This window comes from Neomonachus schauinslandi, chromosome 4, assembly GCF_002201575.2.
Source record: "Neomonachus schauinslandi chromosome 4, ASM220157v2, whole genome shotgun sequence".
Taxonomy (NCBI): domain Eukaryota; kingdom Metazoa; phylum Chordata; class Mammalia; order Carnivora; family Phocidae; genus Neomonachus; species Neomonachus schauinslandi.
Window position 1 is genome coordinate 114540547 of NC_058406.1, and position 71844 is coordinate 114612390.

Consider the following 71844-nt stretch of genomic DNA (forward strand, 5'->3'; position numbering starts at 1 on the left):
CAAAAGCCTTAACACCCTAAGGACAACAAACAACAATACATACAGAAAACAAAAATACCAAACATACAGAAAACAAAAATACCAAACCACCCTTGATAGTTCCCCAGCATCCTATCCTTGTCAATACCACTCTGGAAAGAGGAGGCAGGGACAGGTGTACAAACTGAGTAGAATGCAAACCACCGGACAGCAGGCCATGCGATTTAAAAGTAAAGATCAACTTATGCCTCTGTTATAATTTCTAGAAGGCTTTCATACATGTATATTTCTTATAACATCAAATGTTAATAACTATACACTAATACTTTTATAAAATATTATGACCTAAACATTTTCATTTAATTTCTCTTAATCAAGCTTGAAAATTAAATTTGCTAATGAAATATAAAAGTTGTCCTGTTATAAATGAAAAGCAGTAATAGAGTGGATATCAGGTTCAGGCATTTCAAAAAAAATTGGGCGCTGGAATAAATGCAAAAAGTAAAAATTAGCTACCTCCAAAGTGATCTTATCATAAAATGGAAAAGAATTCCCACACATGAATCCTAAAATCATAGTTAACTTTACAGTTTATCAATCTGATGTACCCTGCCCTCACATTTAACTTATTTGTAAATACTTTCACAAGCCTACCTAAACACTTACTAATTAGTTAAATATGCTGACTACATTAATTCCTGTTAAAATTAAAGAAATTAAAGGTCCACTTTTGTTTTTTCACAGTAACTGATATATATTCAAAGTATTTGATGTTTCAGGAAAGGTGTTTATCTGGTTCTTAAAACATTTAAAACATGGCTCAAGGGACAATTTATAGCCCTTTTACCTTTAACATATTCACTATCTTGGATTTTGTTGAACACCTTCAGTTGTTTTTTCCTTCTTCTGAAACTCTTCCCTTACTCAAATAACTAAAGAATCTAAGATGTTATCAACACAAAGAGAAAAAATTTATATTTATTCCCTACACATTTGGAAACACATCAAAAAGAACGAGTATTCCAGGCAGTGTAAGTAAACTCATTCAGCAAAACTTCTTTTTTTCTTGGGTTTGTGTGTGTGTATATATAAATGTGTGTGTAACAGGTAATTTTTTGTATACCTTAATTTTCCAAAGAACAGAATTCTAAATAAAAAATATTAAAACATTCCTAGAATGAACCAATATTTTGATTACACAGCTCAAGGGGCAAATGATTATTGAAACAAAACTTAAAAGATGGCTATAGATACATGTTTCAGTTATTTGGCTTTTCAAATATCAAAGACAGGAGCATTACATTTCATTTAGCAAACAACAATTTAATCCTTAGAAAGGAAAATTTCCAGAATACCAACCAAAATGTGTATAACAACAATCAGGATTATGTTAAAAATGAAGGGAAAAAACCCCCACCTTTGTAGGATATTAAAATACAAAGAGTACCCTTAAAAATTTTAAACTATATTGATAAAAGCAAATTCACTAATTTATTTAGCTGTAAGATGTCTGTTTATTAAAATATTTTGGTTATAATAAACATACAGATATGGAATTTTTTCAGTACTAGCCCATATCTATAAATTATCTTCCACAACAGCTAAACTCCTTATAGAACTTCGAACAGCAGAATTAGGCATATAAATTTCAAGTAAGAATCTCAAAGTAGGAGGTTTCTCTAACTCTAACTGAAATAAAGATTTTGAGTATACAATATCCTTGGATTATTTCTGTAAATTGGTATAATTTAGTAGTAGCTTCAGAAAAAGTATGTTCAACAGACATTCTATCTGAGACATTTAAAAAGCTCAATACAACCAATTCAAGTTAGATATTATGCTGTGCCCTATCTAAATAAGACTCTAAGGAATTAAAGATTATATACTTTGTGCACTCTCAGTGCAATTTCTTATTCAGATAAGCAGCTAGTTGTGTAAAACCCAAATACATAGAAACTTTTATACCACCCTTTGTGAGAGAGGAAAAAAATCACAACACCAGCACTTTTATTTAGGTTGACAATAAACTAATCATAACTTGAAGTGTCCAAACAAACTGAGTAACTCAATGGTCTACTGTAACTGGAAGAAATATTTTTCCTTCACTTTTACAGAAACTGAATTTATTTGATATTAGTATGTAGTCTGTCAAAGTGGCAACTATTCAAGATCTAAAAGTCTCATTTATTTTCAACACAGAGCCTAATTCTGACTACTTATAGGTAATGTACCTTTCTTCAGCCAAAATACAATAAAAATGTAAAAGAAATTTCAAAGGTTGTATAAATATTAATGGCATTCTGACACCCCTGGACAGATGATTATTTGGGGGAAGGGAAGTTTCTCTTTCCCATTGATAGTTTAATCACTTCCCAATCAGTTTTGATTTAACAGTGGTTCATGGGAATAATTTTTAATGAGTTCTTAGAAAGGTGTAATTGCTTCCAAAATCAGAAACCACAAGATGATGTACTCAAACACTACACCGATGTAATGCTGTTAGGGAGGTATTTACAGAAAGGTGCAGATAGGAGCTCAGTTGTGAACACATGTTAACATACAATGGGCTTCAAAACAATAATCTGTTTGTACAGTATGGAAAGTAAAAATATTCTGTATAAGATGTGTAAAAATCCAGCTCTAATTTTAATCTATTTCTATAACTCATAAAAAACAAAGGAAAATAGGCATTTATTGCAAAACTCCATATACCTGTGGAAAATGGAGCACAAGTAAACTGTATTTGAGATGAACCTTAATCTCAAATAGAATTCAGCTAACAACTGACATATTTTAAATTTTGAAAATATTGTGACAATGTCAACCATCAGAGTCAACAGTAGTATATGATCAGTAAACATTTCCTGTTAAATAACACAAATAAATTCAACTTAAAAGATGCAAACTGATAGGTCTCAGGATTTTAAAACCTTTTAATTTCAAAGTAGCAGAGTTACAGCACATGTATAGGATGGGCTTTAAAAATGGGTATACGTAAACTTTTCCATGGTGTTGGTGTATGTGCTTTTTTTTCCCCTTAAAGAAATGCCTACTGCTTACAGTGTAAAAGAATCTCCACCACTCTGTCTGCAGTTTTCAACCAGAAGTCCTCAATGTACCTTGAGCCAAATTGAATATTAGGTATTTTACAGCTTTTACAAAATGGCTGTAAAATCACATTATGGGCATACACAGCTCTTTGATCTTGCTGCACAGAATTCATAACTGTTCAATAATGCTATACCATTACACCACACACCTTAAACTATTTCCATTTTTCCACAAATCCTTCCAAAATCAGCTTCCAAAGCAAAGAAATGTAACATGAAAAGTTCCTGGGAGGCTTGTTACACAAAAGAACAGCTTGGATACAAACTAATCTACACAATATCCATCTTCTGTTGAGCCTGTTTATCCCTCCTTTCCCTCTATCCCTCCTAAAGGTGGGTGCACTTGAGTAATGGAAAGAGAAGGCTCTTCCACCACCACACCCTCCCAGCACCTCTGCCTTTGGTCCTCAGACAGTGATTCTGTGCAGGTGATGAAAATCATAAGAAAAGAGAAGCTGTCCCTTTAAAATGCCCTGCTCTGTCCCACATCCCACGTGGAACCAACATCAGCAGCACTTTCCCATTAACTTCAATGTGATGAAAGAGGCACCATCCTTTTATATACGTAAAACCAGAAAACTTCAGCTTAATATTCTTTACTGAGGACGAACAGGTGAAGCAAACGGGTCAGGAAGGGAGAAACCAAGCAACTCCCACCCCTCCCCAAAAGGTGCTCCAGTCCTGCACTCCAGTCTCTCTGTGCAACATCACCTCTCTACCCCTCCTCTGTAGAGCCCAGTTTAAAGAAAGGAGGGAGCCACTAACAAAACCTGAAACATAAATGCGACGAAAATGCAATCTAAAGCCGGAAAGGTTTATTCTTCCAATCACACATATTAACTCTATTAAGAAAATGGCATCACTTTTTTTTCCACCAAAAAAAAAAAAACCCACCCCGCAAAGATCATGAAAAGAGTTATAAAATAGCAAATATAGTGTTTATCTTATCTCAGATCAGTCCACATTACCAATAAGTTTAGCAGTTTCTGCACTACCACCTCCCCCCTCCCTCCCCCTCCTTCTCTTGCATCGGATTTTCACGTTTTCTCATTGTCGGTTGAGTTATAAAAGGCTTTTGCCCTTCGAAAGTTTTAAAAAATAAATAAATATTAACTCCTTGGTCCCTGCAAAGTCAAAATGGACTTCAGGGGAAAGGCGGTTCATACTTTTACCTTTAGCGAGAAAAGGGGGAGCATCCCGGATTTTTAGGGATTTTTTGCGATTTTTAAAAAATTTTTATTTGGTTATATGCCTGAGTTCTCCCTCCATTTTGGTTGTTTATGATACTGACAACAAGCTGTCCCTGCTCTGTGCAGATCTCCTGCTTTCATTTAGCACCCCCTCCTCCTACCCCCCCCTCGCAGCCACACATCCAGGGCTCACACCTCCCCGCAGACCCCGCACCCCGACCCCGACTCGCCCACCTGAGGAAAGGGCAAAAACAAATTCATTCTCCAAAAAAGAAAAACCTCTTTTGAAAAAGGGGCAAAGTTACCCCAAGTCACTCAAAGTGCCCCCCAAATATTGCCGACTGCGGGTTTCCGCCAGGCCCTTTGGGAAGCGACCTTCCCCCGGGATGTTTTGGTGGAAAATGCGGAGAGTTTACTCTCAAAACTGAATTTATATTAATTTTTCCCTTATTTTTCGGGTCTCTAATGTCTTCCGCTCTCGCTGCTGCCGCTGCCGCTGTCACAATATTCACAGCACCAGAGAGGAGGAGGAGGAGGAGGAGGAAAACTTTTCAAACTTTCCAGACCCTGAATAAAGGGTTTTTTTTTTTTCCCACCGACCTCACCTTTGGGTCTCCAGCCGCATCGCCCCCTGCCCTGTCAGAAGCGACTTCGGGAGTCCTCACACCCCCGCTTAATTATTTTATTTTATTTTTTATTATTATTTTTCTCTCTGGGGTCCTGAGCTGGGGCTGAGAGTAGCACAAACTTTTCCTCCTCCTGCCGCCGCTGCTGCTCCTCTGCCCCCTCGGCTAGTCCCATAATTTAAATAACCCTGATATTTCTCCCGCTAAACGCCTCTCCGCCGCCCCGGACCCCGGGAGAACTCACCGCGGGGCTTTAACATCCTCCCTCCGGCCCGTCCGCCGCCTTTACACCGCCCGCGGAATTTCTAATAATTTTTTTCTCATATTTCGGGCTGGACGCGGCGGGCCTGGAAATTGTTTCCTTACGCCTCTTTCCAGCAGCCATTGTAGTGTATGCGCTGCCCCTGCAGCCCAACTTGCAGCTGCCGCTGCCGCCGCCGCCGCCGCCGCCGCCGACGTCGCGCCCACCGCCGCCTCCCCCGGCCTGCTCGGCCGCCGCCCCCGCCTCCCGCCGGCCCGCCCCTGGTCCCCGCCCGCCGATGTGCCCGCCCCCCGCGCGCGCTCCGCCCCGGGGCCGGCCACTAGGCGCCGCCGCCGCCAGAGACGGGCCCGCCGATTGGACCGCGGTGCTGCCCGTCAAACCAAAGTGTTAAGAGGCGGGCCGCGGCGCGGGGGGCGCGCGGGGCGGGGGAAAGGGGCGGGGCCGCACGATCGGCCCCGCCCACTCCTCCCGCCTCGGCCCTCCTCCCGCCAGCTGGGGGCGGGGCGAGACCCGCCCGCCCCCGCCCGGCAGGGCCCGGCACGGCTGTCAGTCTGGCGGCGGCGCGCGTTGATTGGGCTGGCGGCCGCCGGGGAGCGGGGGCAGCACGTTGGGATGCGCGCTACTTAAGGTCCAGCTGCGTGAGCCATTGACGTGTTTGGAGCTGGAGACGGCCTGGGCGCTGGCGAAGCGGTAGCCCGAGGTGAGTGGTCCCCCGCCCCTCCTTCCGCGGCGGCTCCGGGGATGCGAGAAGAGAGGGGTGCAGATGGGCCACCGCGGGCCGGAATTCTCTCTCCTCCGTCGTGAAGCCGCTGCCACCAGGCCCTGCCTCAGCGCAGGCCCTTTCCTGTCGCTCCTCCTTTCCACGACCCGGTTTTATTCGGGCAGGAGACGAGGAAGGTGACCTTCGCCCTCCCTGGGCACCCCTAGCTCTTCCTTCACCCTGCTTCTCAGCCTTTGGGGCGTAATTGCCAACCCCCACCCCCAGTTTTCCTCTCCCCCTGCCCCACTCGGCTCCATCGGAGGTCAGAGCAAGGTGTGTTCACCTGTGCCTGTCGTCCACCATTAGACGGACAGCATCGCGGAGAGGCAGCAAGGCCGCGGACTCACATCTCCAGTTTGTCCATTCGACTGCCCCGCCCCGCTGTACCATGCCGACTTCCTGACCCTGCCTTTCTGCACCCAGCAGTGGGTTAAGGGCTTTTAGGTTCTCGCATAACGTGTTTCAGCTTCCTGCTAGTTGCATTTGCGTTTTATCAGAGCCACAGACCCTGCCTTAGCTCTGACCAGCATGTGGGCATGGACGTGTTCAGTAACGTTCTCTTCTTCTTCCCTTTCAAAGCTAGTTGGAGAGTGGGGGTGTGAACTGGATGGGAAGGAAATCAAGACATACTTTTTAAAGCAGTTTGCCTTTTGGAGAAGATTTTAGAGTTATTCCTCAACTGTGCTGTGCTTTTGAGGCCCATCCTTCAAATCTTTGGTTTTCTTTCTGACTGTCCTTTGCAAGTAGAGCTCTGTAATATTTGTTTAGTGCTTCAGAAAGTAAGCAGATAAGTCCTTTCTAGCAGAACACTCGATCTTTCCTTTAGCCCCTCTCCTCACTGTAAATTGACATTTCCTCTTCATTTCCAGTTGATACGTGAGGATTCATGCAAAGAAGGTGTAATTTAGAAATCCAAACTTGCATTGACTTGTGGGGTAGAATCCGGAAGGGAAAGGAAATGAAATCTGAATAAATTCATGGTCCAAACCTGATTTGCATATATGTGATGTTACCTAGATGTTATTTTTAAAGAATTCTTGACTGATGATAATAAAATGCAGTGAAAGTACACTTTCATGTAAGGCACACAACCAGAGTTTTGTCTATGTCTGATCATTGTTGAGATTATATGTCTAAGGAATATGAACAGCGAAGCAGAGTTCTATGTTCTTACATCATAGAATGAATGTCAAAAAGAAGGGTGTGAGTTTACTTAGTACCATCATCTCTTAGTAAGAAGTCAAGCCTGCAAAAGAATTCTGTTCAGGAGAGGAAGAAGCTTCTAGATATAATTGAATAGCAACTTTAATTTCTTTTTTACCTAGATGCTTCTGTTAGCTAGGTATATTCATGTAGTGTTCAATGGTAATCAGATTAGAGGATTCCTAAAAGTTAAAGGATCCTGGAATGACTAAACTTTTCTCTCATCCTTCTTTGCAAAGATTGATCTCTTTTAGCCTGGACATCCTGGTCTCTGAACTGGGTGACTCTTGATTGCAAATACCACCACTTTTTAGGAGCTTATGGGGTTTGATTGATTTTTCCTGAATGTACCTTATTTCTCTTAACATGACTGATATTTTTTGACAGTGTCACTTAGGGAAAGAAAAGTAGAAACCACTTCATATAAAAATTCTGACCTTTCTTGGGTTATACTGACTGATGCAGTCTTCTATTGGGTGGTGTTGGTGTAGGTCATACTGCATTATTGCTTGTTTCTCCTTCCATCTTTAGGTGGAAGATGGTTAAGCTAGAACAGGATTCGAGAGTACAAGTTAGCTCAGCCCCTTAAATTTAGTGCAGAGCATTTAAAAATGTTTGTGGGTGGCTCATCAATAGCATACCAATATACTGAAATGAAAAAATCACTTTGAAATAATTAACAGTTCATTGATTATTGTTTTTCTTAATTTTCTCTTTTCCTTTCTGTGACATGTCTTCGAAGATAATAGGCATGCCAATTTCAGTTGAACTGCATTATTATAGAGAGCGGTTGTCCTGGAATATAGTTGACATATATGAGTAGTGTGTGAATCACACTACTTGACTTGGAATCACTAGGTGGCTCTTAGGGAACTGTGTTCATCTTTAATCGGTAAAGACTTCTGCAGAGCTCCATGTGTAAGGCTTGAGTTGGAAGATTAATGGACCACAGTAGCATTCTGTGACTTCCTTTAACCAAGGGAAGTATCAGTTAAATAAAGATGCCACTGGAGGTAAAGTTTCAGTTTTTCTTTTTTAACTTTTCAAAATGCCAACTAAGCAATAACTGTTTTTTAGTATATTGACCACCCTGGTGCTGGCTACAGAGTACACAGTTAAGTTTAGTAAACAAATGTTTTTGCTAATGTTGGGTTGTACTAATTATTCCACACTTATTTTGTATGATGATCAAATGTATAATAACGAAGTAATCTTTAGAATGCATGCTGTATTTGGGGCGCCTGGCTGGCTCAGTCAGTTAAGCATCTGACTTTTGATTTCTGCTCAGGTCATGATCTCAGGGTCCTGGGATCGAGCCTCATAGCAGGCTCCCCACTCAGCAGGGAGTCTGCTTGTCTCCCTCTGCCTCTATACTCCCCCCTCTCCCTTGCTTGCACATACTCGCTCTCAAATAAATACATAAATATATTTTTTAAAAAAGAATGCATGCTGTATTCTTAGGGGTTTTTTTTTTTTTTTAGTATATTTAATAGCTTAACCTTTAGAAATAAAGATAAACTGAACTATAACTGAACTATCTTCCTGGACATTATAATCAAATTTCAGTGGATGAATTTAAATATGGCCCTCATGCTGAGGCACCATGGCAATGCAAAGGAAAAACCCAACCAAATATTTATTCTCGTAAAACAGAGGACATATGAAGTTCCTTACTGGGATAATCATTATGACAAAATTAATTTTTTTTTTTTTAAGATTTTATGTTTTATTTATTTGACAGAGAGAGACACAGCGAGAGAGGAAACACAAGCTGGGGGAGTGGGAGAGGGAGAAGCAGGCTCCCGTGGAGCAGGAAGCCCGACGTGGGGCTCAATCCCAGGACCCTGAGACCATGACCTGAGCCGAAGGCAGACACTTAACCGGCTGAGCCACCCAGGCGCCCCGACAAAATTAATTTTTCAAGTACTCATGGGTCTAATGAGATGTATTGATTTATTTTCTGTCATTCACTGTGTAACTCTTTTCTCCAACATCTGCCTGCAGTAAGAAAACTGTTAGGATGCCCATGGTAGCACGAAGGCTGAGAGATCCTGACATAAACCCTTGCTTGTTGGTAAGGTGGTTTGCTTTTAATTTTCATGAGTGTTAACTTGGTAAAACAGGCTTGTTCCATTTTTGTGGGCATCTGTTTTCTGTAGTTCTTGAATAAAGTTATTTCTATACAAAAAATATTCCTGGCCAGTGTATCTTTATTTCACTAAACAATTTTAGGTATTCATAATTTAGCTAACAAAGATCCATCCCTTTGAAGTTTCCATTTGTATAATTTGCAAGCATTTACTAACCACTGTAACACCAGACAGGGGTATGTAACACCAAGGAAAATCTGTAGTCCAAAAGTGGCAAGTAGCAAAGCCTATTTTTCAACTGCCGCTGAAATTTGTGTCTTAATAGCAATAATTTCATCCTGTCCTTGAGAACAGGGGCTATAATAGAATTTGCCTATTTAAAACCTAAAGCTTTCCATAGAGGTGTCATGTACACAAAATGTTTTGTTGTAATAATAAGGTCTTATTGGCATTTATTTGGAATGACTAGCCATACTGACTTGTGGCCTTGTCACCCTGGAATAATGCAGTCATCAGACTGGTGCCATTCCCTGAACCTGTATGCGTTGTTCAAATATACACATTCGTTAAATATTTGGCATAGAAATTTAGCTTTGCTACATATATTAGCTCTGTGTTGAACAGCTTTATTAAGTCTCTTTAGATAGACCGTGTTTCTTAGATCTGTGAAGCAAATTACCTACCCCTTTAGTTAACGCTTTCCCTTAGATGACCTCTCAGAATCCTACTTTTCACTTTAAAGTTTGTTATCCAATCTACTTCCAGTTTAGACAGCTTAATTTTAATTCCCAAATGGCTCCTACCTTCCTTTGAACTCACAGCCCTGTGTTGCTCACTTGGGTTTTGAAGTGATACTAATGATATCTATTAAAACTGCATACACAATAGTATATGTACTTGCGTAGTGGAGGGAATGACAGCCAAAAATACATTGAGATGAGTGGTGTTAATTTAAGTTGCCTTGATGTAGACCAGTCATTAGCGACTTACTCAGGATCTTGAAACCAGCTTAACATCAGTCAGGTCCAAGGGAGAACTTGGAAAGGCAGGACAGCTGCACCCTGCGTCAGGAGACGGTTTTAATTCTCGCTGTGCAGGAGTGATTTTCAGCACCTTGCACCTTGCCTCAGCTTCTTTGTTAAACGGTTACCGGGATAAATTATCTCCGTCTGTGCTTGGGCTCAAGTTCCCGTGACCAGATATTCAGAAAACTGACCCAGACTATGAAAAGGAAGATGTCTGCCCTGAGCAGAATGAGTGCTGGGATGGTTGGAAAGATAATTCAGTTTCTGTTCATTATATGCTCATTAAAATGAACAGAAAGGAACGAGTTCATATTACCTGCTTTGGGGGGGAGCGGCTTCAGAAGTTTAGGATCCCATTCCACCCTCTTAAATGATGCCTTTCTTACATATTTAAGGAATCTGATGCTTCTACCAGGTGTATGGATGAAAATAACTACGACAGGGAACGGTGTTCCACTTACTTCTTGAAGTACAAAAACTGCCGGAAATTCTGGGTAAGCCTAGCTTGGTTAGCTTTGTGTTAAAACTCCACTCTTTGGCTTGAAACTGAAGCGCAAAATTAGTGAGTACCCACAATCCCTTCTTAGTGATGACTGGGGACACTTTTGACTCTTCTCTGCGTGCCTTGAAGGATCCTTGAGGGCTCTTACTGGCTGCCTCCTCCTCCGGGCTGGAAGAACGCAGGTCTCATATAGGTGGATCTTCCTATGGATATTTAAGAGCAGCCCTAGAACAATGACCTTGTTATAATTTTAGTTCACCTGGATATGAACAGAATGGAGAGCTTGCTCTGTCATAACACATTTTAGGCTTCCATTTCTGCCTTCTCCTTTCCCACTGCCACCCATCATTGTTAAAATGGTCCCATTTTTCTTGAGACATTGGTATATGATTTGTGTTTCTGAGCACTGCATCCAGCCACTTCCTTTCCCTCTTCTAAATTAACTTTTGCTTTCATGTGGCAGTTATTTAGTTGATCCTCTTGATGGACTGGACTCTTGTGCTCTTGTCCTTAAAAAGTATATATTCCCATCCCAATTACCGTCAACATAGTCCTAGGGGAATGATCACTTCTATTTAATTAATTTGAAAAATATTGTCTGAAGTCCTAGAATTAGTTTTTTGGTTCCTCTTTACACATGGTTTTTAGAATTTCCTTTTTGAGGAAGTAGTGGCCAATAACTGGCAAATGATTAGCATTCAATACATGACTGATTCGGGTTTCTTCTTCTTTTTATACCTATGTGCAGAATTCTATCGTGGTCCAGAGAAGACAGAATGGAGTGAAGCCCTCTATGCCTACAGCAGCAGAAAGAGACGAGATCCTGGGGGCAATGGGAAAAATGCCTTACTGACTGTTTGCATTAAAGTTGTTTATTTAATTTAGAAGCAGTTAACGAAGATTACTGTAATCTTGTAGTCCCTTAACCCCTTTCAGGCCTTACCCAGACCGATCTTGAATTCCACAAGGGGAGATAAAGTTAAGTTAGCCTTGCATCCTGTGTGTTTGCTCTCAGTGCCAGGGTGGTAGACTGCCAGTCCTGGCCGTACCATGCTGCTGTGCTCACACGACTTCCCAAAGGTAAGGGGGCATTAGGAAAGGTGATAGGAGGAATGGGACTTTTCACCTGGCGGTGGAAGGAAGGGGGTATTTCCAAGGATGGGAGATGATGCGAGCAACAGTATGATGGGAAGAAACCTCAAGCTAACTTTGGAGAAGTGGTCTGTAGAGTGTTCCACCTGGAGTTTAAGGTGGTTGGTGGAGTGGCAGAACAGAGACTGGGAAGGTAAGTTCGGGTGAATGTATGGTGGGCCTCGAGTCTCAGGCTCAGTCTAAAGTAAGACCTCCATCCTCACTTCATTCCTTTTATCTTTGCTTAAATAAGGGTAGTACGTTGACTGGGTAGGGAAGCAGGGGTGCAGGAGGGTCGTCTTAAATAAATGGCCTGCAAAAGAACTGTTCTTTTTTTTCTTTCTTTCTTTCTTTAGGGAAAGGCTTTAGTTAAAGGATTCTGTGACTAAAATCCATATATAAAGGCATAGTATTCTTGAAGCACAGTAATGGGAAAAAAGGGTGATTCTCTTAAAAGGGGGCATTTCTATTCGCAGGAAGAGATGGGCAAGGAAGGGTATGGAGGTTCACAGGTGAACGCACTGGGATGGGACTAGAGCTCCACTTTATTTTATGCTATAAACACAAGAATATTCAGTATGCTGATTGGGGTGGGTTTTGTGGCAGCTCTCATACCCACCACCTTTTAAAAATCCAGTTTATTTCATTTACAGAACAGTTTTAGAACCTACTATTTAATAAAATTTATACTAAAAAATCAATGAAAACAAATAGCTTTTGTCCCTTTTCTATCTGGTGCTGGATCAAGAGTATTATTTTAAAGGCTGCTGACAACAAACTATCCATCTCATTGGTGTTAGTCCAAAACCCAGGTCAGATGTTTTTAAACCATATGACCCTGATTGTTAAATGTGATTCTATTGGAATAAAAGATGGATTGTTTGAGAAATTCCTTGATTTGTATTGATTGCTCTAAAAATGATGGATTAAAATAGGACCTGACAAGAAACTAATACTTGTGTGACAAGCATTTCAGTATTTTAAGCATGCTGTTGAAGGGTTTGGAATTTCACTATCACCTCCTTAAATGTACCTACCAGTATCAACATTTTTTCTGGGAGCTCTTTCTCTTGGCCTAGCTCTTTTTTAAAAAAAATAACTTTATTGAGATACAATTCAGATACCATATAAATCATCCATTTAAAGTGTACAATACAATGGTTTTTAGTATATTGACAAACTTGTGCAGCCATCACCACAATTGATTTTAGAACTCTTCACTCCAGAAACCATAAGCACACATTCATTTCCTTTTAACACCTCCCTTTCTCCTCAACCTCTCCAACATTTAGGCAACTATTTTCTGACTCTAGAATGGCCTATTCCGGTCATTTATATGGATGGAATCATATAATATGTGGTCTTTTGTGACTGGCTTCTTTCGCTTGACCTAATGTTTTCAAGATTCATTCACGTTACGTGTATCAGTCCTTCATTCCTTTTGTTGCTGAATGACATTCCATTACATGGATCTACCACATTTTATGTATCCATTCATCAGTTGATGGGCATTTGGGTTGTTTCCACTTAGGGGCTATTACCGGTCATGCTGTTTCTTGAACATTTGTGTACAAGTTTTTGTGTGGTCATTCATTTCTTTTTGAATATATCCCTAGGAGTTGAATTGCTAGATCATATGGTAACTATGTTCAACCTCTGGGAGAACTGACAAACTACTTTCCAAAGTAGCAGCACTATTTTACCATGTATGAGAGTTCCAATTTCTCCACATTCTCAACACTTACTATCTGCCTTTGATTACAGTCATCCTAGTGAGTATGAGCTGGTATCTCAATATGGTTTGATTTGCATTTCCATGAAGGCTAGTGATGTTGAGCATCTTTTTATGTGCTTATTGGCCAGTCATCTCTTCCTTGGAGAAATGTTCATTTAGATCCTTTGCCTGTTTTTAAGTTGGGTAGTGTATCTTTATTTTTGAATTGTGAGAGTTCTTTATATATATTAAATATAAATAAATAAATAAATTTATCAGATAGAGGTTTATGAATGTTTTCTTCCCTTCTGTGGGTTGTATTTTCACTTAATGGTGTCCTTTGAAACACAAATTTTTAAATTTTGATGAAGTCCAATTTTTTCTTTTGTTGCTTTCAGTGACATATCTAAGAAAGCATTGCCTAATTCAAGGTCAAAAAGATTCACATCTATGTTTCTTCTAAGAGTTTTGTAGTTTTAGCTTTTATATTTAGATCTTTGATCCATTTTGAGTTCATTTTTGTATGTGGTATGAGGTAGGAATCCAACATCATTTTTTTTTTTTTTTTTTGCATGTAGCTGTGCAGGTCCCAGCACCTTTGGTTGAAAAGGCTATGCTTTTCTCCTGTTGAATAGTTTGAACTGTCTTGGCATTCCTACTGCAAATTGATTGTATCTGCGGGGTGGCTTTTAAAATTGAACCCATTGAAAAACATGCTCAAACCACAAGAAAGGGTACGCAATGTTCAAAGGTCCAAATAATGCAAAAGGGTCTACAGTGTAAATAAATACGCCCAGACGCAGCCCATGTCAAAAAGTTTTCAAGGTTTTTGTGCGTATAAAAGATATCTGTATATTTGTTTTCCACAAAAGGAACAGCATAGTGTATAAGCTGGAGGTACTTAGCTTTTTTCACTTAGTGATATAATTGGGAATAATTCTCCACCAGTGATTATAGATTTTCTCCATTTCTTTCAACAGCTGCAGTTTTCCCTTGTATAGTTATACTGTCATTGAACCAGCCTTCCACTGACGGGTTCGCTGTTAGAGACAAGGTTGCAACAAGCATTATTGTGTATGGTTCTTTGCCTGTTCTGTTTTCATCTCTATAATACATTGCTAAGAATAGAATTTCTAAGTTAAAGGCTCCTGCATTTTAAATATTGTAAGTATTAGGGACATACCAGTTTCTACTTTAATGAACAAAGCCTGTGAGTGTTTCTTTCCTCACAGCCTCAGTCCCACTGGTACTTAAATTTTTAAAAAATATTATGTATGTATGTATGTATGTATGTATGTATGTATTAGAGAGAGAGAGGCAGGGAGGGGCAGAGGGAGAGGGGGAGAGACTTAAGCAGACTCCACGCTGGCGGAGTGTGAAGCCCAGCACGGGGCTGGATCTCAAGACCCTCAGCCCAAACCAAGAGTCTGACAGTTAACGGACTGTGCCACCCGTGTGCCCCCCAACTGGGTAGTTTAAAACCCTTTCATCCTTACAATTATTGAATGAAAAATGTAATGGGTGTACTTATTTCCTTTGCCCATTTTTTTTTTTTTAGATTGTTGATGTGAATGATTTGGGGAACTCTTGATATTGTAAGGAAACTACCTCTTTGTCATTTGTATTCTGTATGTTTTGTCTCTTAAAATTTCTGTGCAGTGATTTACATTTTAATGTAATTAAATGGACCGATCTTTTTGTTTATGGTTTCTGGTGCTCAATAAATACTAAATGAATCCAAGTACAAGTACTGCTATTACAGTTCAATTCTGCTCAACAAATATTTGCCAAGTGCCTATAATGTGCAAAGTGCTAGGCTAAACGCTGTGGAGGAGCATGCATGAATAAGTTACCATCTGGTCCTCAAAGAACTTCACTATGCTGTGTGGGAGAAGGAAGTGAGCACCACAGTAGGAGCAAGAGCAAACTTCTAAGAGGGTAGATACCTTAATAAACATGAAAGGACACATGCATGTGGGGTATCAGGGATTAGTCTTTACTGACAGAGACCAGAGTATATGAAGGAAGAAATGTAGACAGGTAGAGTAGGTTCACATTATGAGGGGACTTTAAACCTAATTCTGTATCTAAAGGAAAGCTATGAAGTGTTTTGTGATGGAGAGGGTCAAATCCAGTTTGTGTTTAGAAGAATAATGCAGGAGGTGCTGAGACAGGGTTTTACAATGATCCTAGATCACTGCAACTGTCTCAACTGTTTTCCTCCATAAATTCTTGCCTGACCCCAATTCCTTCACTATGCTGCAGCCTGGAGAGTCTTTCCAAAATGCAAATACAGTAATTCCCGCTTAAAATTCCAAGACCTATTCATTGCCTCAGGACACATGTCCAAATTCCTTCCCTTGGTTCACAAGTTCCTCTAAGATCTGGGGACATCTGTGAAGGGCGCAGACTTGAGGAAGTGGGGAATGGGTCTGCTTTTGGACACAAGACCAAGCCTGTGTCTTCAAGGACCTTCCATCTCAGTGAGGGAGGCCGACGTGGAAATGTGCGACTGTATCCTGTCCCTGCGGGGTGTCTTGCTGCCACCTTCTCCATTGCCCGAACAGACCCAATTTTCGCAACTTGAAAAGTGCTGCCGTTAAGTCCTGCTTTCAGGTTCAGCTTACATGGATTGTCTCTACTACCCCTTGCTAGCACCACCAGTCTGATTAATGTCACCTCTTCTTCATTGCTCTCCCATCTCTCTGGTGACACTCGCTGAGTATTCCCTGGGTAGCTGCGGACGTCACCAGGCGTGGTAACACTGGGCAAATAAAGTCACCTAGACGTTCTTTTAATTTCTCACTTTCTGTTTTTATTTTGCAGAATAAGGAAACGAGAAATGTGGCCTGTCAAAGGCTTTATTCTGAAAAGGAGCTACATACAAGGAGGTGGGTTTGGTTTGCTTTTCAGTTGCGAACACAGGAACGGTTTTCCTTGACAGGTTTAAGATGCGGTTTCTATGGGTGGTCGAGCGTGCAGTGGTCAGCGTGAGCTCCGCCTCCCGCCCCTTCAGCCTCGGCTAGCCCGCTGAGGTCTCTCAGGGTGCTGGGCTCTGCCCCTGCCAACCGGCTGGAGCTCTCGCACACTGAAACGTGACGTCTGCTTCACAGCACCTGCTTTCTTCCCAGAAAGCCTGTACATCTACATTTAAAAAGCTGTTTGTCTACAAAAACCATCACCGGTCTACCCAGCAACGTCACCCAGGAGCAGGGGCTCGATTTGTCGGTTTCTTCTAGCACTACGTTTAGCATCCACAAATAAATCGGCTTGGGACCACCTCCGATTCCTCCGCCGACACTGATAGCCCTCCAGAGAAACGAAAAGAAAGCAAAGGTCACTTCACAGCGTTGTACTCCAGTATTGGCAGGAGGAAGGAAAAGAAGGCAGCTTGCAGGGACCTTTGATGTGGGGCGGGAGGGGGGGGGACCTGCTGGGCCTGCTGAGGGGCTCAGAGAAAATATGGGAGTGACTTCATGGGCGCAGGGCGCTGGCTCTGGATGGCAATGAGCACTGAAGAATAAAAAATAAAAGATTAGTGATGATGAAAATAAAGCTTCCAATGTCAGAACCTACACCAAAAAGTCCCGCTTTGTACACAAAAGTAAAACACGACATGATTGGAAACAGCATTATGCCGGGAGTCGAAATATCTGGGTTTGAGTTCTGGCTCTGGCACTTACTGTCTGTACAGTAAATTGCTTCAGCTTTTAGAGCCTTTCCTATTGTGAATATATATATATTTAAGATTTCATTTATTTATTTGTCAGAGAAAAAGAGTACAAGCAGGGGGAGCAGCAGGCTATCCCCCGAGCAAGGAGCCCAACCCGGGACTCGATACCAGGACCGGGGGATCAGGACCTGAGCTGAAGGCAGATGCTTAACCTACTGAGCCACCCAGGCGCCCCGTGAATAGGTATTTTTAAAATGCCCTATCTTACAGGTCATCGTGAAACTCAAAAGAAGATTTCACACGTGTTGTGCAAGTAGATATTAATATTTGAAATGCATTTATAAGAAATAGCTACACTGGGGGCATCTGGGTGGCTTAGTTGGTTAAGCGACTGCCTTCAGCTCAGGTCATGATCCCCGGCTCCTGGGATCGAGCCCTGCATCGGGCTCCCTGCTCCACGGGAAACCTGCTTCTCCCTCTCCCACTCCCCCTGCTTGTGTTCCCTCTCACGCTGTCTCTCTCTCTCTGTCAATTAAATAAATAAATAAAATCTTTTAAAAAAAGAAAAAGAAAAAGCTACACTGAATTTATTTGTAATAAGTGAAAGCCTAGCTAATTCTTGGTGTATTTCGGCAAAGCTATATAATCTCAATTACTATAACCTTCTCAACTTGATCCCCTCTCTCAAAATCCCCGCTAGAATAACTCCCCAAACTCCCATCTGTGCTAGAAGCGATGATGAAAAGCCAAATTGATTGTTGTTTTGTTTCACTCCTTCACTTTTATAGTTTCACAATATAATTTGGCCCAGAATGTTCTCTCCTTATAATTTTTTTTTTCTCACTCACGCCCATACACTACCCTAGATGCTTCATATACACCTGAAGTCTCCAATAAGCAAGAACAAGAAAATTCATTTGGGAAGAGGGAGATTGTAAAAAGAACTGGAAACATTTACCAAGTCACTCAGAAGAAAATATTATCCATCAGCGTTCAGGGCATGACATGCATGAATAAAACTACCAGCTAGATTGTCCCTCTACCCATGAACAAGAGCCCTCTCCTTTCCCTTCCCTTCGAAAACTGTCCTCCATTCCCTTTAGGGACCACCTCTTGCTCTTCTGACACCCTGAAATCTTCGTGTGTGTCAGCCGTACCCCCTACTCCTATTCCCCAGGCCACTCTCCAATCTCACACGCAGCTTCCCCTCTTTGCACCTTCCCTGTGTCTTGGCACTCTGCGCAACTCCGACTCTGTCCCCGATTATATGTTGGTGCCTATCATTTTGTCCCTGCATTGTACACATAGGTTGTATCAGTCACGTCTTGCACTGAATTGCAAAAGCAGAGACCGTTATGGTCCTTCACACTTGCACAGCACCGGGCAGTTTACAAGGTATTGCCAGAAACACGATCGGATTTAAAACCCACCCCAACCCTGTGAAATCGGCGTTCTCCTTGGCTTGCAGATGGGAGACTAAGACCCCTCATAGCTTAAGGAACTTGCGACTGAGTGCGGTTATCACGTCGCCTGCCCCCCACGCACACTCCCGTTTTCCCTGTGGTGGACTCTGCTTCCTCAGTGCCTTTCAGTTTCTTTGCGGCCCCTGACTGAGGCTATTATTCAGGTTACTATTCATTTTGCCATTTAGCACTTATTGAGTCTGCACACAAATAAAAGGCTTCTGTAGGGGATGTAAAAGTGAATGAGAAAATTTATACTCTAGGAGGAAATTTACAAATTAATCAGCATCATTGACTGTATAGAGGATTCTCTACCAAACCTTTCATTGACTCTAAAGAGTTCTTTCAAAATGTTTGATTCTGTGTGCCCTGTCAACCCTGTCTCTGTTTCTGCTCTTGAAGTGATAGTGAGATGTGACATTAGTGAGAAAGGACAGTGCTCTTTGTCATGAAATAGCAAGGGAGAGGAACACAAAACGTCCGGGTGATTTGCAGAGTGGATTTTTTTTTTTCCCAGGATAAAAAGGCTGATTTTGTCATTTTGTTGTACTGAAGAACTTCCTGACACATACATAGCCTCCTTAAAGACTCGGAGAATTGTGGATTGGGGTGGGGGTGTTTTCAATTTATAGTTCATGTATTTGGCAACTGGAGTGTCATCTTGTCTCTCTGTTTCTTTCATTTCAGATGTATATGTCATCTTGTAGAACAGCATTCCAAACCCTTGACAGCTTCTGTATATAATTCCCACTTTTGAAGAATGTCTTGCACAACCTCAATAGACTACATTTCTTTACCTCTTGGGAAAACAAAACCGAACAATGACGACACGACAACGAAACCCGGACTGGTTAATTTCTTCTGCAGTCCTGTCAACCACAGGGTCCACGGTTCACAGCCTTTTGATCCCTAATATCTAGCACAAGAGTGTTTGGAGTAGTGTTAGGGTCACTTACCTCTATCTCTTTTAAAAAATCCCTTATTTATAATTTTGGTATGGGGGAGTGGAGAGAAGATGTGAAAAGCTGTGGAAATGAGGTATAGTATAGGACGTGTGCGGCTGGTGGTTGAAGGTGTATGCTTTGCTTTGTACTGGCTAGATTTATACCCCCACTTCTTTCTAACTATCCTAAGCTATCCTAAGCCGTGGGCCTTGGACAAACTGCTCACCGTAAAAGTATCTAATTCTGCAATGTAAAATACCAACCTCAGAAGGTGGTTGAATTGAATAAGATGATATCTGTAAAAAGCTTTAGCACAGTGACTGAAACATAGGAAACCCCAATAAAGTTTATTTTTTATTCTCTATTCCTACCTTTTCAAGAGAAGGAAAAGTAAGAAAAAAAAATCCATTCAAATAATGGGGTTTAAATTTTGAAAATCAGGGATCTTGTACTTTGTCTTTTATTTGCTGGAATAGTAGATCAACACTATCTACTTCCATGTTGTTGAACTCCTCATATTCTCAAGTAGAACTCTTGAGTAAGAGTTTTTTAGTGCTGAGTGATTGCCAACCTATAGTCATTTTACTATCTGGGTATCTCTAAGGGAAAAGGTCAGATGCATAAGATTGTATGGTTTGGCAACTCAATAATCTTCACAAAGACAATAGCATATTTACAAAGATGGAGCATTATGTTAATCTGAATAGAGACCTTTCTCCTGAAATGCTTATGGCTCTGAGGTTCTGAATATATCCCTAAACAAGAAAACATATGATGGGGTGGGTTTGCTTAGAAGGGGTGAATAACCACAAGTGAATGAATTATATTTTGAAACATAAGACACTTGGAAGAATATGGGTCAGAATGGGTCAAAGAAATGGGTGTGTTTTGATTAGATTAAAGTTCTGGGCCACAGGGATTGTAGAAGAAAGACATGAACAGAGTTTAGAATTTTGCCAGAGTTCAGCACCCAGAGATGAGGAAAGTAAGCAGGGAAAAGATTGAGCAGTCAGGAAGGAAGTCATCATGACCCGAGTGTTAGAGAAGTACCTATCTTTTGGCATTTGTTCATTTGTACAGCAAATATCTATTGAATTCGTGCTATAGGTACTACACTGTCCTTAAGGAGATTTAAAGCAAATGAGATTTATTACTGCACAAAATAGGCAAAGACCCCTGCTCTCCCGGGACTGATCTGATTAGAGAGAGAGGAAGAGAACTAGCAATAAACACAATAATGAACCAGATAGCATATTAGTAAGTTCTAAGTGCTGTGAACCAAAGGACCCTGAAAGCAGAAGAAGAGGGAGAAGCAAAATGGGATGTCGGCGGGCAGGGGATGTGTTGGGTGTGGCAAGGACCCGGGCAACAGAGCGCAGTCCTCCCTGGTGGTGCTTCAGGCCACCACCCAAAGGGGTGACTTTGCTTCTGTAATGAACATCTCCTGGGTTTTAGGATGTGGAAGTAAAAGAGGGCATATGAATGTCCCAGTGAGAGCAGGAATAGGCTTATAAAGAACTTGAAAATCACATTGATTGAGGAAATGAAAACGCACCAGTGAAAAGGGTCAACACTTTCCAGGATCCAGGCAGCAAAGGACAACAGTGGGGGCAGGACCATGGGTAAGTGCAATGAACTTTAAAACTACGAACAACAAGGGGTGACTAGGTGCTGTTGTCATACATAAAAACTCATATCAAATTGATGTCCCATTATAAGCTCTTTGGATACTCATATTGATTAATGTATAATTTTGTTCTCGTTTAGAGTCAAATTCTGGAAAATGGATTTTTGTTTCACAACATCAAAAAGAAAAAACATGGAGTCCAAAAAATAAAATAAGCAAAGACCGTGCATGAAGTCTTTGAATTCAAAAACACTTTCAATTTTGAATCTATAGAATACTAAACACCTCTGAAGAAAATCTCTCCCCACAGGGCATCCTAAGATCCTAGGTGAAAAATTCAAGTAGTTGTCCGTGGCCATCTTGTCAAATACCTAGATGATTGACTCCGTTTCTCACTTTTCTTCAGGACATTGCACTGTGTACTCACAGTCAAGCTTGGAACTGTGATCAGTAGGCAGGTATAAAACAATGAAGATACTAATTTGAGATTGGAGATTGAGACCTCCTCAGGTAGGAGAAACAAACACTTTCCCCTCTTTTTGGAAACATGCTGTCCATGCCTGCCAGAGGCCCTGCTAGGCTTAACACATTGTGTGTTGGACCTGTGTCTCTGACAGAGGAGAGCAAACCTAATAAATCCACATCTCAATATGTGGAGGGTCCCTGTAAGCCCCAGGGAGAATTTGATAACTTCTGATCTACTGCTATACATTCAGGCCATACTGGGGCACTTCTCTTCAATTCCCACCCCTGCACCAGAGAACCAGTTCAGGAGAAGTGGAAGAGCAAGGGCCCTTGTAGCAAATTCTGAGACCTTCTTGGGGTCACCTGCAGTATGAACGTCTTTGAATTGGAGGACATGATAGGAGCAAGAGTTCTTGGAACTACTTATCTACTTAAACAGAGCTTCTCTCCTCTGATGCTTCAAGCTGGTGCTTGAAATCTCACAAAATAATAAAATAATATATCCCTTATTAGAATATGCTGGAGGCAGAGTTGTTTCCCTGAATGAACTGAATGAATGAGACAAAATCACCTGTATCCTTCAGAACACCTGTGATATCCCACCCACACAAGAAGTTGCTCAAGTCAAAATATTTCACAATATTCCAGCCAAATTAAAACAATGGAGACAATTATCCTATGCTCTCACTGATATGTGGAATTTGAGAAATAAGGCAGAGAATCATAGGGAAGAGAGGAAAAAATGAAACAAGACGAAACCAGAGAGGGAGACAAACCATAAGAGACCCTTAATCTCAGGAGACGAACTGAGAGATGCTGGAGTGGAGGGGGTGGGAGGGATGGGGTGGCTTGGTGATTGACATTGGGGAAGGTACTGTGTTGTGGTGAGTGCTGGGTGTTGTGTAAGACTGATGAATCACAGACCTGCACCCCTGAAACAAATAATACATTATATGTTAATATTTAAATAAATAATAAATAAAAAGATTCCCATGTCACAAATGAGGAAACTGAGGCACAGAGAGGCTAAGTAATGGGTCTAAGACTCAAAGCAGCAGACTTCTAGCCCCAACTCCACCCCCCAAAAAAAAATTAAAAAAAATAAAAAATAAAACAATGGAGACAACTGGAACATGTAATAGGAACTATGTGTACCAAAGGAAAAGAAGAGTCTGGATGCCTCCATTCTTAACGCCGGCAGGCAAACCCAGAACACAGAGGTGAAAAATAGGCATCTGATGTTTTCAGCAATTTTTTTTTTCAAGTTTGGGGGATTCTTTGGTAGCAGATTTTCTGGACATCAGAAAGGGGAGAACAGGAGGCATCAGGGACAAGTGTGAGACAGAAGTAAGCAGACAGAGCCAGGGGCACGGGAAGCATATTTAATTTTAATTTGAACCTAAACATTTTTACAGAGATGTCAGGGTTTGTTGGCTTAGCTTTGTAACTCTGCTATGAGTTGCAATTGTTCCATAATGTAACAATGAGGAAATGTTTCATGGAATTGTGTTTTTCGCCTTCAGCTTTCCCTGCTTCCGTGCAAAATGTCCAGAAAAAGTTTACTCTGTGGTTTATGCTAAACAAATTCAGTTCAGCCCCCAGGTATGATTGCTCCATCAGCCAACTGAAGTACTTATTTTTAACAGTGTATTTTTGACTTTAAACACTTAAATCCATTGTGGTTTATCATGTCAATATATGTTTTGGCGGGAGCGCAGCTCGGAGAAGGCCTGGTAAAACTCCTTAAAGGCGTCTTTGAAAAGCTCTTGGGGCAGGAGCAGGCCTCCTTGTTCTCAGAGAAGATAGATCTGCATCTGAATACCTGAGAGCATATTCCGCAACTGCCTGTCCTTCCTCTTCCAGAGCCAAATCCAGGCCCAACGATGGGGTAAATGTACTAACCAAATAAGTTGTTTTTCAGTGAGTATAAACAAAACCCAAGAATTCGTGTTTGTGTGGGTGAGTGAGCTCACATTTTGAAATAAGAACAAATTAAATTTGTACCAGGACTTCAATTACAATTCAATTCCGAGTTTTCCCTCATCTGATCTCCAATAACAACCTCAAAGACAGGCAGGGCAGCTCCTAAGGTTCCTATTTTCATAGATGAGGAAATAGATAAAAAATAAATATTCAGCAATAGTCCAGGGCCACAGTATTCTGTCCAAGATGGTAGATGGAGGGGCAGTTAATATACGATGTATCTGGTTTTGTTTCAACTTCAAATCCAGTGTACATCTATTATATAATAGTGCTGCTTGAGAATCAATTGACTGCAGGTAAATACTTAAAATACTCATAATATTAGACCAGTGAAAATTGTTATATTAGAACTATTGGCAGGAGTTTTTATTGTTTTTATCAGTGTCCTGACTATTACAGTGGCACAAGAAAGATTTTTAATAAAGTCAGAACACACAGATCAGCTCAGGAGGGAAAAATGTTTCCTTGTCTAGAATACTACTAGATAACATGTTCTTTCAGTTCCTCTAGAAAGTTCTTTCAAAGGTCCTTGCGCCATTCAGAGAAGATGGGTATTTGTGATGAGCGCTAGTCAAAGATGGAAACATTCATTCTGCCAAAAACATTTTTTGGGGAGATATTCCACTGTTAATAACTACAAGTTGTCTCCATAATAAAGCAATATTACCACTGCTGTTGCTCATGCTACATTTCCATTAGTAATCACAATAACTAATATTTTTAAATGCTTACTATGCACCAAGCACTGTGCCATGCACTTTCTGTGGATACATTGCTTTTCTTTCTCACTTATTCTTCATGACAACCTTCAACCTTACATTATAGAAGAAACACCTATGACTTGGGGTTAAAATGACTTGCACATAGTCACCTAATTAGTATGGGATGGAGGCAGGATTTTAATGTATGCAATGTAATTTCAGAGCCCACAAGCCCAAATGCTATGCGACGTTGCTTTCTCAGCAACTGCTAATAACAGTAACAATAATAATAGTAATAATAACTGAAATGTGTTATCAAATTTGTCATCAAACTTGTTTTTACCAATGATCTAAATGAGATTTGAAGAGGTGAAATGATTTGCCCATGTTCCCATGGCTAGAAAATTAAGGAATACGTATTTAGATTCAGATAATCTGATTTCTAACAAAGAGATATTGAATCTCCTGATTCTACTACTCCTCCTTCCTGTGAATGATCTCATAAGTTAAACTGTGCATTTAGATTCTCTAGAACAAGGGTCTCAGACCTTCTGTCCTTCTAAATCCAAATTCCTAGGTTAGGAATTCTCAAACTTTTGAATTGACGAAGGATCACTTTCATTCTTCTGGAATGCTATTGGTTACAAAAGAGCTCAAGAGACCTGGAAGGTGTAGAGTTACAATAAAAACAAAAAACAAAAAACAAAAAAACCTTCTAGATGATTGGGGAGGTTTTTATTAAGTGTCAAGATCCAAGACCTTGAGATTCAAGGAATTACATTCTTGTTTGTCTTGAAGATGCTGCCTACCTGATTAAAAAAAAATGTTATATTTGTTTTCATGAGAGAATATTGCAAAGGGGATACATGATAGCAGGTTCTGCTGGAACCCGCAGCAGGGAGGTAGGGGGTGTGCATGTTGGACCCCATCCTGGAGGGGTGAAATGACTCCAACACCATAAAGATGGCCTTGTATATGATGTACCTAGGCTGACATGCAGTCCCAGAGGCTTAGAACAGGGCTGAAATGTGTGAATCGATGCCAGAAGTCAAACATGGCCTTGCCCTTAGTAAGAGCATGGAGACCAGCCTAATACTGACTGATTAGAAGTGTTTCATGGATGAGGACATATGGCAATGAGACACCCACTCAGACATTCTGGGAGTGAACCACCATTCTGTGTGATCTTTTATTTTTTTATTTTTATTTATTTAATTTTTTAAAAAGATTTTATTTATTTATTTGACAGAGAGAGACACGGCGAGAGAGGGAACACAAGCTGGGAGAGGGAGAAGCAGGCTTTCCGCCAAGCAGGGAGCCTGACGCGGGGCTTGATCCCAGGACCCTGGGATCATGACCTGAGCCCAAGGCAGACACTTAACGACTGAGCCACCCAGGCACCCCTCTGTGTGACCTTTGACAAGTCATTCAGCCAGTCTCGTCTTTACTTTCCTCATCTACTTCATAAAAAGTTAGACTTGTTGTTCATCAACCCTTCCCTCCTCACTGAAATGCTCTGATCTCTAGTCTAGACTCGTAGACCCTGCTTTGAGAACCATTGATCTAGTAACCTAAAAAAACTGACCATACTTCTCAAGATGTTGAAAGTATAAAGAAAGAAAAGCTTACTCACTGCTAGAATTTGGTTTCAGAGATATTTGATCACAGCATTTGGAGATGTGTCATTCATCCATCCCTGGTCAGAGTGATGGTCAACCATTTTTACTAAGTCATTTATTATCTCATCCTATAATTACTAGTCTCCAATCACCTAATTCTACTCTACCAGCTTGTGTGAGGGGAGTCTTACTCTTCTATCTTCTGCATCGAAGCCCTAAAATAAACCTATAATGCTCGTGATCATCTTTCATTCTGTTGCATTTCAAAATTTTTCTGCTCCTGATTTTCTGGTTATTTCTGTTTTTCCTGGCTATAGAATCATAGAATTATAGTCTTTCAGAACTAAAAGCAATTTTAGGAATTATTTAATCCTCTGTTTTACTTAATTGAAATTTGAGAACAGGAAAGATTATACAATTTGCCAAAGGTCTGCAGCCGGTTAGTGGCAGAGTTATACTCAGTATCGGGTGCCTAACCCTTGACCTGCAGGTTTCAGGGAGACCCGGGAGGCTCTGGCTCCACCAGAGGGCAGAGCCCAATCTGACCTGATTTGAGAGATTAGGATACAGCTGCCTGGCTTCAGAAATCCCCAGCCAGAGAGAGCCACAGCGTAAGGTAGAATTTGGGCAGCCCACTCAAGAGAGGGGAGGAGAAAATTAGAGTTGAGGGCATTTGGCAGAAGGTCAACCCTAGGGATGAGCGAGAGTAGAAGGGAATTTGCTGATCGTAAACAAAGTTGGATGTCTTCAGATGCCAACATACTTATCCAGACACTTCATTATGTATTTTGCCAAAATCTCTACTTCGGTGAGTTTTATTTGTTTTTGGCGAATGTGTCCAACTTCCCCGAAAGTGCTGAACACGAAAGGACACATGTTGGCTGCTCTGGTGAGAATGGATGGACAGGGGACAGGTAGAGGCAGGGAGCCCAATCTCTAGTTAAGAGATGGTGGAGGCTTGGAGCAACCACAGAAAGGGTACAAAAGTGCATGGCAGCAAAAACAGGGGAGGAACCTTGGAGACGGGAGAGCACCTGCAGGATAGGGGCGTGGGTTGTGGGCGATCTTATTTTCTTTTAAAATTTTCCCCTTTCCCCCCCTTGGTACATGTTGTTTTATTAAGAAAAGAATAAAGTCAAAATTGCTTTACTGGATCTGAGTCTGGAATGATTTTCTGGCTACTTTTTTTTAGTGGATTACCTTTTATTTGAAATGATTTCAAATTTATAGAAAAGTTGCAGAAATAGTAAAGGACTTTGATATACCCTTCACTCAGATCCACCAATTGTTAACATTTGCTATGTTTGTACTTCCCCTCTCTTATGTGTATTTTACACACATAAAAATTATATATTCTTTGAGTCATTTGAGAGTTCATAGCTTTTTATTCCTAAAAGCTTTAAGTGTATATTTCCTAAGAACAGGACATCCACTTATACAACCACGTGCGATTCTCAAAATCAGGAAACTTTACATCCATACATGATTAATACCCAATCTATAGATCTTGTGTGAATTTCACACGATGGTCCCAGAAGTGTCCTAGACTGCGATTTTTTTCTTCTTGGTCTGAGATCCAATCCAGAATCACATGTTGTATTTCGTTTTCATGTCTCTTTGGTTTTCTTTGACCTGGATCAGTTTTTCCTCCTTCTTTTGCCTTCCATGAGTAACATTTTTAAAGGTACAGCCCGATTATTTGTAGAATGTTTCTCAGTTGGGGTTTACCCATGATTTCCTCATAACTGGATTCAGGTCATGCTTTTTGCAAGCAGTCCCACCTGAGAACAACAGCCTTCTCAGCACATCATTTTAAGAGACGCATTTTGTGGCTTGTTATTATTGCTGAAAAAGTTAATTACTGGTGATATTAACTTTAGGATAAGAACCCGTATTTCAAATAGTGATTTTTTTTTTTTGTCTTCAGCTCACTGTAGTGTTGTTATTGAAAAACAGTTTTGGAAATATTTTTTAAATTGACATGGGTTCCCATTTAATCCATATTCAAGTTGGGCATACCTACAGAAATGGGATATGAATATACTGAAGTACCAGGCTGAGTCCTATCACGGTGAAAATTCAGATGAGGGGAATGTTTCAAGTGTAAGGGAATATTGACCTAAGCAGGAGTAATATTTTCAGCTTCTGCATGTGTATAGTTTCTAAGGAATGATTTGGATACATATATTTTTCACATCTGTTGACTAAATTTAAGCACCAAATGTAAATTATAGCATTCGGGGGATATTATATATACCTGTGAACTTCTCCTTGAATGACTTCCTTGGTCCCAATTAAAAATGAACATATTTAGAATGATGGCCCTACAATATTTTGATCTATGGTGGATAGATCACATTGTTATTCCTAATTGTGGCTATAAAGGAAAAGGACCTATTTCTCTGGATCTACAATGAAAATTCATAAAGATTTTGGGTTTGGGGATGAAATATGTTTAATTATAGGAATCCATTTAGAAGCTACTCAGTATCAGAAAATTGGTCTTAAGAGATGTTGATGGAATAATGCTTGACTTTTCTACCAAAAAGCAATTGGGTTTCTGTGGCATCTTTGTTTTTGAACTGCTCTTGTCAGAATGTGGGTTGCCTGTCACTGGTGGTGCTGTTAAGCACAGCAAAGGGTGGTTTGTTGTAATAAAAGTTTTAGCCATAACTGAAGTACTATGGGTTTAGAAAGAACAGCTAAAATGATTACTGCAGAGCGGACCCTACAATTCTTTACTTTGGGTGTAGACTGATTCTTGTTTGAGTAAATCAGATTTACTCAGTCGTTCCATCTTCCCAAGAACAGCAAGAAGAAAAGGTAGAGGGAGGGAATGTGGATGGAAATAGGATTTCAGGAACACTAGCACTCAGGGCTTAGTGCATTCGAGAGTCTGGCTGGGATAATTCCGATTTGCACTGCTGTGAACCCAATTCTTTGGAACGTCATACTCAGCTCAGCAGGATGAAACTGCAATGCTGCCCGAGGGTGAAAATGGTAGTAGCTCTATGCTGCCATCTGGTGGTGGATTTTTGCACTGCCTCCCCCCGTGAGTCAGACTCCACTGCCCATGAGCCCTTGGCTGGCGCACCGACTGAACTGTAAAAATCGGGAAGTTTGGCCTCTTTGTCCATTATGTGCCACAGGAACTTCTATATTCTTCTGGTGTTCTTTTCTCCTTTGTGGAATATATCTCTTCTCCCCTTAGATACCTTGGTGCTCTTTTCACTCTCTCTCCTTTTCCCATGAGTTCAAGAACAAGAACAACTAACATTTATGGAGTCCTTCCTAGCTACCAGGCTCACTAAGTGCTTTGTAAATATTATTTTATTTAATCGTGGAAAAAGAACACACGAGGTACAGAGAATTATCATCCCATTTTACAGAAGAGAAAACATAACAATGGTTGAGCTCATGTTGGATCCATTGGCCTGTCTAGAGCCTGAACCCTTCATCTGTGCCTAGCCTTCACACCTGTGTGTGAAATTTGCTTGGTCTTCTTTCTAATTGTGGAATGAAAGATTTATCTCTTATGAAAATATGTCAAGCATTAGTGAGCTGATTGCAAAAATATTTGGGGGAGGTAGGGAGCCGTTAACTAGTGCCCCTTAAATTTGGAGCCATGTTTCTGAGGTGGCTGATCCAGTCTGCAGAAAATGGAGTGACTAAATAATTGTGAAAGTCAAATGAGATAATGCATATGAGTTGAATTTGAATCTTCTGTACCAAAATTTATTATTATGTTATAATGTTAGATTCCTAGTTAGTGTCACATGTGACCAAAGCAATGTATTTAGTAAAGGTGTAAATATTTATTTTGTGATGCATTTGAGTTGAGTAAAACTTCTTTAATTTAGAGAATAAAAACTCTATCTGATTGATTTGAAGGCAGATTTTTTTTTAATATGCAATAAATAGTACATATTTTGTATTTTTTTAGTATAGACTTTAACCAAACATTAGTCAACCAACTAACCATTCATCCACCCTCTAAGTACAGATTCTTACTAAATTTAAGAACATGACGTTGTACTAGTCCCTATGTTTCCAAGAATTTCTGTCTGGTCTGGTTTTAAAAAGGCAAAATATCTGTAATTAAAATACAGACTTTAATATTTTACGTTATATTAAATATTCAACATTTTATCATTAAAATGTAGACCTTAAACTTATGCAAATGGTATGTTTTTCATAAATACTCCCTTCCATAGCCCCACCTAAGCCCTGAGCACTGGTGTTCTGAACATATTTCCATCCACTTTTGATTTGTGAGGATCACAGAGGGGGATCCTGAGCTGTACACAACCTATAGATTCAGCCTTGTTTGGAGATATCCGGAAGCCCTTCCAGAGATTAACTAACATGAGATGCTAGGGAGGACATCAGAAAGAGTTTTCTTCAAGAGACCTGGTACACGTTCAAGATTCTTTCAAGCTTTAGAATGAGAAAGGAGGAGAGATGATGGCAAAGTCAAGGCCAATGGCAAACACAAGGCCACAGCCTCTACATCTCTATAAGTTGCTGAACCCAGCCAACAGGACTCTGTGGGGCTCACATCGATGTGGAGGCACCAACAGGAGTGGGAGGCATTGTCTTTGCTTGGACCAAGAATGGTGAGAAGTGTTGGAGAATGGAACAAAGCAAAGGAACTGAGCCAGATATTGTAGTTTGGCTACTCCCAAAGCCATTCCCAGTGTCCTTTCCCTTCAACTACTATATGGGTTGGAAAGCTTACACACTCATCTTTCCAGATTCCCTTGCAGGAAGAGATTCCCGCGTGAGCTCGTTCTGAGTCATGAGGTGTTAGTGGAAGCCATTAGGTTGGGCTACCAGGAAAGTCTTTGAAAAAGACAATTTGGGCTGGAAAGCTCCAGCAGCCCTTTGCCGTTCTTCCTCCTTTCTCTTTCCTGGTTGGAACCAGCTCTGGATGCTTAAGGCTAGATTTTTTTTTTTTGATTGTAGAAACACCTATTTGTGTGTGTGTGTGTGTGTGTGTGTGTGTGTGTGTGTGACACCTCTATATAGAAGGAATCTCCTATTTGCCGCTGAATGCATTCGTAACTGATCTAGGCTCCAGGAAGCACCAAGGTGGTGTTTGTTAGTCGCTACCTGGGCCAGCCTGCTAGGGGGAGTGGGAGCCAGAGATGTGGGGGGACAATGGCAGCAATGGAGGTGGGGGAGCTGGTGAATGCCAAGTGTACATAAACCTTGGTAGGTATGTGTTCCTGAGTTTCTGCAAGCAGAGTGGGAGCTGGACCAGAGAACTCCACTTTGGATTTCTTCGTGGTGATTTCTTTGTCTTCATCAGCTGGTGTAGCCTGAAGAAACAGGTTGCAAATGTATTGGTGTTCATATTCTTGGATTTCAATATATCAATTTGCTAATTTTTTTTACAAGCATCTCCAATGTGCTTCACAGTTCACTGGCTCAAGGTTTCACAAACTTTTCTGTTAAGGTGCACATAATAAATGTTTTAAACTCTGTAGGCCATTCAGTCTCTGTGACACCTACTCAATGCTCCCATCGGTGCATGAAAGTGGCCACTGACAATATATAAATAGAGGAGTACAGCTATGTTCCAATAAAATACAAAAAATACAAAAATAGGTGGTGGGCTGAATTTACAAAAATTGGCTGGATTTGACCTGAGAGCTCTAGTTTGCTCACCCTTTGCTCTAGATCTCAGAGCGGCAGGAAAGATCAGGGTTTTCTCTTCAGTTCAGTTTACATGTCGCTTTAAATTATTTTTGCACCATTAACTTAACCTGCAACATTCGTTTGTTTCAATAAGATTTTTCTCAGGATTTTCCCTGTAAAAATTGGATGATGTCGAGCAGATTTTCTGGGCCAGTTGCCTTTCTGAGGCTTAAGCGTCCCATGGCATTGTTTCAGGAAGTGTGTTCTGCAGGACATCAGTTCCATCGGATATCCAAATAATAATAATGATAATAATAATAATAATTATTATTATTATAAGGCTAGATTTAAATACATTTGGAAAGCACTGAATTTAAAACTTAAACTAATTTCTCTCTCTCATATGCTACAACATCTACTCAGCCCCCTAAGCTAGAAATCTGCAGATTATTTTGCTATTTATTACTTTCCTGTATCAAATCTTTCTCCAAGTCCTATTAATTTTACTTTCTAAATATTTTTCCATTTTGTCTCTCTCTCTCTCTCTCTCTCTCTTTATTCCTATTCCCCCAGATATTTTATTTCAGGTTGTGGCTGCTCTTCATATTCAGTCCCTCCCAGTCCCAAACCCCATCTGCCAAGTCCTGTGTCAGAATGCAAATCCGACTGACAGGGTCAATGTCCTGCTTAAAAGCCATTAATGACTCCTCACAATGACTGGCTAGGACACTTTCTACCTCCTTTCACTGGGTGTTAGATGTGCTACAAGAAAAATTCTGCATGAAGCCTTGGATAAATCAATTTAAACAGAGTTCTTTACCTCTCAGAGCTCTTACTATAAAACGAATATTTTGAGTCTTCAAGAAAGGATACAGGTTGCAGCAGTTCCCAAATCCAACTGAACACGCAGCATCCTTTTTTCCTGAGGACCCTGAGAATGATGAATTTTCCCTTCAAGCCTTTTGAGAAACACTTCCTCACAGATATTGCAAAGAATTCAAAGTAATGGGGGTTCACTCAACTCTATATCCCCAGTCTAAGAATTAGTTTCTCTTCGATGCTGCCCAACAACTATTTTTTTCCTTGGAGAGACTGTCTCCTCTCCCCTTACGATGCAGGCTCAGCATGTGGGGTAATTTAGGTCGAGGGTCAAAGAGACCGACCTTGGAATTTCAGCTACTCCCTGGATGTATGAGTTATGGTAAGTATCTTCTGTTTCTCTGAGTTTCTTTTTCTTCCTCATTAAACTCGAAATCAACCCTACCTCCCTGAACATTTTTTTTTTTTAAAGATTTTATTTTATTTATTTGACAGAGAGAGAGAGAGACAGCTAGAGAGGGAACACAAGCAGGGGGAGTGGGAGAGGGAGAAGCAGGCTCCCCGCCTAGCAGAGAGCCCGATGTGGGGCTCGATCCCAGGACCCTGGGATCATGACCTGAGCCGAAGGCAGACGCTTAATCGACTGAGCCACCCAGGTGCCCCCTCCCTGAACATTTTGATTAAATGATACACCATCTATAAGGTAAAAAGCTCAGGGACTGGACTGCTGGTCAATAAATGTGGTTGCTACTTGTGCTTGAACTGTCAGGGGGTCAGAGCAGGAATGCAGCAGAATTGACTGGTTCAGCCTCCCATCTGAATAATAACTAGGTCTCCCGGGAACAAGGAAGGATCCTTTTCTTCTTTCTTGTGACACTGACTAACAGAGTATTAGCCATACTCTGCCCCTTGGAACCAAAAAACTGGTTTCACGTGGCCCTTCCTTTGAGTGTGATCCATGTGATTCGCTTAGCTGTACTCTGTGCTCTCTGCAATGTCACAGATGCCCTCTCGCACAGGCTCTGACGATACATTTAGTTGAGCATCATTTGCCTTTTGTATTAAATAATGTGAACATACCTGGTCCTTGTCTTGTGTCAAAAATGCTTCCCCATGGGGCGCCTGTGTGGCTCAGTCGATTAAGCGTCTGCCTTCGGCTCAGGTCATGATCCCAGGGTCCTGGGATCAAGCCCCGCATCGGGCTCCCTGCTCAGCGGGAAGCCTGCTTCTCTCTCTCCCACTCCCCCTGCTTGTGTTCCCTCTCTCGCTGTGTCTCTCTCTCTGTCAAATAAATAAATAAAATCTTAAAAAAAAATGCTTCACCTCCCCCGAATTTATTCACAGAAGAAGTGGCAGTGTTTTTTGTTTGTTAATGAATAATAACAGCCTGGACATTGGAGATATGCTAGCCACTAATTTTTATTCTTTAAAATCTTAATTAAAGATATTTAGGAAAAACATTATAAGTTTTAAGGAAAGTATGAACAAAGTGTGATGTATTTTTTAAAGATTTTATGTCTTTATTTGAGAGAGAGAGAGAGCAGGAGCGGGGGAGAGGGGCAGGGGGAGAGGGAGAAGGAGAAGCAGGCTCCCTACTGAGTCACCCAGGCGCCCAAAGTGTGATGTATTTAAAAATGGGTATGGAGGGGCGCCTGGGTGGCTCAGTAGGTTAAGAGTCTGCCTTCTGCTCAGGTCATGATCCCGGGGTCCTGGGATGGAGCACCACGTTGGGCTCCCTGCTTAGCAGGGAGTCTGCTTCTTCCTCTGCTCCTGCCCCTCTCCCCCCGCTCCTGCTCTCTCTCTCTCAAATAAAGAAATAATAAATCTTTTTAAAAAAAGAGCATGAATATTTATTGAGGAGATATGAATTTTCCTAAATATGAATCTGTTTAAAATGACCTAGAAAAGTACTTGATGAAATATGTGATGGAAAGAGCAAGAAATTACGTAGGAACAATTAAAAATGAGAAATCTCTGAAGCTTTCACTTCTGTGTTATGCTCCATTTTCTCAGTAGATGGCACCCTTCTCCCTTCAAAGCTTTTATTTACACTAAGGTGTAAAGGGCTGACAATCCATTACAACAATAACTAACTTGTCTTTGGGTCTTTCCTAATTACATTCATACAGCCATATGGCACCAGCAGTTCCTTGCACATAGAAAGGATTGCATAGTTAAGCCGATATTTTAAATACAGTAAAGAAATTTATTCCCACACTTTAATATATTCGCAAAATTAAATTCTTCCACTCATCTCCTGGTAATTCACAACTACATTCTCAAATATTGTCTTCTTTCCAATATTCTAACTTCACGCTAGGATGCTACTCCAGGCAGGTGACCCAACCACGATTTTATCAAGAAGAGTAAGCCATTCTTTTTTTCATGCACTCATTTATTTGGTCAACAACTATTTATTTAGTACCTACTATATGCCAGACACAGCTAAGCTCAAAGGAGGTAAAGATATATGAATTAGGGTCTTTGCCTTTAAAGAGCCCAAAGTTACTTGGAGGAGCTAGAGAGAAACAATTATGTTGTGTGCACAATGATACTAATTACAATGTTAGAGAAATGGACTTGGTGTTATAGATTCCCAGAGAAAGTGGACTAAACCCACTCTGCAGGAGGGAGTGTGGGAGAGCTCCCCGGGATTATTAACATTAGCTCAGCCAAGTCTTAAGGGGCATTAGCTCAGCAAAGACCAGGGCAGAGCTACATTCTAGGTAGGGAGTATTACGGAATGGAGGTGATGTGCGACATACCTATGTAGTTACTTCTCAGAGCAGCTCAACCTTAAATGCTGCCAGTAGGTCATCACCCTGGCTGCATAGCAGATACACTTGGGGCTTTAAAAATACCAGTTTCGGGGCCCCTGGCTGGCTCAGTCAGTTAAGCGTCTGCCTTCTGCTCAGGTCATGATCCCAGGGCCCTGGGATCGAGTCCCTCACTGGGCTCCCTGCTCAGCGGGGAGCCTGCTTCTCCCTCTGCCCGCCGCTCCCCCTGCTCGTGCTCTCTCTCTCTCTGAAAAATAAATAAATAAAATCTTTAAAAAAAAATAACAGTTTCTGGTCTTTATTCCCACATAGTCTACTTTAATTCGTCTGGAGATGCCTGGGTACTGCTGCTAAAAAAAAAAAATGTCCTAGATGATTTTAACAAGCCTTGGACTGGGAAACACAGTTTTTGTTGGGGAGTGAGGAGTGAGTGAGTAACAAGAATTGAGCTTGGGGTGGTGGAGAGAAGTTTTCACATTTTACACTTGGGAAACTTGATAAATATGTAGATCCTGGGCCCCCTTCCAGGAAATACAACAGTTTCCAAATGGATCTGATAAAACCAGTCAGAAAGTCACATTTGAGAACCCCCAGAACACGCCAGGGAAACTTTGAGAGTCACGCTAAGGGGCTTGTCTTGTTGTCCATGTGGTACCCACTGATGAAGTATTATTTTGTTCTGTTCTGTTAATTGGTTTGTTGCAAGGGACTGAGATGGTTTTGGAATTGCTTTTGAGAGGAGCCAGTCCAGCGGTCCTGTGGGAAGGATGGTATGATCCGGACAGGGAGATAATTAGGAACACTCTTGTAAAACATCAGGTCAGTGGACGTGAGCCAGTCCAAGGGTGGTGGCAGTTAAGGATAAGGGTGTGGGCAGTGTGGGTGACAGTGGGAAAGCCAGGGATACTTAGGATGCCAAACTGTCATGACAAGGAGATTAGTAGGGGCTAAAGAAAAGGACAGGACTAGATTAAGATCTTTAGGAGCCCTAAGTATTAAAAACGATTACATTGCCTCATTGTACATATTGTCAAAAAAATTCATAATGAACCATATCATGAGCACAAGAAAATTCAGCAAAGTTCTGCTTTTAGATTTTTCCTATAGTATGGTTTTTTGTTTGGTTTTGTGCAATTTCCTACATTGAATTCTGGCCAATTTTTTTTTCTGGTGTCCCTCAGTTGTTGACACCTTGAACACTTAGTAGATCTGACTATTGGGAGGTTCAGTAAGTGCCACCGGGGAGAGAGGGAGAGGGGAGCAGGAAACAGGGACAGGAAAGGGGCAGGGAGAAGGAGAGAGCTCACATGTATGTCCAAATGGCCAGAGTAGTAGGGCTGCTAATGCCACAGCGTATATAGCTCTGTTGCAGAACCCTTCCTTTATTATGCACCACTGAAAACTCCCAGCCTTCCACAGCACTCAGTAAATGGGTTGGTTGCTAAAAACTTGTAAGGCAGTGAGGAAGCATTATAGGGAGGGGGAAAGAGCTAAGTGAGGGTGTGGGCAAGTAAAGCCTTGCCTGGATCCACCTTGGTGGAGGGGGCACTCTGGAGCTTAAACTGTAACACTGCATTGTCTCCCCTGTATTCTGAATCAAACACACACAGGCCCTCAGGTAGTGAGGAGTCTGGGGACAAGGTCACAGGTTCAAGCTGTTAGTAATGACTTGCAGCAGCTGGGATGGCGTATGGGGGGTAAGGGAGATCTGAGCGCTCACCTACAGCATCTGTGAATTCTCATTACAATTTGAAAGACACAGGAAAGAGAAGTAAAAAGCAACAACAACAAAAATCACCCTCGGTCACATTACCCATGGAGGCAACACCTAAGATATTTTTGGTACATGTCCATCCATAAGGTCTTCTCCAAATGATTTTAAATTTTATTTTATATCATTTGGATTATACACAATTTGTTATCCTATTTTTTATAGCCTTGTATCAGTTGTTAGGAGCACTTCGCCCTTATCATCGTAAGAGTTTTAGAAACATAATTTTTAATGCAATACATTTAGACATTTCACATCACAACGAAAAGTTAAATTTTAGAGCAAGTAGCAAGCTCTGATTTCATAGGGTATTTTCAAAATTCAGTGTCTGGCTAGGGCTTGTTATAGGTTGCTAACTATTACTGGTCAGGTGTGAGCAGAGAACATGGATGTTGCATGAATGGCAGGACATGGTGGGTCTGTGCACAGAAAACCTCGTATTCTCAGGTGATGAGTCTGTAATGATTGCAAAGGAACCATATTCACAGATCTATTATACCAGGATCCCAAAATTCAAATGTTTACCTGGGATGGCAGATAACACAAAGAGATAAGCAGCAGGCCAAGACAAAAGGTACATGCTCAAGGCGGGGAATATTGCCAAAGCGCATTGCCACACAACACCTTCTGGTTAATTTAGCTAAAATCCAGAATTGGGTGTGTGTGCGTGTAAAATCTGAGTTTTTTTTTTTTTTTAAGATTTTATTCATTTATTTTTCAGAGAAAGAGAGCACACAAGCGGGAGCGGCAGGCAGAGGGAGAAGCAGGTTCCCGGGCGGGGCAGGGAGCCCCACGTGGAGCTCGATCCAAGGACCCCGGGATCACAACCTGAGCTGAAGGCAGACACTTAACCGACTGAGCCAACCAGGCATCCCTTTTTTTTTTCTTTTTTTCTTTTTTCTTTTTTTTTTTTTTAAGAATCTGAGTTTTAAAGATGGGCCCATTTTCTTCAGACAGAATTTAGGGCAAAATCAGCAATGAGTGATGGCTTTCCTTTGTAATGTTTGCACTAAGTTTTGTGCTGCTTGGGAGTAGGCAGAGACAGAATGCAGTTCTCATACTCAGAGGCCAGCCTCAGGTGACACATTACATCTGACACATCAAGGAATAAAATTGTACAATAACAACTTCTAGCTGCCTGATCTCTTAATCTCACTCTGCCTTTCTGAATTTCAAATCGTTCTCACTCCAGTTTCTACCCTCCCCCCAGCTTCAAACAAGCCTCTTGGCTTGGCCACGTGACTTGCCTTGGGACCCTTAACAAGAAACACCTCTATTAAAGGCAGTCTCTTTGGCCAATCCCAAACTCTATTGATTTTTTCTTAAAAAAAAAAAAAATGTAGATGTTAAATACAAAAGCCTCAACTTCTAATAAAGATAATATGGGTATAGAAGAAAGAGCTGGGTTCAGTCTCATTTATACTATAGAAGAAGGAAAAACAATTATAGAAATGAAGAGATTTAGAATTAATATAAGTATTATCAATGATATATGCTTTATGAGCATGGAAAACTTGAATGAAATGGCTGCATTCCTGGAAAGAAATACAAGGACAAAATTGATGCAAGAGGAAATAGGGAACTTGGATCGACCAATAAGAACTAAATATATGGAAATGACGCCCAAGACCCTCCTCTCAAAACCCTCCAGCCCATGCAGTTTTATGAGTACAGTTCACAGAATTTTCGAGGAAGAGCTAATTCTGGTTTTATGCAAGTTATATTAGAAAATTGAAAAAACACACTTACTTATGACCTTAGTAAAAAGAAACTTTTGGAAAATTAGGAATACAAGGAAACTTTCTTCACTTGATAAATTTTATACACCAAAAGATTTCACATTTATTGAACTGTAAGTATTTAAGTATATGAACTTTATGCTTATCAAAGAAGCTTTATATGCATTCATTTTAAAAGGAATATAAATTTTTTTTTGCTATAAAGAATTTTTTTATATTTATCTACTTGGACTCAATAGCCTGGTAGTCTTAATTAGATTTTTAGTCTTAATTAGAATGGCTTTCCTTACTCTAAATCTCTATTTGAATTTTCTCATGTTTTTCTTCTAGTACTTTTATGTGTTTAATTAAATTTTCTCATCTTTTTCTTAATGAATTGAATTTTCTCACATTTTTTTCTAGTACATTTAAATCTTTTATTTATTTGCAGTTTATTCTACTATAGTGTCAGATATCCTATTTGTTTTCCTGTTGTTCCAGTGCCATTCATTAAGAGGCCCATCTTTCCACCACTCTGCTGGAGAGCCCTTTCTTATTCTGGACCACTTAAAACTCCTAGCCTTCACACCACTTAATAAATGGGTTGGTTGCTCAATATAAAAATAAAACCCAGCTAGATTTCTAAATGAGCTTTTATACACTGGCCCTAAAACTTTTAGGGAGGAATTAAGGTCTAAGTTCGATGAGAATCTGTCAACCTTAAAAAGAATGCATGAAGGACTTTTCTACCAGACATGAGGATAACTACAGACTTACCAATTTTGCTGAGTTCTTTTACTTTCTTCTCTGGTTGCAAGCATCCTATAATTCCATTTTATCTTCTTTAAGCTTTAGGTTTAAATTGTTCTCTTTTTTGGTTTCTTAAGGTGGAAGCTCAGGTTGTTGACTTGAGAGCTTTCTTCTTTTTCTAATGGATACACATAATGATGTAAATTTCCCTTTAAGCACTACTTTTGCTGCATTCCATACATTTTGGTTAGTTGTATTTTCATTTTCAACTAGTTAAAAATATTTTTAAGTTTCTCTTGAGACTTTTTTGACTCATGGCTTATTTAGAAGTATGTTGTTTAATTTTCAAATATTTGGGGACTTGCAGATATTTTTCTGTTACTAAGTTCTAGTTTAATTCCATTTTGGTCAGAGTATATACTTTATATGTTTTCATTCCTGTAAATTCATTATGATGTGTGTGATGGCCCAGTATGTGGTCTATCTTGGTGGATGTCCCAAGATAGAGATGAGCTTGAGAAGAAAATATATTTTGCTGTTGTTGGATGGTGTATTTTATAAATGCCAATTACATCAATTGATAGTGCTATCCAGATGATCTGTATCCTTACTGATTTTCTATTTGCTTTATCTATGTACTTATTGATGAAAGGCTATTGAAGCCCTAACTATAATAGTGGATTTGTCTATTTCTCTTTTCAGTTCTATCAGTTTTTACCTTATGTATTTTGATTCTCTGTTGTTAGATGCATACATATTTAAGACTGTTACATCTTCAAAGAGAATTGACCCCTTTATCATTAAGTAGTGCTTCTTTTTAACTCTGATAAACCTCCTTGTTCTGAAGTCTGCTTTTTCCAAAATTAATATAGCTATTCCAGGTTTCTTTTGATTAGTGTTAGTATGGTATATCTTTCTCTATCCCTTTACTTTTATCCTGAGTCTTTATAGTTGAAGTGTATTTCTTGTAATATACAGTTGAATCCTGTGTTGTTGTTTTGTTTAATCCACTTTGACAATCTCTGTATTTTAATTGGTGAATTTAACCACTCACATTTAAAGTGATTATTTATGTAGATGAATAAAGCATTTTCTACTTGTTGCATTTGTTTTTCATTTCTTCCATCTTTTTCTGCCTTCTCTAGTTTAACTGAACATTTTATATAATTCTATTTTATCACCTCTTAGTGTGTCAATTATACTTCTTAAAAAATTTTAATGGTTGCTCTAGAGTTCACAATACGTAGTTTTGATTAATCTGAGTCCACTCTTCAATAACACTACACAGTTTTAAGTGTCATGCAACCCCTCAACCCCTGCAATCCAACCTCTTCCTTTCTCACCTCTTCTTTGATATGCAGACTTGCCTCCGTTTGCCATAGCTTGCATGTCCTGGATTGCAGTTCCTTTGCTATTCCCAAATAAGTCCATTTGGCTGGTAAAATAATGGGCTGTTCTACTTTTCAGGTTGATATTACTTGGTGTCAGAGAAATAGGATCCAGAAAGACCTCAACAGCTCCAAGGCAGGTGATCAAACACTTGCCAGTATCCACTGAGGCCATTGAGCTCACCACTTTGTCCCTGACCCTGGAGTTTGAGGGTATGTTTTTTCCTGCATTCAAGCTCTACTCTGTCTGTGTTTTGAGCTCTTTAGGCTGTATTTAGGGATCTGTTCAAAGGCTTTGTCCATTTTGTTTTCATGAAGGCTTTGTACTTTCTGGTGAGTACTTGTTTGTTTTCGTGCACCTCTGATTTTGAGTAATGGGATTCCAATCCTCTAAATACTTTGTGGAGAGCACCCCCACCTCCACTTCAGGGGTCCCAGTTGGTTTTATGTTTAAAAACTATGGTCCTTTCTCATGCACATTTTTAACCAAATGGTCCAACTTAACTAGAGATAACTTAAATTTTCAATGGCCATTATGGGGGACTTTCTATCCTTTTTTTTCTTTTTTAAGATTTTATTTATTTGAGAGAGAGAGCGTGAGAGGGAAAGCAAAGTGAGAGCATGAGGGAGGAGGAGAGGGAGAAGCAGGCTCCCTGCTGAGCAGGGATCCCTAAGCAGGATTCGATTCCAGGACCCTGGGATCATGACCTGAGTCAATGGCAGACGCTTAACCAGCTAAGCCACCCAGGCACCCTGGGAACTTTCTATCTTGCTAAACTTGTTTTTCTCAAAACTAAATTAGAAAGCTGCATCTCCAAAATTGAAAGACAAAGAGAACGGGATAGCTATTTTAATTGGTATGCAGAAACCTCCAAAAGATTTCAAAATTTCAGAATAGTTTCATTGAAAGATTCATGGCAAAAGGCCCATGAAAAAGTAAAGAGATAAAAGGTATCTCACACTAAAGATTATAAGACTGACTTATAAGACTGATGTAATCCCCCTTTACTTTCTTGATTTGAGTACTCAGTCTAGTACTGAGTATTGTCTAGAATTGCCTTTCCATTTTGAAGAGACTATTAAATGGTTACCTTTTGAAATAAGACCACCTAATGCAATGGGTGATCCTCTTCAGGTATTTTTCAATCCTTGGTCAAAGGCCAAACTAAGAGCCATAGTTAAAGAAGTTCTTAAACCAGGGAAGATCCTTGAAAGTTTTTGTAAACCAATTACCTACTGAGCCTAGTCCTGGGAGGAAAATAAAATTTCATGTTTTTCCTTCCTTTCCAAATCCAGAACAATTCATTATTGATACTCTCTCTCCCAGGGATAACTATGGCCTTCTTGCTTGCCTCATTTTACAAACTTGGTTTGGCTTTCTGCCTGCCTGGGACATGCAGGTTGTCAGTCCTTTTGGCAACCTTTGGGAGTGACTCTTGATCTTGTGAAGATAGTATCTTTTATAACCTTCATGAGGATATTTCTTGGGTCCATAGAATTGTTTAATGCTGCCAGAAATATGTACTGTTTGCCCCAGGTATAGCCTGGCAAGACATTTGGATGGATTTAATAACTTCGTGATCAGAAATTTGGTCAGATTGGAAGCTGGTATATGGAGCCTGATAGAATTTTGTTTTTAGGTCTTCTTCTCTAAGCTAAATGTACTCAGAGGGAAAGAAAAGCATACTAACAGGCGAACGGTGGGTGGGTGTGTCAGTCCTTTGACATCATTTAGATGGCAACTGAATTCTTCCATGAATTAAAAACAGTTGTACTTGTACAAATTTAGTCTTTGCAAGACCAGAGTTGTGGCTCCAGAAACAATATGAAGTCCATCAATCCTATTTACCAATCCCTAAACCTCTACCATTCATCCCAAAAGGCTTGTACATATTGTTCTGAGGGAACCAAAATCTTGTATTTTTTTTCCTCATGTGCCTTTGAGGTGTCAAGATTCTACCCAGGGTCTTCTCCAGAACTCTTATCTGGACCATCTCTTTGATATGCAAACTTCAAGGAGTCAATTTTTGTCAGAAGGAGAAGGAAAGGAGGAAAGGTTATTTGAATAGAGCCAATTTCTTTTATAACTATTGAGCTTTGTATTATTATAACTAATTTGTGGCAGTAATTTTAACATGGGAACTTTAAGGTCTCTGTTTGCAGCTGTCTGTATGTTCATGTGTGTCTCTATATATGGGGATGTGTAGATGTGTGGTATTTTTTACCTCTTGATGGTATTGCTAAAATTAATTCTTAAAAGAGATTTATGTACTTGGCATAAAGAACACTAAGCACTTAAATAAATTAAATTCTTAGCAATATAATAGAAAGTTAATCCAAATGAACTTCAGGTTCACGTGATTTAGGAAAAAAAATTCAGTATTAAAGCTACTTTAAGTTTGTTGGTTTAATGAAAACAGCCATGTTTTTAGAGTTTTCAGTAGTAAATATAATACTTTTACATTATCTCAGGCTTACTAAAGATTAAATGAGTTCATGTTATCTCAGAAATCTGTCAGCAAGTGAGATAATTTAATTTGATCGTTAGCTGTTTAATCTCATGAAATTTTCATGACTAATCTAAACATAATTAAGAACACTTATTATTAAATAGATGCAAGATAAAAGTTTATGAATGAACTTTTCAGCAATACTTATGTCTACTTAAATAGTTTATCTAAATCTTCTTGGTAACTTAACACCCTAGATTTTTGCTAAGTTAAATTAGATGAGGGATAGTCATTAAATATCTAGATCATTTCCAAATAAAATAAAATACTGAAACATTAATTATGAACAGTGTTTTATCTACTTTTGACTTCTTATGACAGAAAAACTAAAAGATGTTTGGATGTGTTAGTGCTGCATTATAAAATTGAAAAAGGCATATACTTTAAGAAATTATAAAATATGTTAATAAATTTGCCAATCTAAAGAAGGCTGATGTAACAGGAAGTTTACCATTGCTTACTTCTTAGTTTTCACTGGAAATTAAGGTTTCAAAGGGTTAAGAATTCTAATAAATCATGCGTACTTGGTGACCTTTCCAAGTCATTGGCAGTGCAGGTTGGGGGAGCCTGAGTTGGAGGTTCTGGGTTGAGATGCTTCAAAGCCTTGTTAAAAAAGTTTGGATCCCCATGAAGCCCTCTATACTCAAATTTACCAGATTTGGGTAGGAATGGGGTTGATGGGCATCATAATTTATAAAATCAGAAGTGCTGATAAAAGAAGTGAAGCTTTGAAAGTCTTACACCTGCTCATGGTCATCATTAACCAGCTTTACTTGAAGTACACATCAGATGGACCATCAGTCTGGCTGTAAGTCTCAGCAAGCTCTGTTGATGGCAACACGGAGCATCGCTATACACTTGTAGACATGTTGTTTCCTTTCTGGCATGAATAAATGCACCTGTGAGGTGCAAAAAAATTCTAATAAGTGTAATTAAGGCTACTGGAAATAATAGGGGAAGCATCTTATGCAAGGAATGCAGGATGTGTGTTTTCAGTAAGAGAAGGTATGAAGAATAGAGATGCATTCTTGTTGAGGGAAAAGAAAGTAATTTTGTCCTAAAGTGAGACTGTTTAGAGAGGAAAAACAGGACAAAATCTGAATGTAAAAAAACAAAACAAAACAAAACAAAACAAAATGAGAAAACTTGTAGAAGGTTTGTGGAGAGGAATCTTGGGAAAGAAATTTCGTGTGTGGTCAAGCTAAATGAACTTCAAGGTTTAAGAAAAAAACAACCTTTGGTATTGAGAGTGTACTTATGTAAAACCAAACCTTAATTTTCTTTCATCTACTGAAAGGACAAGTTTTCTTGAATTGTTGGCCACCTTTTAAAAAAAAATTTATTTATTTGAGAGAGACAGAGAAAGAGAGAGAGAACGAGTGGGGAGAGGGGCAGAGGGAGAGGGAGAAGCAGACTCCCACTGAGCAGGGAGCCCAATGTGGGACTCAATTCCAGGACCCTGGGATCATGACCTGAGCTGAAAGGCAGATGCTTAACCGACTGAACCACCCAGGTGCCCCTGTTGGTCACATTTTAATAAGAAATTGTAAACAGGGTTTTTCTTACCTTTTAAGTGATCTTTTTATCAAAATAGTTTTCTGTATTTGTTGTCCGAATCAGGTCTTCAATTGCCTTAAATCTAGTAGAACTCACAATATTGAAAGAGCTAAGTTTTGCTCAGAACTACGTAATCTTCTGTACTTGCCCATGAAGTCTTTAGTTGTCCCTATGGTTAAATGGATAACTAAGTATTGTTTCACAGTGATCTATGATGCTATATGACCATGTTTTGAAACTTTCTAATATTTTTAACGAACTGCCCCCAAATCAAATTCTAAATACAGTCTTTTCTAGTCACACTGACGTTTGGATTTTCCAGAGAGTCCCTGGAGCATCTCAAAAGATTTGTTCTCTCTTCTTATAAAAAGGGAGATGTTAAACTAATTAGGCTAATGTGCTATGTTAAATTATATGGGAAGCACTGTCGAATAGGAAGTAATACCAAGCCTCCCTTGTGTTTTATTTGTGTAGGTATATGTTATAAGCATTCCAGAAATTGTGTGAAATTCTTGGAAATTCTTGGAAGTCCTAGTATAATGTTATCAGTCATAATTCTAATTCTTATCTTCAAATGTTGGATGTTACAGAAATAAGCAAATTTTCTTGTCAATTCCATTATATTGAACTCTCATCAGATGTTTAAAAATACATCTTTAAGTCTTTTCACAGGTAGTTATTGCTTTACTCTAAAGCTTTTATATGTGTTCCTGCAAAAGTATCTGATCTTCAAAGAGATTCACGGAGAGGACTTTTTTGACAAATACAGGTTTCTGATAACTTTAAGATCATAAAACTGGACTGGGTAAGAATTTCCAGAACTAGTGGACAAACTAGATTCAAGCAGAACAAGTACTAATTATAGGGGACCAAATGAACTAAGGAGGGGGATTATAATTACTATGACTCTGAAATATTGTTGCTTCCTTGATGCTTTGTTTTTTTCAGATTGAGGAATCCTTTTTCTTAAGTTATCTATGACTTACAGCAATTTGATAAAGTATATCTTTGTAAAGAAAGATGAGAACATTTATTTTTTTCTCCCTACCTGGTCCTTCCAGAATTTGGAAACTCTTCAGTATTCTTTTCATGACATTATAGTTATTTGCATAAGTTCAATAAAAATCTGTTCTCCTTTAACAAGACACAATTGGAGACATTGGCTATATGCCAAGGCTTTGACTGGAATGGTGTTGCAGGTAAATCTGCTGGCCAGCCCTTGGTGTGACTTCCTGGCCTCAGAGCCTAGGATAGTTCAGTCTGAGACTCCTTATGAAAAGTTCCAGCAAAGCAGTCTTAAAAAGAACTTACGTGGTTAGTCATTATTTTCGCTATGTATGTATGTATGTGAATAACCAGGACAAATTTAATGCAAACAAATGAGTTTTACTGTGATTATCTTTGGTAAAATATGAGGATACTTATAAGGAGAAAAATTGTGCTTGCACCTTTGTCTATATTAGATTCTAGTCCTATTAATTGTCTTTGAGGTTTTGTTATACACCTGTAAACTGGACTGGATCCTGAATTCTTCTAGTTTCCTCAACTATCTGGCTATGACTCTCCAAACTAATGTTTCCAGGTTTGTCCCACTTTTCTGATTTGGAATCACTAAGAACAAAGACTGCTCCTAAATCTTGGAGGGCACTATACCAGGTCTTTTTCATTACTGAGATGGCAGCCAAAGTTCAGGGACTTGAGCCTTGACTACACATCTCATACCCAAAGAAGGCCTGTTAGATGGATAACAAGCATGTTATCTACTTTTTCCATTAGAGCCCTTAATATAGGAAATATAGTTATTTTAAATTCTCTGCCTGATAATTTGAACATCTCTGTGATATCTGAGTGTGGGTCTAATGGTACTTTGTCTCCTCAGACTGTGTTTTCTCTTGATTTTTGGTTCGCTCTGTAAGTTTTTGTTGAACGCTGGGCATATTTTATTGGATCATAGAAACTGGGGTAAATAGGCTTTTGGTGTGAGGGTTGGTGTTAATCTGGTTAGGATCTGGGCTGTGTTCAATGTTCTCTGTGGCCATAAGTGCCAAAGACTTCAAATCCCTCTGGGGTCCTTGTTTCTGTCTCCCTTGTAATCTTTGGGTTTCCCTAAGTATTTCTTTTCAGAGAGAGCGCCTGTGTCTTGCAGGACTGTAATCTACTGTTATGCTGAGTCTCTGTTGGTGTGTAGTACGGAGTGGGGAGAAGGACAGCATTCTATAAATTTCTGATTAGACCTTAGCCTTCTAGTGGACTTGTTTCTCAATGCTGTAACCTTCACAAATGTTCGTCCAGAGGTAATAATTCCACTTCTCACAGTGAAATACTAAAATACCTTTCACATACAGGTTAGAAAGTTCAATATAAAAGTAAGATAAAGAGATTTCAAGTAGTACCACACACATTGCCACAAACTGGAAGTTCAAGGTCAGAATTTAGTTAGGGGACATAGTAGAGACAGGTGTTTATTGAGTGTATAACAAACCCTACATTAGGCATTTTATAATTGCCACCTCAATCCCTACAACAGTCATATGAGGAACTACAGCCATTGGCAGAATTGGAAAAGGGTTTCAAAAAGTTCAAATCACTTGACCTAAGCTGCATAGCTAAACTGATTTGAATCCCCAGCTGTGACTTGGGAGAGCCTGTGACGAAGATGACGAATGCCATTTTCCCACTCTTACGGTTATTAGATGGAGTCATGCTGCTGTAGGAAAAACTAGTCCCCAGTCTCACTTGCATCTGACCCATAATGTTTGAAGAGAGTATTGTGTGGCTGGTTCTAGAAATATTCTTAAAAGGCAAATTGGTGCCTTTGTTTCTTTTGTCTTTGTCCCTTTCTACTTCTGCTGCCTGAGAAGTGGCCATGATGGTGGCCATCTTGCTGATAATAATGGATGGAGCCCAGGAGGAGGAGCAATGGATGTGGTTAGAAGTCCCGGGTGTGGGGGGTGATCTACACATTGAGGATTCCAAGGACAGAAACTTGAAGAACATTAATAATTTGAGGAGTGGGCAGAGGAAGAGGCCAGTAGGCAGACGATACCAAGAACAAGGACAGAGAGGTTAGTAATATCAGTCCTAAGAAATAAAATAAGATGCAGAGTGAAATCCCCAGGGATCTTTTCAGAGAAATCGCTGTGACCTGTTGGAGGTGGAAGCTGGGTAGCTTAGGAACCAATATGAGGAGAGGAGATGGACAAATTCCTTTAGGCTGTATTTTAGATGATGTTACTGATGAAGAGAGATTTACTGCCACAGTGGGATGGAGGTTTTTGTAAAGTTAGTTTATTTTTGCTAGTTTTCAGTTTTGCACAGTGTTTAGTGTACTTATAGGATGCAGGGAGCAACTTGGAGGTGGAGAGGTTGAGGTGTGGGAGAGGGTGCCTCTAAGAAAGCCCTGGAAGGCCCTGGGAGGAGGGCACAGGCCACAGGGTCAGCCAGAGCAGGGAGGTGAAGGCAGAAAGAAAAGCCTCTGAAGATAATTGGTTTGGGTTGCTGAGGGAATTTGTCCTTATCAGCTTCAATTTTCTTCGTGAGGTAAGAGAGGTTACCCTTGGGAAAGAGGGGATGATGGGATGGGTTGTGGTGAACTTCAGAAGAAAGAAGCACAGCAAGGCCACTAGGGGGAAGAGAAGGAGCCAAGGGGTACGGGTCTGCCTGGCTTCGAGTGGAGGCCCTGAGGGCTATCAAGGCTAGCCTCTGGAAACAACAAGGATGAAGACAATATGAGGCCAACCAGTGAAGCTCAAGCCTCGAAGCTGGAACCGAGGACACTAAGCTGAGGGGTCTTACTTCTACCATCACTGCTTTAGTTAGTGCTGGCCCATAGGAAGGGGGCCCAGGTGTGAGCGCACTCACAGTTACCATCCTACAAGCAGCCTCCCCAAGGGCTGACGACCAATGACAAGTGTGCTTGTTACTGGCTTGGTCTCCAAGTTGATAGCAAACTTATGAGGGAAAAAAAAAAAAAGAAAAGAAAAAGAAAAAGGAATCCAGGCCATGAATGGGAATCTCAGTGGCTCAGCTGTGGCCTGCAAACTGACAGCAAAGGGAATTTGTTCAGCAGCTTGGGAGGGAAGTGAGCTGGGGATGTTTGAATAAATCCCAAACAGGCCACTATCCCAGAAATGAAGGTGCCAACACTGCCATATGAGCTCTTCACAGAACAGTTCTGCATGGGACATCTTACCTCACATCAGCTCTTGTTTGCTGGCCCAAATTCTTGGTCGTGTTTCTCTCAAGTGCTGACTTTTGGAGGTTGGAATTAGGGTTTTTTTTTTTTTTTTTTTTTTTCCCCTAGCATCTAACTCACTCTACCTCTAACATTCTACATGATTTCATTTGACAAATAGTGACCACCTCAGCATGTTGGTAAACACGGGTAAAGACCGTGTATGGCCTGGATTTCCTTTTCTACCTTGGGACTGTTTATATCTCCCCAAATTCATATAATGAAGCCCTAAACCCACAGTGTGGTGGTGTTTGGAGATGGGGCTTCAGGGAGGTAATTAGGGAGAGATCCAATCATGCGAGTGGGGCAGTCATGATGGGATTAGCAGCCTTACAGGAAGAGGAAGAGGGAGATCTTCCTCTCCATGCCCCACAGTCAGAGGAAGGGCCTGTGTGAGGACACGGGGAGAAGAGGTTGTCTGCAAGCCAGGGAGAGAGTTCTCACAGAAACCAAATTAGCTGGCACCTTGATTTTGGACTTCCCAGCCTCCAAAACTGTGAGGCAATAAATTTTTGTTGTCTCAGCTCCCCAGCCTGCGGTATTTTCTTGTGGCATAATACTGCATCACAATGTAAAAACCAAAGGAACAGAACAGGGCGTGGTCACACATTTGTATCCAGCCAAACTCCTTCTAATGCCAAGAATTCTTCTCGGTTCTTGAGCAGCAGGGTGACTCCTGGATGCCAGATTATGTCATCCTGGACAGCAGAGGTATAGCTCTTGTCCTTGAGCCTTCGATGTCTCAAGGCTTGCTTAGGTGTCGGGCTCTTGATCATGGCTTCAATAGGATGAAATTTCAAATGGAAACTGGTATGAAACAGATGCAGAGAGCACTTGCTCCCCTCCTATGAAGTCACCTTGTTGTAGATTACCCTCTAGAACCCTGTAATTTACATGTGGTCTCTTCTCATAGGAGCTCTTCAAGTAAATCCAAATTTGTGTAGACAATTTCATGGGTACTATAAAACCACAATTGAATTTCAGGCCTTTGTAGCTGTCCAGCCAAGATGCACTCCAATTAGAAAAAATTGCCGTTAATGTTGTTACGATGTGGTGGCTGGTCACTGTGCCCCAGACATTTGTTCTCTGAAATCCCTCAAGTCTCTTCTTTATTCTTCAGCTAAATAGAATCTACGCTTTTGGAATTGTAATAGAGGAGCAATATTGTGCCTCTCTCTTAATTAACCTTGTTAACCAAGGATTTGGAACATTAGCTGGTTAGGCTAAGAGGGCCTTTTGAGCTGCTCCGTACACGCCTGCAGTTGAGTAGGATGTCACTCTTGTGAAATAAAGTGCCTTTTATTCTTCGGCATACACCGAATACCTTTATTATTCTTCGAGTAATGGTGTGATATTCTTGTTTAGCGAAATAATGTGTGTAAAGGGCATAGCTTCGTGCCAGGCACAATAAAACCTCAGCTATTGCTTTTATCATTTAAAACAAATTTTTTGTGTTTTTTTTTTTTTTCTCTCCCTCTTTTTGGAGGCTTTCTGCGTGGACAGGAAATACAGGGGAAGAGTTGTCAGAATCATTCAGGCAGCTCAAGATAAATCAGTGGATTCCAGATTCCACATTCCCTGAGACCATTGTCTTTCTAAGAGCATCTTACCCCCAAGATATTCACGACTTGTTTCTTTTGACTCTCACAGAGTCTTCTGAGGTACTTCTCATCCTTTCCTGCTCCCCACACAAAAGAAGGTAAGAGACAAAGGCTGCGGTTTTCTTGCAAGGCAGATGTCCCTCCCAGCCTGGAAAGGAGTTTTGGGATATGGTAATTAACAAATTTTTCTTAATCTTCCTTTTATACTTAATTTCCAAATCATGAAAGCAGTTGGCCAGTTCATTAAACTGTAAGAATACAAGAGATCTGAAATGAAGGCAGCACAGATGAATGCCAATGCATAAAACTGTCCATTCTGTGGAAAAATACAACACGAATCCCAACCTGAAATACTGAATTAAACATTTGAAATTAACCATATGAATATGTTTTCCGGCCTAATAGGCAGCAGTTCATCTAACTCAGTGGAATGTCACTTTCCGAGTTAAGAAGCAACCATTCTTGGATCTCTTCTAGGGGGAAAAAAAATGCTCCTTTAGAGAATTTGGTCTAAAATCACTGCCTACTAAGTTCATTCAGGGAATGTGCATGACACAGTGGCCCCCGATGTACCGAGCGGGACTGCCATTTAGTCTGTGATTACCCAGGGCATGTAGAATGAGGCTGGCTTTGGAAAGAAGGACATGGGACGCTGGTGTGTCCTACATGAGGTGGCCCAGTTTCAAAAAGGCCAAGGCTGAGAACAAGGCAATAGGGAACCCCGAGCTCTGTGTCCTCTGTATAGAGGGCATTGGAGCAAAATACTCATCCATGCTCTTCACCTCTCACTGTGACCTGCTGTAGGTTCAAGCAAAGCCACCTGTTCCATCTGGGCCACATCCCCAGTGACCAAAGTGAAGACCAGTTCATGAACGACAGGATTCTTTTACTTTTTCTTTTTTAAAAAATTTTTTTATTGTTATATTAATCACCATACATTACATCATTAGTTTTTGATGTAGTGTTCCATGATTCATTGTTTGTGCACAACACCCAGTGCTCCATGCAGAACATGCCCTCTTTAATACCCATCACCAGGCTAACCCATCCTCCCACCCCCCTCCCCTCTAGAACCCTCAGTTTGTTTTTCAGAGTCCATCGTCTCTCATGGTTCTTCTCCCCCTCCGATTTCCCCCCATTCATTCTTCCCCTCCGGCTATCTTCTTCTTCTTCTTTTTTTTTTTCCTTAACATATATTGCATTATTTGTTTCAGAGGTACAGATCTGTGATTCAACAGTCTTGCACAATTCACAGTGCTCATCATAGCACATACCCTCCCCGGTGTCTATCACCCAGCCACCCCATCCCTCCCACCCCACCCCCACTCCAGCAACCCTCAGTTTGTTTCTAAGATTAAGAATTCCTCATATCAGTGAGGTCATATGATACATGTCTTTCTCTGATTGACTTATTTCGTTCAGCATAACACCCTCCAGTTCCATCCATGTCGTTGCAAATGGCAAGATCTCATTCCTTTTGATGGCTGCATAGTATTCCGTTGTATATATATACCACTTCTTTATCCATTCATCTGTCGATGGACATCTTGGCTCTTTCCACAGTTTGGCTATTGTGGACATTGCTGCTATAAAATTAGGGTGCACGTAACCCTTCGGATCCCTACACTTGTGTTTTTGGGGTAAATACCCAGTAGTGCAATTGTTGGATTGTATGGTAGCTCTATTTTCAACTTTTTGAGGAACCTCCATACTGTTTTCCAGAGTGGTTGCACCAGCTTGCATTCCCACCAACAGTGTAGGAGGGTTCCCCGTTCTCCACATCCCCGTAAACATCTGTCGTTTCCTGACTTGTTACTTTTAGCCATTCTGACTGGTGTGAGGTGGTCTCTCATTGAGGTTTTGATTTGGATTTCCCTGATGCCGAGCGATGTTGGCACTTTTTCATGTGTCTGTTGGCCATTTGGATGTCTTCTTTGGAAAAATGTCTGTTCATGTCTTTTGCCCATTTCTTTTTTTTTTTAAATATTTTATTTACTTGACAGAGAGAGACACAGCGAGAGAGGGAACACAAGCAGGGGGAGAGGGAGAGGGAGAAGCAGGCTTCCTGCAGAACAGGGAGACTGATGCGGGGCTCGATCGCAGGACGCTGGGATCATGACCTGAGCCGAAGGCAGACACCTAACAACTGAGCCACCCAGGCGCCCCTCTTCTGCCCATTTCTTGATTGGATCATTTGTCCTTTGAGTGTTGAGTTTGATGACTTCTTTATAAATTTTGGATACTAGCCCTTTATCTGATATGTCATTTGCAAATATCTTCTCCCATTCTGTCGGTTGTCTTTTGGTTTTGTGGCCTGTTTCCTTTGCTGTGCAAAAGTTTTTTATCTTGCTGAAGTCCCAATAGTTCATTTTTGCCCTTGCTTCCCTTGCCTTTGGCGATGTTTCTAGGAAGAAGTTGCTGCGGCTGATGTCGAAGAGGTTGCTGCCTGTGTTCTTTAGGATTTTGATGGACCCCTGTCTCACATTGAGGTCTTTCAACCATTTGGAGTCTATTTTTGTGTGTGGTCTAAGGAAATGGTCCAGTTTCATTCTTCTGCATGTGGCTGTCCATGGACCCAGGGTCCATTTCTGGGTTCTCTATTCTGTTCCATTGATCTATGTGTCTGCTTTTGTGCTAGTACCATACTTTCTTGATGAGGACAGCTTTGTAATAGAGCTGGAAGTCCGGAATTGTGATGCCGCCAGCTTTGCTTTTCTTTTTCAACATTCCTCTGGCTATTCAGGGTCTTTTCTGGTTCCATATAAATTTTAGGATTATTTGTTCCATTTCTTTGAAAAAAGTGGATGGTCTTTTGATGGGGATTGCATTGAATGTGTAGATTGCTCTAGGTAGCATTGACATCTTCACAATATTTGCTCTTCCAATCCATGAGCATGGAATATTTTTCCATTTCTTTGTGTCTTCCTCAATTTCTTCATGAGTATTTTATAGTTTTCTGAGTACATATCCTTTGCCTCTTTGGTAAGATTTATGCCTAGGTATCTTATGGTTTTGGGTGCAATTGTAAATGGGATCAACTCCTTCATTTCTCTTTCTTCTGTCTTGTTGTTGGTGAATAGGAATGCCACTGATTTCTGTGCATTGATTTTATATCCTGCCACTTTACTGAATTCCTGTATGAGTTCTAGCAGTTTTGGGGTGGAGTCTTTTGGGTTTTCTATATAAAGTATCATATCATCTGCAAAGAGTGAGAGTTTGACTTCTTCTTTGCTGATTTGGATGCTTTTTATTTCTTTTTGTTCTCTGATTGCTGTGGCTAGGACTTCTAATACTCTGTTGAATAGCAGTGGTGATAGTGGACATCCCTGCCGCGTTCCTGACCTTAGGGGGAAAGCTCTCAGTTTTTCCCCATTGAGAATGATATTCGCTGTAGGTTTTTCATAGATGGCTTTTATGATATTGAGGTATGTACCCTCTATGCCTATACTCTGAAGAGTTTTGATCAAGAAAGGATGATGTACTTTGTCAAATGCTTTTTCTGCATCGATTGAGAGGGTCATATGATTCTTGTTCTTTCTTTTGTTAAAATGTATTGTATCACATTGATTGATTTGTGGATGTTGAACCAACCTTGCAGCCCAGGGATAAATCCCACTTGGTCGTGGTGAATAATCCTTTTAATGTACTGTTGGATCCTATTGGCTAGTATTTTGGTGAGAATTTTTGCATCCATGTTCATCAGGGATATTGGTCTGTAATTCTCCTTTTTGATGGGGTCTTTGTCTGGTTTGAGGATCAAGGTAATGGTGGCCTCCTAAAATGAGTTTGGAAGTTTTCCTTCCTTTCTAATTTTTGGAACAGTTTCAGAAGAATAGGTAATAATTCTTCCTTAAATGTTTGGTAGAATTCCCCTGGGAAGCCATCTGGCCCTGGGCTTTTGTTTGTTGGGAGATTTTTGATGACCGCTTCAATTTCCTTAGTGGTTATAGGTCTGTTCAGGTTTTCTATTTCTTCCTGGTTCAGTTTTGGTAGTTGATACATCTCTAGGAATGCATCCATTTCTTCCAGGTTATCGAATTTGCTGGCATAGAGTTGCTCATAATATGTTCTTATAATTGTTTGCATTTCTTTGGTGTTGGTTGTGATCTCTCCTCTTTCATTCATGATTTTGTGGATTTGGGTCATGTCTCTTTTCTTTTGGATAAGTCTGGCCAGGGGTTTATCAATCTTGTTAACTCTTTCAAAGAATGAGCTCCTAGTTTCGTTGATCTGTTCTACTGTTCTTTTAGTTTCTTTTCTGCTCTGATCTTTATTATTTCTCTTCTCCTGCTGGGTGTAGGCTTTATTTGCTTTTTTTTCTCTAGCTCCTTTAGGTGTAGGGTTAGGTTGTGTACTTGAGACCTTTCTTGTTTCTTGAGAAAGGCTTGTATTGCTATATACTTTCCTCTTAGGACTGCCTTTGCTGCATCCCAAAGATTTTGAACAGTTGTGTTTTCATTTTCATTGGTTTCCATGAATTTTTAAAATTTTTCTTTAATTTCCTGTTGACCCATTCATTCTTTAGTAGGATGCTCTTTAGCCTCCATGTATTTGAGTTCTTCCCAACTTTCCTCTTGTGACTGAGTTCTAGTTTCAAAGCATTGTGGTCTGAAAATAGGCAGGGAATGATCCCAATCTTTTGGTACCAATTGAGACCTGATTTGTGACCTAGGATGTGATCAATCCTGGAAAATGTTCCATGGGCACTAGAGAAGAATGTGTTTCCATTGCTTTGGGATGGAATGTTCTGAATATGTCTGTGAAGTCCATTTGGTCCAGTGTGTCTTAAAGTCTTTATTTCCTTGTTGATCTTTTGCTTAGATGATCTGTCCATTTCAGTGAGGGGGGTGTTAAAGTCCCCCACTATTATTGTATTGTTGTCAATGTGTTTCTTTGCTTTTGTTATTTATTGCCTTATCTAATTGGCTGCTCCCATGTTAGGGGCATAGATATTTACAATTGTTAGATCTTCTTGTTGGATAGACCCTTTAAGTAGGATATAGTGTCCTTCCTCATCTCTTATTACAGTCTTTGGTTTAAAATCTAATTTGTCTGGTACAAGGACTGTCACCCCAGCTTTCTTTTGGTGTCCATTAGCATGGTAAATGGTTTTCCACCCCCTCACTTTCAATCTGGGGGTGTCTTTGGGTCTAAAATGAGTCTCTTGCAGACAGCATATCGATGGGTTTTGTTTTTTAATCCAATCTGATAGCCTCTGTCTTTTGATTGGGGCATTTAGCCCATTTACATTCAGGGTAACTATTGAAAGATAGGAATTTAATGCTATTGTATTGCCTGTATGGCGACTGTTACTGTATATTGTCTGTGTTCCTTTCTGGTCTATGTTGCTTTTAGGCTCTCTCTTTGCTTAGAGGACCCCTTCCAAGATTTCTTGTAGGGCTGCTTTTGTGTTTGCAAATTCCTTTAGTTTTTGTTTGTCCTGGAAGCTTTTTATCTCTCCTTCAATTTTCAATGACAGCCTATCTGGATAGAGTATTCTTGGCTGCATATTTTTCTCATTTAGTGCTCTGAATATATCCTGCCAGTCCTTTCTGGCCTGCCATGTCTCTGTGGATAGGTCTGTTGCCAATCTAATGCTTCTATCATTGTAGGTTACATCTCTCTTCTCCTGAGCTGCTTTCAGGATTTTCTCTTTGTCTCTGAGACTCGTAAGTTTTACTATTAGATGTCGGGGTGTTGACCTATTTTTATTGATTTTGAGAGGGGTTCTCTGTGCTTCCTGGATTTTCATGCCTGTTTCCTTCCCCAAATTAGGGAAGTTCTCTGCTGTAATTTGCTCCATTATACCTTCTGCCCCTCTCTCTCTTTCTTCTTCTTCTGGGATCCCAATTATCCTAACGTTGTTTCGTCTTATGGTATTGCTTTTCTCTCAAATTCTGCCCTTGTGATCCAGTAGTTGTTTATCTCTCTTTTTCTCAGCTTCTTTATTTTTCATCATCTGGTCTTCTATATCACTGATTCTCTCTTCTGCCTCATTTATCCTAGCAGTTAGTGCCCCCATTTTTTATTGCACCTCTAATAGCCTTTTTGATTTCGACTTGGTTGGATTTTAGTTCTTTTATTTCTCCAGAAAGGGTTTCTCTAATAACTTCCATGCTTTTTTCAAGCCCAGCTAGTATCTTTAAAGTGATGATTCTGAACTCTAGATCCCACATCGTACTAATGTCCGTATTGAGTAGGTCCCTGGCAGTCGGTACTACCTCTTGTTCTTTTTGTTGAGGTGATTTTTTCCATCTTGTCATTTTGTCCAGAGGAGAATAGGTGAATGAGAGAACAAAATGCTAACAAGGTAACAATGTCCCCAGAAAATATACTCTAAACAAATCAGAAAAGATTTGAAGCTGGGGAATAGAAAGAGAAAGAAAGAAAAAAGAAAAAGAAAATAAAAAAGAAAAAGGAAAAGATAAAAACAAACAAAAACAGAACAAACCAAAAAAAAAAAACAGAATATGATCAAATATGATCAGGCTGGTGCATAGATCAGTGCCACACACTAGATTCTGTGTGTATTTTGGTCTGTTAGAAGAAAGTGCCTCCCAAAATTTTAAAGAAAGAAAAACTTATATAGGTAGAAAAATAAGGGTTGATATGATGAAGGGATGGAATATGAGTGTAAAGATGAAAATTATAAAAAATTTTATACAAGGAATTGATAAGAAGTTGTTTGAAAAAAGAAAGAAGAGGTTTAAAAAAAAAAAGGGAGAGACTGTGATCAGGTAGGAGACTAGAACAAAGCCATACACTAGAGATTTCGAGTATATTTTGATCTGTTAGAAGAAACTATCTCAAAATTTTAAAGAGAGAACAACTTATATATATATATGCCAAAAATAAGGGTAACTACTATGAAGGGATAGAATATGACTCTAAAAATGAAAAATAAAAATGTTTTTTAAAAAAGGGATTGATAAGATGTTGGTTGAAAAGGGAAAAAGAAAAATTAAAAGAAAAAGACAGTTAAAAAAAATTTACTTTGAAAGACTAAAGAATCATGGTAAAAAAGCCATGGATTCTATGTGCATTATTCCCCTACCACTGGAGTTGTGCCGTTCTCATTGTTCGGTAAACTTGGTCTTGGCTGGCTGTTCTTGCTGATCTTCTGGGCGAGTGTCCTGTTGCTGTGGTTCCCAAAGGTCTTTGCCGGAGGCGGAATTGCCCCGCCCTTGTCCGGTCTGGGCTAAGTAATCTGCTCGGGTTTGCTCTAGGGAGCTTTTGTTCCCTGCAAGCTTTCCTTACAGCTTTGGAAGAGGAGAGTGAAAATGGCGGCCTCCCAATCTCTGCCCCGGAGGAGACGAGAACTCGGGGCCCCACTCCTCAGTGCGCCCCCAGAGAAAAGCAGTCAGTCACTCCCATATTCCTGGTCTCCGGCCGCACTCCATGCTCACCCGGCCTGTGACCGCGCGTTTCTATCTCTGGCACCTGACCCAGTGTGGAGTCTCCAAACCCAGCAGATCCCTGCAGTGCGCTCCCACGCCGCTTCTCCCAGGGGAGGAAGGGGAGTCTCCCCAGATCTGCCACTTGTTGGGTCCCTGCTGGAGGAGCAGTGTCCCGACTGTGCCGCGGATCATGGTTTATGGCAACCCCGAGCTGAGAGCCCATGCCTCGGCTCCGTCTCTGCAGCCGGCTTCCCGGCTCTGATACCTGGGAGCTCTGCCGCGCTCAGGCACCCCCGGTCTTTCTGTGACCCCGAGGGTCCTGAGACCATACTGTCCCACGAGGGTTTCACTCCCTGCTTAGCCACTGGAGCGACGTCCCTCAGCGGAGCCAACTTCTAAAAGTTCCAATTTTGTGCTCTGCTGCTCTCCTACGGAGGCCCCCTCCCTCCCGCAGTCTATCCCCTGAATATCACCTCGGATTCACTTCTCTGCACGTCCTACCTTCCAGAAAGTGGTCACTTTTCTGTTCAGAGAGTTGTTGCTATTCTTTTCTTTGATCTCCTGTTGAGTTTGTAGGTGTTCAGAATGGTTTGATCCCTATCCAGCTGAATTCCTGAGATCAGACGAAATCCAGGTCTCCTGCTCCTCCGCCATCTTGCTCCGCGCCTCCCCCCGCCCCAGGATTCTTTTTCTTACACATCGGTTGCAAGCAGACATGACAAAAACGGGCAATTTTTTTTAATTAAAAAAAAAAACCCAACCAAAAAGCAGGTAGGAACATTATTTTCAAAGGCATTGGTTGAAAATAGTAGTCCAGGGAGCAGAAAAAGAATGGTACTTGTAGTTTCCAGATACATTGTTGGACAAAAATGCTTTTCTTCATTGAAATCAGGATTATGGAATGCTGGGTATCAGATGGTATCAGCCATTGAGTTGGTCTTTAGTTTTTCTTGTTCTTGCCAACAAAGCCATCCATTACATTCAGGGCGCCCAGATAGTCAGCCAGAAGAACTGACACCTTGACAGGCAAGATACTAAAGAGAACATAAGAGAGGTTTTCTTGGTTATTATCATGGAAGCACCTTTACCAACTCAGCCAAAATGCAGCATCACTGAGTTGTTGTAGATGGAAGTCATTGGCATATGCACACATTAGTGTGCATGCTTTAGGATCACTCGAGGCTTGTCCGCTATGTGGGAGGACACTGGCCCAGGGTTTCTATATCTCTTCTGGCTTTATTTACATTTATTCAACTCACTTCCCATCTCAGTTTCCAAACTATGTAATGATTGACAGGAAGCAGTGAAGTCTTGTGGAGTTGAATAAGCCTGGCTTGAATCCTAGCGCTGTTACTTAACATGCCATCTCAGGTCCATTATTTAGCCCTCAAGCCCATTTCTTCTGGTATCAAATGAAGTCATCAATCTCTCTTTCTGAGACATCTATGGGGATTAGAAAGGCCCCCAGACCTTTGGCAAGACCCAGGTAGGACTGCTCATCTTCTCCATCCCCACTCACCCTTCCCAACAGAGCACAGACCCCGTCCATCTGACATTCACATTGCAGAGCAAGGCGAGGCACAGTAAACCTAAGACTCGTCCTCAGCATTGGGTAAAGGAAAGGACACTGAGCTCATTGTCCATCTGCGGGCACCCCAGGATGTCACATGTTACCTTTTCCATGATCCCTCCCCTGAGCAACACACTGAACACCGGGGCTCAACCTGAATTACCTCCTGCCTCCCACTCTGGGATTTCTCTTTCTTGCTTTATGTTTCTTCCTAGCACTTATGACTACCCAGCATGACTTTTCTTTTACTTAACTTTTTTGTCTGTTCCCTGCCACCCACCCTCAAGAAGAAAATTTCCATGAGGGCAGGGACTCTTGTCTCTCTCCTTCTTTGCCGTAACCCCAGATCCTTCGTGGCACACATTAAGCGCTCTCTAATGCCTACTACTGAATATTTGAGGGAATGTGTGATGTCATCCCCTTTACTGAACTTCCTCATGTTTCCAAATGCTTATCAGGAACTATGTAGATCTCTTGGGGTCCAGAACCAATATCTTATAAAAGTAAATATAACCTCTATGATTATTCAAAAACATTAGAAAAATTAAGTCCTATGTCTTTACAGTTGGCATTACTATACCACGTACTTCTATCAATTAGGCAGCAGATAGCCACTGTCCTGTGAACACCCATACTGTCTTATATAGGAATGATTTCGTTGCATTGCACAAAGTAGATACAATTAACTGAAGAGAAAAAGGCATTTCCTCATGCAAGAAGGACAGTGGCTGCCAGCCATAATATCTATGTTAAAATAACTAAGGAACTGTTGTCAAGAGGAATGGAATCAGTCATAGTGCTAGAGGGTAAAGTTAGAGCCAGTGAACGTTAAAACGAGACAGATTTCAACGCCACGGAGAGAAGTGGTTCAGTAATGGAATGTGCTTCCTTGCGAAGCAGAAACCCCGGTGGGCGGGGGTGTTGTATGACTTGATGACCTGTTACAGTCCAGAAAACGAATTGAGATAGTGGGAAATTTGCAGCTGCTCAGCAATTTGGCATCACCCTTCCTAGAACTGGGTCCCCTGGTCGCAGACTGCCGCTGATGGATCTCAGCACTAAAATCCAATGGGGAGCAGAGAGGGTAAGCAAAGATGCTCTCGGGTGCTTTTCAGTCCCCCGCCCCCAACTCTTTTAACCCTCTTATACTTCAAATTTATCCTCTATTGCCAGTTTTACCCATACTACAACTTCCTGAAATGTTTGGCTTACTGTCTGCCCTTGACTCTGGGGATCTGTACTTGAGGAAGCATGGACACAATATCTGTTCCAACATGATTATTCTATGATGCCCACAAGAAAGACCATCTGTCTTAAAAAAAAAAAAAATGACTTCAGTCCGTCCACAGATCATTCAGTAAGTCCACTTCTCTCTAACAATAATGCAATACTAAGATAGGGCTGGCAGGATCCAGTTCCATCTTCTAGACTCACGGGAAGCACTGCACCTATGCAAATTTGAGGTCGTGTCAGCAAACAGGCACAAGGAAGGGATCAAAGTGAATTCATTTAACAGGTATTTTTAGAGTGGCTTCTCCTGGTAGGAAAAAAAGTTGTTGATTGGCTCATTACGGAAGTAATAGGAAGCTGATATTGTTACCTTTTTAAAAACATCAAGAAGGACAAAAACCTTGGCAAATTTAAGTATATTTTCTCTTCCAGGATGGCATCTACTATCTTGTCAGCTACATACTCTGGTTCCAGAACTGGTAACAGAAAAGGATGGCTAAGGAGTTAAAAAAAAAAACAAAAAAAACAAAACGAAAAAAACAAGTTAATAAATTACTAAAAAAAATTTGATAAATTAGGGATTAAAAAGGCTATAATAATCACTTATTTGCTTCTTTCCCTTCCAGATTTGATTTATTTCTATCTTTACTCCTTTATTATCAACGTGCTAGTATCAACTTTATTTTGAAATGGCAAATGATGATTCTTTTTTTTTTTAAAGATTTTTATTTATTTATTAGACAGAGAGAGACACAGCAAGAGAGGGAACACAAGCAGGGGGAGTGGGAGAGGGAGAAGCAGGCTTCCCGCAGAGCAGGGAGCCCGATGTGGGACTCGATCCCAGGACCCTGGGATCATGACCGGAGCCGAAGGCAGACGCTTAACGACTGAGCCACCCAGGCGCCACTAGTGATACAGTATATGCATCTATGTGAAACCATATTGAACAACTTCCTTTCATCCCTGTGAGATGCAGAGTTGGGCATTGGTGTCCCCCCACTCCAGTAATTTTCAGTCCTGCCATGGAGTCAGTCAGGGAGTTTGGTGGGACAGACAGACTATGGCCAGGAATGCTGGGGAGATGGCTAGCAGACCTGGCTATGGTGCGGTAGGAGTTGGACCCAGCCTTGATAAACCACCCCCCTTAAACTCAATATCTTAAACACAAACACGTTTGAAGAAAGAAACAATTCTGAAATCACTTATAAATCAGGCTGAATCCTAAGGAATACCTTTTTAAGCAACGTTAATGGATAGAACAAAATAAAATAATTTTTCATCATTTTCAATCATTTAAAAAAATGTAGTTTCTTTGAAATCAAAGGACATACTTACACAGTAGAACAACCTTCAAACATTCCAGTTTTCATAAAAAATGGGCACACAATAGTGGTTTTTATCCCCTTTAGTTTCTGGGCCATTGTTTCTATCAATATAGATTCAGCAAATCCGAAGGCTGCAAATTTACTTGCACAGTAATCTGAAAAAGGCAAACAACGGTAATGTATATTCTAGAGTTTTTAAATGGCATTATGTCAAGGTTTCCTCATAACACGAACACACACAGAGAATGGGACAATGATTTCAGAGTTCTTATTTTGTATGATCATGGTCTGCACCTGCTGAAGGAAGAGAAGAATGAGTGGGGAGGAGCACCATCACCTAAAGGTCGGTTGACAAGGACCAAGTGCCCTTTGGGAGACGCAGGGCTTCGGGGAGCCTCCTGCAGGTCACACTGCAAGGCTTTACTTCCACCCTGACAAGTGGTCAGACACTGTGGGAGCTGTTCCACGGGGCAGTGACATGTGTGTCCCAAAGAGTTTCAAGACCATCGGGACAGGGAGACACACTAAAGAAGAAATAAAATAATAAGGGATGTAGGAGTCCAGGCAAGCGAGATCACCATGGGTTGTGATACTCAGATCAAATTTTCTTCTAACTCTGACTCTTTCTTCCCTTTGCTAGAGAAAAACAGACTGGCAAACGTCAACCTCTACCTCTTACACATCTTGAAAATGCAGGGGGCATGGAAAATGGCATCCATGTCAGTTTTGAGCTTTCAGCCTACAATCACACTCACTTCAAATAAACACCTGAATCTTGAACTCGAAGAATGGAAATATTTGGAGAAGAAATTGCATGTCGGTGGACTCTGACTCTCCTTTTCCTCACATGGTCAGAAGCAGACACTACCATCGGCAAGAGTCAGGTCCCTAGATTGTGGTGGGTTAGACAGTAGAGGAAGGGAAGAGGAGAGGGGAGTCCTGAGCAGCTTCTAGGAGCACCTGAGTCATGGGGCATTAATGCAGTTCACTGAGCCCCTGCATCTCTGAAATTCAGATGAGCAGAAACAGCCCAGGACTCAGGCAATCTGCATTCTAAATAGCATGCCTGCTGATTCTGATGCAGGGGTGCCAAGATCCACAGGGTGAGAATTACAAAAGTCTTACACATGTTTCTAAGGTGAACATGGGCATGGGAGAGTCTTGTATCTTAAGATAGAGATATTGTGCCAGGAAAAAGATTCATAGGACCTGCAAATAGACCTGTAGGAGTTCAGAGACCCGTGAGGTCACAATAAAACCAGTGAATTCTAAGAAGGATGGAGAAAGGGGAGTCCCGTGTACCGGAAGATGTGTATAGACAGGTAAAATTTGGGGTGACTGGTGGTTCTGAAAACCCTGTTCCCATAACTGAGATGAACCATGCTAAGACCACTGCTGTGCATCTTGAGCTGCGAGTCTTCAACCAGTGGAAAAGCAGAGAGGTTAATTTTAGATTTTTTGGGCTGGAGAAACTTTCTCCAAACCCCCAGCCGAAGGAGACCACTTAATGGAAATTTCAGAAGGCAGAGTGCTCCTCCTTACCATCCTGATAACAGGGCCAGGGGTCCCCCAGATGGTGACTACTCTAATCACTTGCATGAAAAGAATTTATCAGTAAGTTCTCTCTCTTCCTCTTTTAAAAATTTTATCTATCTATCATCTATCTATCTATCTATCCATCCATCCATCTATCTATCAATCATCTATCTATCTGACAGAGAGAGAGAGAGAGAGAGAGAGTAAGCTCACACAAGCCAGGGGGGAGAGGCAGAGGGAGAAGCAGACTCCCCGCTGAGCAGGGAGTCTAATGCAGGACTTGATCCCAGGACCGTGGGATCACGACTTAAGCTGAAGGCAGATGCTTAACTGGCTGAGCCACCCAGACACCCTCTCTTTCTCTTTTTTTTGAAAGCCCAGGGGATTGCACTGACCTAATGATTCCAAAGTGCAAAGTTCAACTGCATGTAAGCAAATCTAATAGGCAGTTTTGCTGTACCATGTTCTCAACCACTTACCTTATTGAATATGTCTCTTAATTTATAACCCTTTATCACTGGTACATCAAATCAATGCTAATTGTTCAGAGCTAAGTAAGATAAAGTTATAAAACTTTTTGCAACTGCTAAATATTACATTTCTCTTACCTGCCAGTTTATTTACTCCAGTTAATCCAGCTAAACTTGAAATGCAAACCAAATGTCCATGCTCATTAGCGATCATAGCAGGTAGAAAGGATTTATAAGTCTAAGAAGAGCAAGGAAGAACTGTTAACATTTTATACTGTTTTCAGATGTTTATATGACTGTTGCAATGAAAAGAATCTTTTAAGCTCATAAAAATATTTGAAGGCACTGGGGTATAAAAATGTGAACATCTGGCAAGTAAGCCTCTTAGTTTGTTCAACCTGGTAAATCAGTATTTTCGTGATGGCAGTTCCAATATTATTAAAAATAATTTATTTAGAATTATATTTTGTTCATATGTGACTTTGAAAAGCAATATTCATACATTAATTCAAGCAGTATCGGAGAATCTTAACTGTGGCAGGCACAATCTACAAACCAGTAAGAGTACTCGGAGATATGATTATTTAGATTTATATTGTCTTTTCCGCCCCTTGGATCATATTTGGATTTCAAATTTTTCTGAACATTGTTCATAGGACATACCATTATAGGCTTCAGTTTAAAAATATCACTTTGTTTTGAAATTCATCTCTACTTCTTTGAATAGTGGTTTCTAATTTGGATTCCATGTCAGTAGAGAGGTTATGTTAGAAAGAAAGGATGTGTGCTGTGTCCTCAGTACTATAGAGCACCTTCACCTTTGATGTGGGACCTGGAAAAAGAAGGTAAAGGAGAGAGAGATGAGCTTTGATAGAAGATAGGCTCTACAACGCAGAAATACCTCCTCAAACAGGAATGCTTGCATATTTATGTGAATTTCTATTTCATGTTTATTTTCAAATTTGAATCATATGAATAAATATGAGAAAAGGGATCTCTTGTAAAAGTCAAACAACCTTTGTGTGCATCACGATGACTTTCCGAGAGAAACTAACACTTAGAGAGAGGTGGAAAATCAAAATGAGCCAACAGAGCAGCATAATAAAAAGCTCCCTGAGTTCCGATGGTCTGCGGTGAGTCTCTTTACTTCTCCCTGGGGACGCATCCCTTGGGAGTACAGTCACCAGGAGCCCTCGACCCATTGGCAGTTAAGCGTCTACTCCATGCAGGGGCTCAAAGAACGTACGTGGACTTGCCCAGAAAGAGCGTCCAGAGTGAGAATGATGGGGGCCAGGGATACACCAGCATTCTGGGGACAACTAGAGGAAGAGAGAGAGAAAGAAGAGAAAGAGGAGACCGAGGAGGAAAAAGAACGCAGCAGAATTGGAGACTATTAATGAGATGATGGTTTTATCTTCATTCTGGCCAAAGAATCTAACTTCCTTCTAATGAAGGAGAGGGATATTTGGGACAAGACAATATAAATCACTTGCAGTAGCTCCCAAAGGAACATGGTGGTCACTTAGTTCTGAATCTTTCCATCTTTCTTCTGGAAATAATACAGAACACCAACAATGCCACCAGTGCCAGGACACTTTTGGTGAAACTAGGGGACAGAAACCGACAAAGTCCAAATAACATGTGAAGGCTGCCAAATGAGAGTTGGGCGGGGAGTCCGGGTAGGGAGGTATAAGGAGGATGGAGGGGAGCTCAGAATTCTCCAGCAAATACTCCCTCCCAGCCAAGGGCTGCCCAGGACAGCAGGGAGAGGCAAGGGAGGGCATGCGCATGGGTGGGGAGGCGTGGCAAGACTGGTTTCAGCAAAAGCTAGGAAAACCCAACTTCTGCAAGGGGCATATCATGTTGGAGGTCAGGGGCTGTGCCCCTTAATGTCTGAGGCACCTGTCCTGTGCCCTTTAAAGTCACCCAGGCTACTGGTAGAAACTCCCTTTTGCCTGCCTAGATACTGAGTGAGGTGACTATATGTCTTCGTTTGCCCAGACTAGACCTGATTAATGCTTGTTTATTGATAATGCCCTCTTTCACTTTCTTTATTGTTATTATTATTATTTACCTTTTCCACTTTCAAAAGAGTTCCAGCTTAGGCAAATTGTAAGATCTCCCTGGTCATGTCTACGTGCTATCATTTCTGTGTAGCCTTGAGCAAATCTTTTAACTCTTCTGATCCCTTATTTCACCGAGCTGTTTCAAGGATGTTACAGGAGGTGCCTTGGATAGCACCCAACATAGGTTGGCAATCAATAAATGACAGTAAAACCATGGGACAATTGTGTCTTGGCAGGATTCCTTGGCAGAGGCTCAGGCAGGTGCAGGTTAAGTTGGATCGGGGTGGGGGGGGCGTGGGGACATCTGGGTAGACTGGGACAAATCTAAAATTGAGAAGTCTGTGCTTTGGTTAGAGAAGAAAAAAAATTGTAAGATAACAAGAGGAAGGTACTTCTAAATTCAGAATAACTTTAGATTTATCATGAGAAGAAAAAATAATTACCCATAAATGTGCTTTGAAATTCACATCGAAAGCCTTTTCCATCAGCTCATCTGGGCAGTCGAGGAAACTTTTGCCTGTCACAATTCCGGCATTGTTGATTAGGATGGACACATCGCCAACTTCTTTTTTAACCTGCGTTGAATAACAAGAGCAACACCACCCATGGAGTAATTCTTTACATGATCTAAGTTTGAATTTCCCATAGTTTTACATGCTTCCTTATCCTAGTTAACTCAGACGGAGTTTATGCACTCTGCAAACAGAGTATGCTTTATTTCCTTTGCTGAATTTACCGTGCGTCAGAGATCTATGTCTGATGCTTTTCTTCTCATTTCTTCCCCCCTTCTTAGGATGGTTCCAACATGGCAGGGCTACTTTCCTTAACAGGTAGAGCAGTTAGAGCTATTCTAGTCATTTTGTTTCAGTATCTGTGTAAGTAGTAGATTTATTTCAATCATTGTGACAGGACATAAGGCATTACAGCCATGCCATATAAATCAAGACCCAGCACACACCGAGATGGGGTGGAGTAGGAAGATACGGAGGAAGCACAAAATTCCTAAACGGGTTTTATGCACACAGCACAGCCCAGAACCTGTCTGTCCTGCTTGTACCAACGAGCTGGTTTCCTTCTCCCTACCACAGGCTTCTAGGTGTTAAGATATGTGAAGGGAGGATCGGAGTAAGCCCCATTTGCTTCTGTAACGCTAGCCACAGTAGGTACTCCATACCTTGTATTTAAGAAATAAAATTTCTGGGTGGGACCTTGGAGCCTCTCGCTTATAGTAAATCTTCAGCTTGTAATCTTAGCCCTTAGGGCAGAAGTGAGTGCAGGATTTGCCAGGATTGGAGACAGGAGATGGTGATGTCCCTTCGTTCCTTTCTGTGCTTTGAATTTCATTACTGTAATTTGTATCCCAAGCAGGGGCTCTGTCCCCAGATCAGAGAGAACCCCTGGTTGCCGCTATCCTGGGCCGAACAAGAAGCTCACGGCAGTACCCTTTACATCTCTAGCTGTGTGTGTGCATGTGTGTGCACGTGTGTTGTGCACCTCCCTACATGGATGGCACCGTCTGGCACAGAGCAGGATGTATTACTGAAGCCAGGTGGAAGCCACCACCTCATCCGCTGCCCTGGAAGGCCTGAGCCCCAGCAATGAGGGTGACGTGGTAGGGATTTATGAGCCAACTAGATCGGCAGCCTAGGGAAAATCTAGGATGAAACAGAGACCAAGGAAACCTCACCTTTTACGGTAGCATTTTCAGATAAAAGCACTGGAAACAAATCTGACTTTGAGCTTTATTTGGAGAGTGGTGAAAAATATTTAGTCAAATTCAAGCTGAACAGCAGTCAAGGCTAGAAACAACTAGGCCTACCTGAGGCAATTATTTATAGAGGGCCTCGTATTAGCTTGCTCAATATTGGATGGTCTTCAGCATTTGAATGAGAACCAATTATTGCTTAAGAGTGGCTAGAGAAGTTGTTTGCCGTCAAGCATGAGGGAACAGGCCAGGTGATCAGGGCTCTAAGTGCACAGAGATTCATCTGCGAGGTCGGCCGTAGGAGAGAGACACACTTGCACTTTGAGGGAGGCGCTAGCTTGTCAGGTTGGGGTCTCCAGACTGTACCGGGCCTCCTGGGCCTGGAGATGGTAGTCACAGATGTATAGAATTTAAAGACAAATTTCAACAGAAGCTACACACTCCCCTGCCGATGACCTGCCAAGCTTACCACTAGGAAGTGAAGCGGGAAGCGGCAAGGGATTCGGGGTAGGGGCCGAGAAGCTGTGCCAGAACTTTCCGATGGGGCTGGGCTGCTCTTCGCAGGCCAGTCTGGTTCCTTCCTTCTCACTAAATTGGGGAATTCTGGGGGCCACCAAAAAGATGGCTCACGAGAGTGATGTGCCGATGGGGGGGATAGAGAAAAGTCTTATGAGGGAAAAGAGGCAGCAAGCAAGTATGCACCTTGATGAACGAAAAAAACCTCTTACAGCTGCTTAGTGGGGTTTTGATTTCCTGAAATCCTCCTTTGAACGTGCAGCTGTATCATCACCAAAGGAGCAACTGCGGCTAAGCATCTTTAGGATGAATGAAATATTCTGATTTTCTTATGATTACTTAAGAGAAATATACATTCAAGTGAAAGGCCCTGTGGTGTGGTGGAAATAGCTGGATTTCAGCTCAGGCCGGTGGCGGGTTCAAGCTCTGGCTTCGTCCTGTGCTGGCTCTGGGACCCCTGAGCAGATTATTCAATATCTCTATGTCTCCTCTCTCCTCCACGAAGGGGGCCACCTTCTACCTCCTATATGATAACAGGGGCCAGCGCCGGCCTGTACCGCCTGGTATGTGCCACGGAGTCATCAGACTCAAGGCTGAGCTGGATCTTTGCTACTTAGTAGCCGTTTCTTAGGGGAGCTACTTACCTCCTTAAGCCCTGGTTTCCTTATCTGTGACATAGAGATAGTCATGGACCTCACTTTATAGGATTAGGATGTAATATAGATGGGGTGCTTTGTGTGGTGTATTGTATACGGTGACAACTCAAAAATCCGAATTCCCACTCCCCAATATTTTTTAAATTAAAGGAATGTTGGAGACAGGCAAATCGCACTGAGCAAGGCAAAGAGACAGAGAAATAGAGGCACGTGTGCGTATCTGCGTATAGTGCTCACTACCCACAGGGAACAGTGAGAACAGGGAACAGTGAGACGCGAGATCTACCTGCTCGGCCACTCTGTATACGTTTTCCTTTTGGCTGCAGTCACAAGTGTAGGCATAAACTCTTGGGGCCCCAGCTTCCCGCACCATCCTGCATGTGTCCTCGTTCCCCTCCTCGTTGATATCCCAGAGAACCAGCACGGATCCAAGGTGGGCAAATTTGAGGGCCAAGAACCTTCCCAGTCCGCTCCCGGAGCCAGTGATGAGCACGATTTCACCAGCAACGTTCTTCCGTGGTCTGGGGATGATGATGAAAATCATCGTCTCCAGAAAAGCAATCATTGATTTTCCTAAGAAAACCATCAATTTCTTGGCTGACTTCAGGTTGGAAGCCATGTTGTGGCTGAGACCTATAAAGGAAGAGAGACCCACATCAAGAGCTCCGTGACCATTCCCTGTGAGCGTGTGGACGACGTGGAGCTCACGTTTTCTGAGATAGCAGCAGAAAGGGGGCCATGTTATTTAAGCTGCTCTCTTGGTAGCAGACTCTGAACTAAGGCAGACACAGGGCCTGTGTCTTGGCCAGCTTCATTCACAGCCCCAAGCTGAGCCCGCATCTGAGTGTTGTACAGGACAGAAAGTTTCCCTAACCAGGAACTGTAACCACACCAACATTTAACCCGAAGGAGAACTTAATTATTTCTCACAGTTAAGCTTTCTTCATAAAAATCCCAAGTCCCATTGACTGCTTTTATGTTCAAAGTCATAACTATATTGTAATGTTTATGTGGTAACGGCTACCTCTCTGGTTTTACTTTTGTCTCCTTTTGGGTTTGTGGGGTTTTGTTGTTGTTATTTTTTTAAAGACTTACTTATTTGAGAGAGAGAGAGCAACACGAGCAGTGGGGAGGGGCAGAAGGGGAGGTGTAGAGAGAGAAGCACACTCCCTCCCTATGCAGGGCTCGATCTCATGACCCTGAGATCATGATCTGAGCTGAAACCAACTGTTGGACGCTTAACCAACAGAGTCACCCAGGGGCCCCTGGGTTTGTGTTTTTTAATTTGCACAGTCATTCTCTAATTTTGTGTCATTATTTAATGACAGCTATCCACAGAGTGGATAGCTGTCCTGCCCTGCCCATGCCTACCTGTGAAATCTGGGGCAGGCTACTAGCCTCTCAGGGCCTCGCTCTCCACATATCTACTGGTCCCATAGCACAGGGTGGTTTTACAGATGAAATGAGAATGAATGTTGTGTGCAGGACTGCAATGCTAACCCCCAGTAAGTGCTTTATGGATGTTAGCATGTTTCTCAGATACGGAGTACTGCTCATGGAGAAATCACCCAATATGTTTGCTGTATGAATAAAAGGCCTCCCTTTGGGGCGCTTGGGTGGCTCAGTCGTTAAGCGTCTGCCTTCGGCTCAGGTCGTGATCCCAGGGTCCTGGGATCGAGCCCCACATCGGGCTCCCTGTTCCGCGGGGAGCCTGCTTCTCCCTCTCCCACTCCCCCTGCTCGTGTTCCCTCTCTCGCTGTGTCTCTCTCTGTCAAATAAATAAAATCTTAAAAAAAAAAAAAGTCCTCCCCTTGACAAACTCATACAAGGCTATAGCTTATATCCTGTTATCACTTTGGTGAGAATGGGTTTCTAAGAGGCTCTACTAAAAAGCAGCTGGGAAAGAAGGGAAGGTCTTATTTTCTACAGGATGAGAAGACATATTTAGCAGGGGCATCCTGTGCTGGGGGTGGGAGGCTTCCCTGAATGGGGTGTCCAATTGAGAGGCACAGCTGAGGGCAGATGTCCTTCATTAAAGAACCAGCAGGTTCACTTACTTTGCAGTTTGGCTGAGGATAGACTAGTCACTGTTCATGATGATGGGTGGATAGATTCATCAACAGCAGGGCTGGGAGCATGGCAAGGCCCTTAGGAAATTGTTGTGACCTAAATTGTTGTTTCTTGGCTCATTGGACAGATGGGACTTAAGATCAGAAAGAGTATGCATGTAGCTTACCCAAGGTCCCGGTGCTAGTTAGTGCAGGGTCAGCTGAGGTCATTTATTATATTAACTGAGGCCTGATGCCGTGCAGGTCTGATGCTGGGCATTGGGGCTGAGGATTCCGTGATTACTGCCCTCATGAGCCAAGGGTCTTGTTGAAGAAAGAGACATTGAGCAAATAAATACATCATGACAAGCCGTCGTACTACAAAGAAAACTACAGGGTGCTATAGAGAGTAGAGGGGAGATCTGTTTTAGATTGGGTGCTGGGGAAGAAGCAACAAGAGAGATTCACTGGAAGGTGACATTTGAGCCAGTAG

The 71844-nt window shown here is 41.2% G+C and overlaps 2 protein-coding genes and 1 pseudogene across 2 annotated transcripts in view; 2 read left to right on the forward strand and 1 right to left on the reverse strand.

The window, feature by feature from the left end:
* Positions 1 to 5782: 5782 nt before the first annotated feature.
* CHCHD7 (coiled-coil-helix-coiled-coil-helix domain containing 7) lies at positions 5783 to 11740 on the forward strand. Its single transcript, XM_021688267.1, has 4 exons — positions 5783 to 5867; positions 9135 to 9204; positions 10641 to 10739; positions 11496 to 11740. Exons 2-4 carry the CDS (start codon positions 9151 to 9153, stop codon positions 11598 to 11600), a joined length of 258 nt encoding a protein of 85 aa, XP_021543942.1. The 5' UTR covers positions 5783 to 5867; positions 9135 to 9150; the 3' UTR covers positions 11601 to 11740.
* Positions 11741 to 44031: 32291 nt separating this feature from the next.
* LOC110579130 lies at positions 44032 to 44203 on the forward strand (annotated as a pseudogene).
* A 14749-nt stretch (positions 44204 to 58952) lies between these two features.
* The window catches only part of SDR16C5 (short chain dehydrogenase/reductase family 16C member 5), a 15269-nt gene continuing 2377 nt past the window's right edge, over positions 58953 to 71844 (reverse strand). The window contains exons 2-7 of the mRNA XM_021688167.2: positions 69590 to 69936; positions 66870 to 67001; positions 64499 to 64598; positions 62365 to 62509; positions 61400 to 61525; positions 58953 to 59263 (exon numbers count right to left, since the gene is read on the reverse strand). Of these exons, the coding sequence (XP_021543842.1) occupies positions 59170 to 59263; positions 61400 to 61525; positions 62365 to 62509; positions 64499 to 64598; positions 66870 to 67001; positions 69590 to 69922 (930 nt within the window). The 5' untranslated portion in view covers positions 69923 to 69936 and the 3' untranslated portion in view covers positions 58953 to 59169. The remainder of the gene's footprint in view (positions 59264 to 61399; positions 61526 to 62364; positions 62510 to 64498; positions 64599 to 66869; positions 67002 to 69589; positions 69937 to 71844) is intronic.

What these genes read in the sequence shown, in the direction of transcription:
- CHCHD7 (XM_021688267.1), top strand. Translation starts at nt 9,151, where the DNA reads ATGCCCATGGTAGCACGAAGGCTGAGAGATCCTGACATAAACCCTTGC. An exon ending in ACATAAACCCTTGCTTGTTG is followed by an intron (nt 9,205 to 10,640) that starts GTAAGGTGGTTT and finishes TACATATTTAAG; the next exon opens with GAATCTGATGCTTCTACCAG. An exon ending in AAAACTGCCGGAAATTCTGG is followed by an intron (nt 10,740 to 11,495) that starts GTAAGCCTAGCT and finishes ACCTATGTGCAG; the next exon opens with AATTCTATCGTGGTCCAGAG.